The sequence below is a fragment of the Neopsephotus bourkii genome, unplaced genomic scaffold (assembly GCF_033783945.1).
Source record: "Neopsephotus bourkii isolate Nb327-2 ecotype Australia unplaced genomic scaffold, CSIRO-AGI_Nbou_v1 NB_1768, whole genome shotgun sequence".
NCBI classification, from domain to species: Eukaryota; Metazoa; Chordata; class Aves; order Psittaciformes; family Psittacidae; genus Neopsephotus; species Neopsephotus bourkii.
Window position 1 is genome coordinate 1011134 of NW_026902242.1, and position 71774 is coordinate 1082907.

Genomic DNA, 71774 nt, shown 5'->3' on the forward strand with positions numbered 1-71774 from the left:
CAGGGAGCTTGGAGCAAGCTGCTCTCATGGAAGGTGCCCCTGCCCATGGCAAGGGGTTGGAACTGGATGAGCTTTAAGGTCCCTTCCAACCCAACCCATTCTAGGATTGTTTTCCAGCATGCTTCACCACCATTCTATGATTCTGTGCTTCACCATCAACTCGCTGCAGTAGTTTGGATAACATTTAGCTTCCAACTTCACCCCTAGAGAAGGAAGCACCTGCTTCTTGTATGCTGGAATCCTTTAATATTCCACCAGAACCTGAATATGTAAAAATGCTTCCTACCTGCCAAACCACAGCGCTGTAGCCAGTCCAACAGTCATTTTAATACTGAACCCACTGGGGGGCTTCAAGATACTCCTTTTAGAGTAGCTACTAGGATATGCTGCCAGCAGGACTGTAGTAATGCTGAGTATTAAAAGTGTTTAATGAAATGAAAGTTTCTCTGCGGAGCTCTGGCTTTGCTTTACAGCATCCAGAGAACAGAGATGTTTGCTATTCTACCTCTCTGAATCCTGACTCATTACGTCTCTATTGAAACTGGTAAATACTTCTCCTCTCTTTACACAGATCCATTACACACTCTAGTAGATTCATGTTACAGAAGAATCTGCTTCCTCCACTGTCCGTGTTAGAGGCACGTTTGGGTTGAGGATGTTCAACCCAGAGACAGGAACTGGGGGAGAGTTAGCAACTGGGGTGGGCAGGATGGGAATGGGGAGAAGGGAGAGTCTCTGGGGAGGACAGGCTGGCAGGAGGAAATGCAAGTCGGAGCAGTGTTGTCCCACTCCCAGGGAATGCATCTGCATGGGTACCACCTGCCTGGGGCTAACAGGGCATGTGCAAACAAGAAGAGAAGGGGTGTTTTCCTTTGGGGCAGGGGTTGAGAAAACCGTTCTTGGGAAAACTCAGCTTTGGGTGCTTTTAAGCAGTGGGACCGAATTTATATTCTCAGACCTGAAGAGTTCTGGGTTTCTGAGGAGCTCCGAGTCTTTCACCACGTTCTCTTCACGCTGGAGACTAGAACTGAAGCATCAGTTTGCATTAGTGGAAACACAACTGAATTTGTGAAGCCAAAGTGGAATCGAACCCAAAATTCCATCCTTTGCAGAAGATTTAAGAGGTCAAATTCCAGAACCCAAGAGACACTTCTGCTATTGGCACATTCCAAATGGAAAGTTATTGCCTCATCTATGCTAAGGAAACAACAGGCACATTTACACAGACTGAGGACAAAATCCTCTTGAAAGAGAAAAGCATCCCACCAATGAAGCCAGCTGAAGGAGTTTGAGAAGACTTTCAGAGAGGGATGGCAGAGCAGAGAGAAAAAGCATCTGGGGACATACTGAGAGGGGGCAAGATGGAGACAGACTCTTCACAACTTAAGAACTCAACTTTGTCTCTACTACCAGCAAGTAGTAGATGCCAAGCACCTTGGGGCAGAGGGAGGGGGTTGCGTCCAGTTCAATCTACACAGCAAACAGATATGTGCTATTTAAGAAAAGAGGAAATTGAAGAGCTCCTGTTAAAGGCTTATTTTCAGCCCACTCTCACTCCCTGCAATCAGGAGTCAGCTCTGTTCCCAGACTACTGGGAGAACAATCATTTCTCTTTGTGAGTGAAACATTGATAATTACAAGATGAGTTTTCATTTCAAATGTAAATTACACAGCATCATGTCATGCTGAAAACCATCTAAACAGCATCTAAATAGCATTGAGGATCTCTTCCTGATCCCTTGTTTCCTGCACATTCAGATGACATACAAAAGGTTAATGGTCCCTTCGGATAAAAGAAAATCCAACTAAACTGAAAGCAACATGTTCCTTATTTTCCCCTAGCTCTTGCAGCGTGTCTTTGACAAAACCAAAAGGCTACCTAAACATTCTTCTCTATGGGTAACCTCATCACACACGGAGAACACATCAGCTGACAGAGGTAGGAGAAAGACCTCTAGATTTTGCTCAGCCTAACAGAGGCTTTGAGACTTGATCAGTAGTTCATAAACACCGAGAGAGACCCTTCAGCTCTTGTCTGCGTGTTCCTTGAGAAGCTAGCAGACAACCATAGAGCCAGTACAGACAGATGCTGCCCATGGGCTGCTCAATGTTCTCCAGCCCCTGACCACCTGAGAAGGAGGAAAAGTCTTTTTTATTCCAGTTTCTCTATTTGCTTTCATAAGATCATAGAATCACACAATGGTTTAGGTTGGCAGGGACCTTCAAAGCTCATGTAGTGCAACACCCCTCCAATGAGCAGGTACATCTTCAACTAAATCAGGTTGCCCAAGATGTTACCCTCTGCCACACTGGCTGTGTTTCTCAGTGCCAGATAAAGTCTTCCACTGTGAAGCACTTCAAGATTAGGTGATCAAAGGAGATTAAAGTGAAGTGACTACAGTGACACCTCAGCTCCTGCATCTACACTATTAAGGATGAAACCAGGTGTATTTCCTAAGCCTGAAGTTTATACCATGGAAGTCTCATTGTCTGCAAGGTTAGCCATAGAACACTGAGTTGTTCTGTGTCAAGAGCCATTGGAACTTATATCTTAACAGTAATTTTCCTATGATTAAAGGAAACATCTTTGTAAGCACACCAAGGCAGAGCCTAAACCCTTTCACTCTGCACTTCTGAAGTGCACCATACATGCAGCTCTAATGGAGGCAACCTAAACCTACACAAGTTCTACTGATGTTGCAGGAAGTGGACTTTGGGAGTGAAGCAACGCAAAGCACACATTACAGCAGACAAAACCCAATAACACACCCTGGGTGACTGCTCTGAAACATCACAGCCTGCAGCAGAACCTCAGAGCTCTCACTTCACTGCTTTGAGCCTTTGAAACTCTAAATATTTAGATTTGCTGTGCCTGCCAGGTCAGCAGTTACAGCTCTCAGGGGTCACTGGCACATCACTGGGGCTAATGCAAGGCAAACGTTACCTCCAGACCCAAAGACTGTTACCTGAAAAGCCAAGAGCTGTATCTCGGTTTAAATGTATTTATTTATTAAGCCTTGCTGACCATACTCGTCCAGGTTTTCTCCCTCCTCTCTTCTGAGACATCAGTGTCTGAGTGTCTTGTAGTTCTACTGGAAGTGTTCAAGTGGGACAGGGCTTGGAGCAACATGGTTAATGAAAAATGTCAGGGTGCTGTTGTGGCCCAGGTGCAGGATCCAGCACTTTGCCTTGTTGAACCTCATCCCATTGGCCACAACCCATTGAGGCAGTCTTTCCAGATCCCTAAAGTCTATTTGGTCGCTATTTTGCAACCAGAAAAGGGAAGAAAGATGAAGTTTGTGGTTAAATGGTTCATTACAAATGAAGCCCTTTCCTTCAGCATCTGGGTGCACTCCAGCCAAAATGGGGCATGCTGGAGAAACCAAGCAGCACTTCACCTCCACACAGCCGCGTGGTTACAGCCTCATCCTGCAGTCTTGCTCCTGCTAGGAGGAGGAAACCATCCTCTGTTTATGAACCCGAGATTTTACTGAAAGCAGATTTATTGCAATCAAGGTTTAATTACGGCCCATGATTAATTCCTCAATTCCCTAAAGCCATACCAGGCATCAGCTTAGGCAAGCAGAACACTTTCAGCCTTCGCTTACTCAGATAGCCTTGCTTGAGCCAATACTTTTAACTGTCATTTCATTGTCTCCTTGACTAAGCCCACACTGCAGATAAAATACAGTGGTTTTCAGCTATTTACCATAAAGAGCAAATCTACATCTCTCAAGCAAAGTAAATACCTCTTCAAGAAAAAAAAAATGGCATTTTATATGATCTCATTAAGATTCCTTTTCACCAGAAAGATTTCCTGATAGCAGAAAACTCAGCTCATAAATTAACAGGGAGAATATTAGATTTACGTGTATCTTAGCTGACAGCTTTATAATGCTGGTATTGGAAACACATTAACATCCTACACATAAGAAAAATAGGAATGGCATAAAGCAAGAGCTACTACCCACTTATATGGTGCTGCAGGAAAAGAACTCGACACAAATCTGCCTTGAGACAGTATCATATCAATGTTTTAAATCAAATTAATAATGGAAAAGCAGGAGACAGCCAGGGGCAAAAATACGTAAGCCACCTCCTCTGTGAGGAAAGCCTTATTTACAACACCCAGGCACCACTTTCATGCTGAGATCCCCACGGCAGGCTCCAGCAGCACACACATCCCTCCTTATCAAGGGCAGGGTCATTCCTCCAGGAGCCTCAAGTATCAGCTCTGAGCCATGCTGCATCCTCCCATCCCTGTGGTTCTCCACCCCACACCAGGGCCCCCACCCCCAGGGACAGATGTAGGACATTTCCACAGGAAGACAACCTGCACCATAAGATGTTGAAGGCATCCATCAGGTTAAGGAAGAGTCGTCCTAAAATCAATGCCCAGGACAGCCCAGTGTTGAGCAGCACATGGATGCAAGGCTGCCAGGAGGTTCTACTGGGACCCAGGGTGACAGGACTGGCTGCCTAAAGGCCAGCTTGTGTACACATAGTATCCCCTCATACCCACAACAGTCCAGAGTCATCCTGAAACCAGCCAAGCCCTCACACGCCAAGAAGAGCAGACAGCATTCAGCTCCTTTCAGGATGGATGAAAAGGATGTCAGCTCCTCTCAGGACTGAAGCAGCTCTGCTCTGGAGCCAGGCTGAGAGAGCTGGGCTGGTTCAGCCTGGACAAGAGAAGGCTCCTGAAGGGGAGACCTCGGAGCAGCTCCAGTGCCTAAAAGTGGCTACAGGAAACCTGGAGAGGGGCTTTGGACAAGGGCCTGTAGGGACAGGACAAGGGGAATGGCTTTAACCTGCCAGAACAGGGGAGACTGAGATGAGCTCTTAGGCAGAAGCTCTTCCCTGTGAGGGTGCTGAGGCACTGGCACAGGGTGACCAAGGGCAGGGACATGTGTGGGATGCAGGCAGGTGGTGATGGTATGCAGCAGCGGTCAGGTCAGACACCAGGGTTTTGAGCTTTCAGAACACGGTTCCAAGTGACATTCACCATTTGAGAGAAGAATAAATCACCAGAGCTACTGGCAAGTACACTGCAGGCTTTATATATGAAAGGCATGAACTTAAAAGCACAATTTTCACATTCAAGGCATACAAATAACACAGGAAAAGTAATTTCTAGAAAGGAAACTTGTCATAATTTATGATGCAAAGCCCCAGAAAGAAATGAAAGCCTGAGCCCCTTTCAACAGGAAAACACAAATATTTCCACATGTAAACAAGTAACAGTGCTGTTGGTAGTGCAGCAGGGCTTCATACCCCAGCACTGAAGCAAACACCCAACCACACAAACCAGGCTTGTCTTCATCATCTTGGATCAATTTGTTGCCACAGGAGACCCAAACTGGAGCATGCTTTTGTGCACAGAGGCAGACCTGCACACAGGCTTTTTGGTCAAGTGTATGGATTATGATAGCCCTTGCCAGGCAAAAGGAAACTACTTCAGCTTTCAAGAATCTAGCACCTTGGGAGATGGTTCATTCATTGTTCATGGGGATGAAGACAGACACGATGCTTTGCAAGGTAAATAAGTGCTATTTGTAGCAGCTTCCCTTCAGTTAGTCATGCACCCAGCTCTACCACACCAAATGCCACACAATTCTGCTGCTATTTCAGACAGAAAGCAGGAAGAGCAACCATGACATAGTGAGCATCACGATAAAGTCTTTCCTCCATTTAAAAATGCAAACATCTGCAGACACATGTTAAGATGGATTGCAGTGATCCCAGTATACAATCATCACTAAAGAAACAAGCAAGGATTGCACATGAGGCCTTTGGAAACACTCTGTGGATTAACTCAGTCTCTCCCATGCAGGGTTGTAATAGCTGAGCTTCTGCATTGCTGCACAGTTCCAGGAAGAGCAGGAAGAAGTCCCCACTGGTCATGTAGAGTCAGAGCTGTGGGTGCAGGGTTGGACCAAAGGCTGCCTTTCCTCCAGGGGATGCTGCTGAAATACATTGTATTGTGGCATGCCAGCATTACAGACCTCAGCAGGTCTGACAGACAGGCCATGCAGTGAACAAGCTCGATCTGGCTACTACACAAAGGAAAGAGAAGGGAGATTGATTCATTAAGACAAGTAATTAGTGGCTAAAGGAAACCCATGAACAGGCCCCTTTGAGTGAAATTGAAAAGCAAAGTGATTTTGGCAGCAGCAACAGAACTCTTGGAATAAGGAGTGCTTTTTAACAGCAGCTGACAAGGACTAATTGCTGCCATTGAACATCAGGGGAAAGGAGGAAAAAGGAGAGCTTGGGCAGAATGGGAGCCCTGCCAGGAGATAAACAGTCATCTTCATGTTTTACCATCATCTTGCAACAAGCAAAAAGGGCTGTTTGATCAAAAAAATGAAACCAACAAAAGAAATCCCAGTAACTCCTGCTGAGACATGATGCTCTGGTGGGTCAGTTACCATTGGCTTGGTGGCTACTGCCAGCTCAGAGGAACTGTTCTTGATGAAACTGTACCTGTATGAGCAAAAGAAAAGAAGATAGAGTTGAGCTCCTAGCCCAGCTCAACATTCTTCTTTCATCCTCATTTATCAGCTGAGAAAACTGGATGTCTTGTGCAACACTTGGGATCAAGGGGCTCTTCTTCATAGCATCCATCCGGAATAGGGTGTCCTAGCAGAGTAGCAGGGATACTAACTGTCAGGAAGTGAAAGCAAAAAGAACACCTGCATGCAAAGGACCTGGAATGGCCAATCCAGCAGCTCATCCTGAAGATGGTCAATGCAATATAAGTACTCCCTTTCAGATGAGATAGCAGAATACACACATTTGCTTCCTGTGAGACAGTAACGTCTTTGTTCACACAATGACTGTGTGACTGGGGACTGGAGCTGTGCCAAGGCTCAGCTCCAGAGCCAGGGTAGCTCACATGTTTGATCACACCAGGATGCCATCCAGACAGTTCACCAGGCATAAACTCGAAAGGGGCTCCATCTTGTCAAGGCACTATTTAGCTATAATGAGAGGCTGTTTCCACAATCTCCATCATAAACACGTATCTTCTTTCCCAGGCTATTTAACTGTAATTCATTCACTCCTTTCTATAGATTATGTTGCTAAGGCTTCCAGTTCCTCTTGGCATTGTTCTGAAATCTCTGCAGCTACTCCATCACCTTCCTTAAAGCTTAGTGCTAACACTGGATGCTGTACCCAACAGAGGATTCATTGCACTATAAGCAGCAGGACTACTTCATACATCTCAAGGACAGCAAAATATTATCTATTTACTATTCCATTCTATGATTTCAGACCCTTCTCTGTACAACTGCTGCCTCATCAGATTTTCCCCCATTCTGTGCCTGTGTAGCCAGTAATTCCCCGGGAACTGTAAAATGTGCATTTGTTCTTGCTGAATTACAACCTATTTCTCAAGCCAAACTGCAGCTACCTTTGATCTGAGTTGGTGCTGTTTGGAGCAGGGTTGCACTAGATGACCTCCACACTTCCGGACTATTCTCTAGGTGACCTGGAGTTTACTGCATCCAAGAATAAGCCCAGTAACTGGGGTTCCTTGTAGCTTTTATTATGTGGCTGCAAGTCGTTCGTAAAAAATCTGAACTTCAGGTCAAGCGAATATAAAGTTATCCCTGAAAAATGGTGAGACAATGGGTTCAGGAATGTTTGGAAGAGGTATAAGCTGTTTTGCAGGAAAACCTCCTATGGGACAAGGAGCCAGGCTCTGATGTTCAGGCTGATCAAGTCATTCCAAATTATCCCTGTGAACAGCTACACTTCTTAACCTGTTGTCTTTAAAGAAGTCAGCATTCTCCACATTCATCAATACCCTGTCTGGCTTTCGTGTCCCACTGGAACCTGTGGTTCCAACCCAGTTCTTCCGCAGAACTTGATGACAAAGGACACAAGGCTCATGACTGGACACTGAACTGCAGCTCTGGAGACTTTGGGTCAACTTTTCCCTCTGTGGTTTATTGTATAGGACACAGGCAGGCTTTAGTCATCCATCATAATGCCCCAGTGTTAGAGTGGGAAAATAAACCTCTTCCTACCTACAATTCTGTCCTCTCCATTTGGCTTTTATGCTCTTCAGACTTAAAATGAACCAAGTGTAAAGGATCCAGCCCAGTAACTCCAAATTTTCCAGAGGGCCGCTAACACAGCGACAACTCAACCCTGGGTTATTCACACTTATTCAAAGGCAAGGGAGCAAAATAAGGCGTTTCAAGCTGTGCCAAAACCTGCTAGAAATACCCGCTGGGAAATAGTGGTTTTCATAAGAAACAAACAAAGAATAGAATTTAGCTCTTATTTCTTTTCTAATATTAGACACATCAATACAAGCATTAAAAATTAATACGAAATCTTCTTCCAGAGACATCCTGATTTAACGTCACGGATACTGATGATTTATTCAAGTCAGAGAACGGATTTAAAGAAGGCTTACCCTGCTCAGGTGGGTGCTCTTGGGTTTCAGCTGTCTTCATTTGATTTTGCTGGCAATCTCTTTGAGAAGGCCTTTCAAATCAGAGAGCTTAGAAAAGAAAAAGAAAGAAGCAGCTTGGTTTATTTAAAGTCAGTCTTACTCATTCCAACAGATGATGGCAGCTTAAGATGAAGGGAAAGGAAAAGAACAAGTAAGCAATAGTAAGTTCCTTGAAATACCCTAGGAAATACCTTATAACATCAGCAAGAGCAGACATTAAACCCCTTATCTGAACTCCTGCCTCTCTGACTACCCTGTGTGAATGCCAGCCACTACTCTGAACACCGACTGTCTGCTTCTTGTGTTCAGTAGACACAGCGTGGTGTCAATGTTGTTCTCACAGGAAAGCAATGCTAATAAATCACATGCTATGGGTAACTGCCTCTCCAAACGAAATGCAACAGTGCTTTAAAGGACATTCCCAATTGCCACTTTCATCACTGCAATTAATGCAGCGAGCATTACTGCATGTGTCCCCCAGTTAACAAGCAGGCACCAGGCTCCCAATTGTACTCCAACTCCTTGTGCTCCTTTTTTAAAGCAGAAACTGCAGATCAGTGGAATTCCATGGACTATTCACATGGAGCTGACTCAAACCTTTTCCCTTTGTCCTAAATGAACTCTGTTATTCCTTGGGTCATCAGGTTTAAAGACAAGTTTACCCCACGACCAAGGCTCATGCTTAGGACTCAGATGCATCCTCAGAGTTGCTTTGAGGACATCCCTTCAAGTGAGAGGCAGTGAGATATGCCTGGAGTGCCTGGCTCTCAAGGGCACTGCTCCTAAGCACTAGCCTCAGTGCCTTTCTCTCCCTAAAGCTGAAGGCATGGATAGACAAAACAACTTGCTGCAAGGTATTCCCTCAGAATAAAAAGCACCATTTAGGGATTACTTTTCAGCAGAGAATTAAGGTTGTTGTATTACACTTTCAAGAGGAGCATCACTAGACACATCCTCAGTGACTCACCATTTCCACTTCAGTCTTGAAAGCAAGCCATTATCTTGCAATCTAAATGATTTGACAGCAGTCAAAAGCAGTATTCTGAAGTCTATAGGGGCCTTTTCACCCTTGGACTTCTAACAAGTTTGTTCTTCACACCAAAGCAACTCCCCACTTTAGGGAAAAAATACGTATCTCAGTCAAGTCTCAAAGAATACCCACTGCAAAGGTCTTTTCAGTATCAGTCATGAAAAGTATACTTGTATGACACTTCTGATAACAATGTGCTCTCCAGTAGACTGGTAGCTTTATACTGCTTCAGCACAAGGTATTTCTCTGAATCAGATGAGAACTGTTCATTTTAATTGTAATTAAAGGTCTTCCTACCCTGCAATATGTATGGAGCATCCTCTGTTTACCTAGAAGACGTGGCCTGTGCTATCTGAAGCACCACCAAACTTGCCACAATACAGCTGAACTGCCACTTTGTTTTATAAGCAGACTTTAAGCAACATCAACAACAACAAAGCTGGGTTCATCACCTCATGTTTTCAGCACTGGAAGCTGAACTTGACAGAACATGTGTGAGAAGGGTATACTCTTAAGTGTGTAATACCCTTTCTTCCATCAGTGCTTCACGGGCCTGTCACACAGCAGAATACTGAAGTTTTAACAGAGAGAAGTTATTTTTAATTCTATTCTATTCAATAAGGAATACTGAGAAACACTTTAGTACTAAGCAACTATCTTTCTACTTCATTTTCCAGCACAGCTTGCAGCTCCATTGAATCACAAACTGGTTTGGGTTGGAAAGGACCTTAAGATCATCCAGTTCCAACCCCTGCCATGGGCAGGGACACCTTCCACTAGAGCAGGTTGCTCCAAGCCCCTGTGTCCAACCTGGCCTTGAACACTGCCAGGGATGGGGCAGCCACAGCTTCTCTGGGCACCCTGTGCCAGTGCCTCAGCACCCTCACAGGGAAGAGATTCTGCCTTATCTCCAACCTAAACTTCCCCTGTTTCAGTCTGAACCCATCACCCTTTTTCCTATCTCTACAGTCCCTGATGATATTGGACGGCTGCTATGAGGTCTCCACACAGCTTCTCTTCACATATGGGATCAAAGGTGCACGTTCAAAAAAGCCCAGCCCAAACGGTGTCCTGACAATAGTAACAAAGATTGCACATAACTCTCAGTGCTTATTCTCCTTGTGGATAATACATGGATACTACTTTACTAGATAGAAGTGCATCCCCCAGAACAGTCTGAAACACAAGTACCTTTGCATCCAGTTGTCTAAATCGATGCACCATCCTGAAAACAAAAAGAAAAGAAAAGAAAGGGCTGAGTCCTGGTAATGGTGATGCCGTGACTAACCCCCCTCCAACCTTTGCAAAACCATGCAGAAGTCTGTCTGGAGCTAAGAGATCTAGTCCTCATCTCTGGCCAAAGAGTGGAGCCAAAGCCACTGGAATCAGTTATCAGAAGGCTGCCCTCTTCACATGTAGTCAAGAGTTCAGTAACAAACCAGACTGCTTGGGAACACCAGTGTTTCACCCTCCCAAGAAGGCAGGGCTGCACGAGGTTTGGCATCAGTTTCATTACAAGTATATGAGCTAATATATGAATTACCATTAATGCTGTGCTATTCCATTTTCTTTGTCAAGACACTTCTGCTTCCAGAATCAAAGCTATTTTTGTGTATTTCTTTGACTTCTGAGTGCCTCTGGGTAGTCTTAACCTAAACACTTCCCTGTGAACAGCAGTGTCCACAGCAAGGGCAGAGGAGCATGAAAAGAGTCTGGTCTTTCCTGCCCATTCTTATCAGCTCTTCCGTTACATTCAATTAGAGAGTCAGGCTGCTATAAGCTAGCTACAAAATGAAGCCATCAGACACAGACGTTACTGTTCTGTTTCCTAGATTTCTTTATCCTCATCCTATTACTTTGAAAACACCAAGACAGGTCTCAAAAATAAAGTGTCATGAGATAGCAGCCAAAAATGAGTACTCCAAGTCACCATCATACCAGATAGCATCTTCCCCTCCTGAGGTCTTTCCTCTCATGCTATCAGGTACAGATCCCCTAATACATAGACTGGTGATGTGGGAATGCTTGATATTCCACATCTAACACTAAACATTCTCTAACTGCATAATCCTAGAATCATTTAGGTTGGAAAATACTTTTGAGTCCAACCATAAACCTAACACTGTCAAGGCCACCACTAATACATGTCCCTAAGTGCCACATGTACATGTGTTTTAAATAACTCCAGGGATGGTGACCCAATCACTGCCCTGTGCAGCCTGTTCCAATGCCTGATCACCCTGCTGGTGAAGGCATTTCTGCTAATACCCAATATGAACCTCTAATGGTACAAAATCAGTCAGCTGATAGCACTACTTTCCACAATAAGACCTCAAAACACTATAGGAACATTTTCTCTTTTGGTGAAAAAACAGGACAAAAAACCCCATCAACTTCCTTGGAAGAATAAAGGGCACATTTATTCTGAGTTTATTTATTACTCATTAGTTTGCAAACATTTAGAGCTGCTGAAAACTTGCTTGCACTAAAAATATTCAACAGAAAGTTAAGAGAGTGAAGACAAAGAAGGGCAGACGTACTCTTCTGACGAATCATTTGCTTTGGTATTGATTTTGACAAGGTAATTTTCCTTCATGACAGCTTCCCATGCCAGAATCTCATTGTCCTCATTTTTTGAGCCTGGGAAATGGATGTGAAGAAAAAACAACACCTCAGTTTCAGTTAATTTGACTTGCCAATGCTAAGATGCAAAAAGGCTGGGTTAGTGCTTGTATTCCAAAGCTAATGAGTCCCTTCTCTGCATCCAAAGCATTTGCAGCCCCACTTCCCACCTGTGACATAGCTCTGGTAACAAGAACATTAACACATTTCACTGTATGCTCCTGGCAACCAGAGTTGGTTAAAATAAAAGAAAATATGAACAAAACCCCCTAAGAGGCTCTTTTTTGGGTCTTGGTCAACACCATTGAAATGGCAGCCAGTTCAACAGGTATAGGACATTCCAGAAAGTTCCTGTCTGGGTTTGAGCTTTCCTGTTGTTTCTAAATTGCCCCATATTAGATCATTAAGAGTAATGTGTTAAGACCTGTGTTGTATAACTTATCTCTGAATCAAGGTGCTGTCTTCTCTACAAAGCATCTCCTACTGATGTAAATTAAGGAATGACACAGAGCAAACCATTCCGAGGCAACAAAGCCCTCCAGGATAATACTTCTGTATTTGATCCCGTGCCAACAGGGCAGCACAAATCAGGTGGTATTAATAACAGAAAGATAAGAAGCCCACAGGTAGCAACTGACTGAAGTTCCATTTCCTTCACCCAGTGCTACTCTGGTTTGAACCCATCACCCCTTGTCCTGTCACTACAGGCGTTAATGAAGAGTCCCTCCCCAGCATCCTTGTAGCCCACTTCAGACACTGGAAGCTGCTCTGAGGTCTCCACGCAGCTTCTCTTCTCCAGGCTGAACAGCCCCAATGTTCTCAGCCTGGAGACATACAGGAGGTGCTCCAGCCCCCGCTCATCCTCGTGGCCTCCTCTGGACTTGCTCCAACAGCTCCATGTCCTCCTTACATTGAGGACACCAGAACTGCAAGCAGTGCTGCAAGTGGGTCTCACCAGAGCGGAGCAGAAGGGCAGGATCACTCCTTCAACCTGCTGGTCATGCTCCTTTTGGTGTAGCCCAAGATGTATCTTCTATTTCTTTTAGAACTGCAACATCAACTGTGCATCACTCAAGCAGAAATACCTACTGTTAAACCACCTCCACAGCCAGGAAACCAAACAGTGATTTGTACATCCAAAACAATTTAGTCAGTGTTAAGGAATTTATACCCCAAGGCAGGCATCTTTCTCCTAAACTAGTGACAAAACCAGCCTGTGCTGCAGGGCAACAGTCAGGTTGCTGATGGATGGGAATAAGTCTGTCAATTAACTCATCCTCTCTCATCTGCTTCTAAATGGCTCTTAAAAAAGGGAGAAAAAGAGAAAACACTCCATGTGTTGGGGGGGGAAGCTTGTTAAAACAATTCATCTCTTTGCTCTCTGAGAGAATAAATAATGGGAAAATAGCTGCAGGACTGATAGAGCCACTCCTGCATTTTTGAAGCAGTTTGCTTATTTGGCCATGCCCAGAGGGTCAGAAGAATCTCAGTTCTCTTTCAGTGACCCACTAACTAACAGAGGCGGGGGAGCCTCTGAAAATGACTGTCCTCCAGCAGGCTGCCCTAGCAGGTACTGTAATGGGAGGACAGAAAGAAATGCAACTCCAGAAGGCAGATTGGCAAGCAGAGACTAAGAGCACCTCCTGTACTAGTTACCTAAACATACAGAGCCTGCAAGATCAGGGGTCTCTGCCACCAGATAACAGTGCATGAGGGATACCCTATCAGATGTTAATGACAAAAGGGATCATAGAATCCCAGACTGGTTTGGTTTGGAAGGGACCTTCAAGCTCATCCAGTCCCAACCCCTGCCACAGACAGGGACACCTTCCACTAGAGCAGGGTGCTCCAAGCCCCTGTGTCCAACCTGGCCTTGAACACTGCCAGGGATGGGGCAGCCACAGCTTCTCTGGGCACCCTGTGCCAGCGCCTCAGCACCCTCACAGGGAAGAGCTTCTGCCTAAGAGCTCATCTCAGTCTCCCCTGTTCTGGCAGGTTAAAGCCATTCCCCCTTGTATTGTCCAAAGCCCCTCTCCAGGTTTCCTGTATCCCCTTGTCCTGGGTCCAGCAGTAGCAGTCAATTTTTATTCCTTCTCAGTAGCTGGTGCAGTGCTGTGTTTTGACTTTCAGCCTGGGAACAGCGCTGATAACACCAATGTTTTTAGTTGTTGCTCAGTAATGTTTACTCTGACCAAGGACTTTGTGAGCCTCATGCTCTGCCAGGGAGGAGGGGAGGCTGGGAGGAAGCAGAGACAGGACACCTGACCCAAACTAGCCAAAGGGGTATTCCATACCACAGCACATCATGCATGGGATGTAACTAAGAGTTACCCAGGAGGGCACGGGGCTCTCTTTTGGGTTGGACTCGTTTCGGTGGGTGGTATTGTATTCTCTTCCCTTGTTATTTCCTCTATCATTACTATTATTGGTGGTAGCAGTAGTGGTTTGTGTTATACCTTAGTTACTAAACTGCTCTTATCTCAACCCATGGGAGTTGCATTCTTTCAATTCTCCTCCCCATCCCTCTGGGAGCGGGGGGCAGGGGGGGGAAGAAAGAAAGAGGAAGGAAGGGGGGGAGTGAGTGAATGAGCTGTGTGGCTGGGTTTAAACCACAACACTCCTGTAGGCACTGGAGCTGCTCTGAGGTATCCCCTTAAGGAGCCTTCTCTTCTCCAGACTGAACCAGCCCAGCTCTCTCAGCCTGGCTCCAGAGCAGAGCTGCTCCAGCCCTTGGAGCACCTGCTTGGCCCTCCTCTGGCTGGTTTACATTTTCCATGCAGACCATGAAGATGACTTTCACCTGCTGCTGGCTCTGGGTGAACTTATTCAGTGCTTTAATCCAAAAAAAACCCTCCCAAACTCTCAAAGCACACGCAACCCTAAACTGATAGGACTAATTTGATTTACATATGTGAAGTAATTCTGCCTTGAAACAGCTTGGACAGGACAGCACTGGCTAAGTCTGCACAGTACACAAGTATGATTTGAATCTTACTGAAGAGATTTCTAGCAACATGGTGGATTTGCATTTGATAGAGAACACAATGAGCTGCTCCTAATTTCCAGTACAACCACCTCCTCCAAGGTCCACATTGCCCTTGGGTACTTCCTATCAACACACTAACCACCTGGATTACGCACAGAATGCCATGGAACAGTTGCAATGCCTTGGCCACAGAGCTGACTTTTAGGCAGTAAGGAATAATCCAACTCACAGCAAATAGATGGCTCTTTACTTTCTTTCTTACAGCAGATTTTGATACACTTCCTCGTCACCATGAATATGTAGGCAAAGATGACGAAAGGAAAGGGGATAGTCAAGCGACTGCAGTATTCTTGGACCAAGAAGTAACGCTGGAACTTCCATACCTGGTCGTTGTTCTCTTGTACTGATCCAACAGTGTAACTAGGAGGTGAAGAAAGAGAAAACACATACAGCATTATGACCTCCATCAGAGCCAAGTAACACAGTGTTTCCTTTCATTATAGCAGCACTTGGTTTCCTAAAGTTATCCCAAGGCTGGAAGAGGGAGAAAATACTGCACCTGCTTTCAGTACCTTCGCTCTAGGCAATTTCCTTCCAGCCTAGACACATGAGAACAGGATGCTGTTTTGCAAGGTACTGTGCCTCATTAACTCATCAGCTAACTTCTTCCTAAGCAAAACGAAAAGGCCCTAAAAACCATTTACAAGAGAATTAAAAGTCCCTGAGATTTTTTTAGAGGCATTAAGAATGCTTCAGGCATAAAGCAAACCTACTGGAGGAACCCAGCAGAGCAACAATCACAGCTCAGACTGCCTGACCGTTCACCATTAAATGGTAGATGGATGCTTCCAAAATGTCTGTGCTGAGATCCTAATAAGACCCTTACACAAGAGAAGCTGAAACCTTCATCTGTGGAAGCTGTATTTTGGTTTAGAAGATAAATATGATCCTGAATTCCAAAAATTAGGCACTGGTTGGACTGGTGTCTAACAGACATCAGCATGATTAAAGACTGACAAATACTATGTACACATTAGTCATAGAAGGAGCTGTCACAGATCTCACATGTCTAAGTGCAGCAAGAGAAAATGAGCTGGGATTGCTGTCTGCCCACTGGGCTTCCTGACTTCAGTACAGTCCAGTGCTCCTGCTTGATTTAGTTGCTTGGTTTGTCATTAAAATGAACTATGGAAAGCTTCCAGAGTGTCATTAGCAAATTCATGCTGGGTCTTTCCACAAAACAGGCTGAACTGGCAAAACCAAGGGGTTTACTGGCATAAGTATCAGCTACAGCATTTACTGTGCTATTAAAGTAAGTGTTCTAACAAATATCAACGACTTCTAGGGTAGATCTGGCTGACTGCTTTACTTTGTTAATGTGAATTGCTGTCACCCTTCCTATGGAGTATAAGCACTGTCTCCTGTCCCCAGGTCCTGTGCAGGTTAGCAAAACACATGTACAATAAACAGATATACTGCACCAGTCCCAGCTGCCTTGCCAAAACTCTGAGTGTCCCTGGAGTCCAGCTCAGCATGGGAAGAAAGGTTCAGAGCAGAGGGGAGAGCAGACCCCAAAGCTGAGGCATTCTCCACTCACCACACTAACACATCTCAACTCAGGCCAGGAAAAACTGGCACTGCCATTCAGCAGGGAGAGCCTCTCGAGGTGGATCAAGAGTTCTCAGCAGTTCTGTAAATGCTCCTGCTAAGCCTGTCACTGCCAAGGCCCCATCAAAACACACAAGTAGACGTAGTGGACCTCAGGAATAATGCCCAGGGGCTGTATTTGTGTTATGCTGCAAGGGAGTGTGAAGCAAAAGAGAAGCAGAGATGGGCTGTAGAACAGAGGCCCAGCACCAATCCAACTCTATTCACAAGTAAGAAGTGAGGCAGGAGAGCAACACACTCCCAAAGTCTGGTCCCAAGGACTTGTCACTGTTACTCTGTGTCAGAGCTTGCAGTGCAAATAGCAGAGATTCCTGGCAGAAGCTGAAGAGAATTTTCCCTGCTCTTTCTGGTCCCAGTGCAGTCAATATATATTAGATAACGTGCACACCAGCCACCATCTTTATTTGCAAACCACTGCTGAGTACAGTCAGCAGTTTCCAGCACCATGTTTCAGATGCCTGATTACATGGTGTAACATCTCCCAAGATGCCAGAATAGGCCTCCTGACTGGTAGACCCACAGACAAATTACCGTATCAAACTGGTTCACACAGGGGGTTGGTTTGACGCTTACAGAAGCAGTAGGAGAGGCAGCCATCCCTTCCCAGGATGTAACAAATTTGATCAGGCTGCTGTGATAAACGCTGCATCACTTTGTCTTTGCTCACCTCCCCACACCACACCCTTAAGAGCTCTGTTTCAAGCTGGGAACCCTGTCCAGACAAGTCCCAGCAATTCCTCTGCAAAAAACCCAGGCACAGTGGAAGCACTGGCTTCCTGGTGTTTTCCAGGACTTCATTCCCTTTCTCAGAGGGACACTGATAGAGAATCATTGAAACAACCAGGTTGGAAAAGCCCTTTAAGCTCATCCAGTCCAACCATTCCCCAGCACTGCCAAGGCCACCACTGACCCATGGCACTGAGGCCTCGTCTCCACGGTGTGTGAACACTTGCAGGGACGGTGACTCCAGCCCTGCCCTGTGCAGCCTGTTCCAATGCCTGAGCACCCTCTGGGGAAGGAATTGCTCCTCGGCTCCATCTAAACCTGCCCTGGTGCAGCTTGTGGCCATTTCCTCTTGTCCCATCCCTTGTTCCTTGGGAGCAGAGCCCAGCCCCTCCTGGCTCCATCCTCCTGTCAGGCAGTTGTAGGGAGCGATCAGGTCCCCCCTGAGCCTTCTCTTCTCCAGACTGAACTCCCCAGGTCCCTCAGCCGTTCCCCATCACACTTGTGCTCCAGGCCCTGCACCAGCTCCATTGCCCTTCTCTGGCCCCACTCCAGCACCTCAATGTCTCACTTGTAGTGAAGGGCCCAGAACTAAACACAGGATTCAAGAGAACACAAGCAAGTGATAGCTGCTTTATTACGTACCCAAACATGGCCACAAGCAGGTTCACAAGGAGGATGTTAGTTGAAAGCATGTAAATGCAGACCAGGGGAATGGTAATCCACTCCGGGAAGCGGGGTTGGTTGTTGGCATCCAACTCCACACACAAGGGCTTGGACTCATTCCCAGAAAATGTGCAGCGGTCAAAGCTGTAGGTGGTACCTCAGAGGGCAAGAGAGGAGAGCAAACAGTGAGCCTGCCCTCTCCTCCTTCTTCTGCTGGGTCTAGCCCCAGGGACTGCCATTGACCACAGCACAAGTCGCTTCTTCCTTCCCCTCCTCCCCATCAGACATCAAGTCTTGCCTCAGTGCTTGGAGGAAAGGAATCAGCACAGGAGTTGACAGCCAGGGAAGCCTTCCCCCTCCCACCCCCCAGGAGAGATTCCCACCCAAGATAGCTACCATCAACATCATCAGGGTACTGGCCAAACATAGCCAGGTACGGCTCATAGATGACGGATCGAAATATCCACTCCCAGCGGTGCTCATTTTTCCTCAGGATCCCTTGTCTGGCCACCCCAAAGGCCACCATCCACACAGCAAAAAGGAAGAGGAAGAAGAAGACGTCTATCATCTGAAAAAGGACAACAAGCAGTTGCATCAGTGCCCCAGTGCATGCCTGTTCCAAGCTACACATGGCTTGCTGTCTCTCCAACTGGATATCAGGGTGGAAAAGAAACAAATACTAGAAAGCCCACAGGAGTTACCACCATCTGAATGCAAGTTTTCAGATCACTGCTCCATGAATTCACAGTCACCAACACACACATGCAAATAATTGACCATTCCCACTTAGGGAACTTCTAAACTGGTTATGCAACCACAACACTACCAGGGATGTGTTCAATAGGAAGGGAGAAGCCCACTCTCTTCCTTGTCTGCTGGCAAACACCCCCTCCAGCTACAAGGACAGAATTAGCCACTCCATTAGGCTCCTCACCACCTGCCTTTCCAGTTACTTGTGTGATGGATGCAGTGGAAGACAGAAATCCTCCTCCTACAGTATTTACCATCCATCATGTCTTGTTTGGGGAATGCTCATGTGAGTAACAGGAGTGATGGAACATCACTGAAACATGTGAGAAGTGGAAGACAAAAGCTATGAGGAAACATTTCCTCTTCTGATCTTCAGCCTGATCTTTATTCTCCCCCTGTGCAGAGGGACAGAAAAAGGCCCTGCACTTAATTAGGGCTTTTTAAATCTTAATTCATTCTGTTTAGCAGATTTAAGAAGAGAGAACTTCCTGCTCTCATCAGAACAGTGGTGATTTTCACTTTTGAGGAGCAAAAGAAAAGGTGTCACATCATTTATTCAGACTCTCTTGAAGAGCTGCCACAATCTTACCATCCTCTGCAGCATAATGATTTTGGGTCCTAGATTCCTGCTAACTGTGAAAATATGGATCAGCCTCAGAGTAAAAACTATGTAGTCCAAACAGAAAATGACTCTCCCAGAATACCAAGAGCTTTCATCGGAGTGAAGCCTGATGGAGACAGCAAAAGAGAATGCAGAGAAGCATTGTGTAAAGCATGCAGAAGTCAGACATAAATACACTGAAATGAGGAGTGGAAAATGAGTAACTGGAAAACACAGCACAGCTACCAAGGGTCCCATGCTCTGCCACCCACTCCCACCTGATGGCACTGGTTAATGCACAACATGTTTACACCCTTCTTATCTTAACTACATTGCTGCTGCATCTCCTCTACCCCTCTAAAACTAGGATCAGCAAAGAAATCTTGTACCTTTGCTCTCACAGCCCTCCAAACACTATCAGTGCAATGAAACCTCTGTTGCACAGAGGCAGCAAGAACTAAATTACACAATTTAGTAATTTACACTGACTGCACAATTGCACTGTAAACCCTGTTTCCATCGTTCCCTTGTCATGGTTGTTAACTCACCCATTCATGTAAAACAGCTTACATGAGCTATTGATGTGCTGTTAGACTGCTGTGGGTACAATTACAGTCTCCTTACATACAACACACTAAAGCTCAAAGAGTCCAGATTGCCACACTCAATAATCGGGAAGAAGAGTCAGGGAAAATCCCAAAGAACTTCTGACTCTCTCAGCTATTAAGCATCTTATCCTGCAACTCTGATACAGTCTATATAGCCAGGCTTGAAGGCGGTGTCATGAAACCTAAGTTTATTTCAGTCATACTCTTCTAAACATGCTCATCCAAACCTAAGCATTAAGAAGGGCTGTTCTGCTGGCCCAGAAAGATCTGAGCTTAGAAAAGCCATCTTTGAGTCCAGGGAAAGACCTGACTTCCATTAAACATAGAATAAAAAATAGCACATGCAGATATTCCCTAATGACTTTATTCTCTCTATTTGCTTTTACAGCTTTAGAGTCAAGACTTGGCAGTATTTAGGGTCTCCAAAAAGAAGAGGGAGCTTCATGAACACATCACTTCCCAAAATCTCATTACAGATTGTAATCAAAACCCGGAAAGGAAGCAAAGCATAACATAGCCACAAGAAAAGACACTACTCACCTGAACACAATCCCTGCTATGAAGTAGAAGATTGCCAGTGTATCCATAACATTCCACAGATCTGAGAAATACTTACTGCCATTCATGTACCACTGGGAAGGAAAAAGAGCAGAAAGTAGTGACTATAGAGCACTGGCCAGAGGGGAGGGAGCTCATCCATCTTTCCCTATCTCTCCCCACTGGACATCCTCATGGGTAAATACTCCACCCACTGCAATAGGAAGGATCGTCTCCTTGCCCATCTGATTTTCTGTCACACACAACAGGTACAGGAGAGATCAGATTGTTTTTAACTTTCTCTAAAAGAGGGAGTTTAATCTATCCAGGAATGCCAGAAATCATGGTCACTGAAAACATATTGTCACGGTTAACTTCTAGTAAGGCTACTGGTCAAGATTTTGCGTGTTTAGAACTCCTTAACCTGGATGTCCTAAGCTACTGCTCTTGCACTGGGAGCAGTTAAGGCCATGGGTGATACATTACACCACAGTGCAGGTCACTGTGCTCAGCAGACACAGCACAACTACATGGGTGCTTCTGCATGTGGAGAGGAAGAACCAGTCCTGACAAGAGCTGAGATTGATGTACTTGGTGCTCACATGTGTACACCATTTGAGCTCACGGTGGATCATGTCATGTTCCAGCAAACTGCTGCTAGGTATTACATTTATTATTTCCATTACCTGACTTCCTATTGCTGAATTGCAAGTCTAGTGGAAATCTCTCCCCATTCTCAGACTGATTGGTACTGCACCCTGGACCCAAAGCTTGAGCAACTTCTGGATCCAGTTCAGAGGGGAGTCATTAAGGCAAGTAGCTTAAGTAGGAGAAACCTCTGCCAGGCCTGAAGAAAGAGACTGAGTCCCTGATCCTAATTCTTTCAATTTCCATTGAAATCAAAGCTTAGTAGAGTACTGACTCTATAAGCCTTGAGCCTCTGGAACTGCCACTTTGCTATTCCAGCTGCACAACTGTTGCATTGCCTTCACACAATGGGATGCACTGCTAAAAACGGACAGTTGTGGAAGTGACTAGGGTGTCAGGCTCAAGGTATTACCAGACACTGTTTCAGCATCTTGAGACTCACACACATCTTTCTTACTACTGAAGCTACCAAAGGCTGTGCACTGAGTAGGGACAGCATTTCTGAGACCAATGGCTTTGGGTTGTCTCTGTTTAGTAACCCCCTAAATCAAACATAAGTTGTCTTGCTATAAATGGCAGCGAGCAGTTTTGTATGAACAGCTGAATGCATCTGGTCTAAATGTCCTTCACAAAGCAGTAAGTATATCACTGCACCACAGCTGTATTAAATGCAGCAAGTTTAAGCCTGATCCCTGTTATGTTAAGGACACAATTGTGGGTGGAGGAAAGAGATTTTGGTCTAAAGCAGAAACAGATAAAGCTGAGATAGGTGCGTGTAAGGAGATGAGAACAACCAGGGCTGCAGTGCTGTTCAGTCCTTCAAAATATCAAGCACTTGCCATTGCTAAAAGCTTAATGTGCATAGAGGTTTGGTCCAGATTCCTTCTGCATTTCAGAAAACGGGGCTTTCCTGCACATCCTGTAAGTTTTCCCCATCACCTCACTGGAGGCGACATCCATGTGACTAAGAAGAGAGCAGGAAAAAGGCATCTCCCATTTCATTATTGTCATGACAACTCTAAACAGGACATGAGAAAGTAGCTCCAGCTAGTTAAAATTCCCTTAGAACTTCCATCAGAAGCGAAAACAGGGCTGAGCCAGTCAGTGCCTTATGATTCAGATACAGCTCAGTCCCCCTGAATAGTGACACAACCTGCTTTACATTTGGAACCATGTCTAGCTGTCACCCCCAGAGACACCACTCTAATCAGAGGGCTGATTCCTCCCCAATTACCTGAATGCAGCAGCTACTGCGCGACTCCAGGCAACATCACTCTTACTGAGACATTGCCCTGCATCCTGCCCCTTAGCAAGACAGGTTTGAATCCAAAATAGGCTTAAGATAACTTTAAACCCTCAATAAAAATCTCTGTTTCAACTCCCACAATCAAGCTGGTACAGTTTGGCCACCAATTAATGGGATTCCTGGGATCTGAAGCTGTTCTGCCTGCTCAGGGTACTGACAAATAGTGACACTGGGAGGAAAAAAAGGGTTCTATCCCTAAGGCTTTCCCCAGGACTTTTGCTGGGTGCAGACAGTGACAGATCCAGAGACAGAGCCTAAATCAGCAGAAACAACACTCCATTAGTGGTCTCATTGCAACAGTCTTTGACTTTTTCCCCCATTTTCCTTAGGAAAGAAAGCTGCTTTTTAACCAGGGTACCTACCACCTTGACTACTGGAAAGGAAAAAGACCACACAGCAAGTTAAGCACAATAACATCAACACTCAGCAATGTCATTTGATCTCAGTGTAAGAAATGTTATTGCAGGGTGGTCTGATCCAAAACCACTCATATGGAGACTAATGCCTTACAGGACAATGGGAAAGCAGCTCTGCACTGAAACCACACATCCCTTTCTCTTCTGAAGAGGCAGAAATCATTTGATCTAGAGGTATGCACCAAGATAAATGTGTTAAATCTAACTTCCTGATCTCAACTGCTTTGGAAATCCAAGCCAAGCATTCCTGAGAGTATCTCCACTGGCATCAGTTTAATCCACACAGCTTCAAAGTCAATACAAATTCCTCTCAGTGCATGGACTCTGCAGCTATTGGGACACAAATAGGAGGGTTAAAAAATAAGTCAACTGTGCCTTGAGTTGCCTGAACATATCTCCCAAGAAGTGGCTCCTCTTTAACTCAGAAGCAGCCTGCACTTCCTCACGCTACTAGGAGGGGGGAAACCACAAGGCACTAAGTACTTTTGGGTTTAATTTAACTTTTTAATCTAGCACTAAATGGTTTTGGGTTGCAAGCACTGCCTACTTGTCTCACTTCATCACAAAGCAGAATGAAGACCAGGACGTAAAGGATGATCTCCAGGGCGGTAGGTTCCTTCTGGAAATCCATAAGCAACACGTAGGCGAAGAGTAACAGGAAAGCGATGTAGAAGATGACATTCCAGGAGAAGACCACAAAGGGGGAGGTGAAGAAAGACACATAATACAGAAAGAGTTTCTTACTCTTCTCCACAGGCTTTTTCCTGAGGAATTGAAAGAAGGAAAAGGTGTCAAAGCAGAGCTTTTACGTCTGGAAACATTTGCGTTCTTCATCAAAGTGAAAATGAGAAAGGCTCAACGTCTAGAACAGGGCATTACTTTCAAGGTAATGCATGCTCTGACTTCAGGCATGAAGTGAAACTGGCACATCTTAACTCCAGAGCAGAGTGAGGACATGATCTGTCAAAATCCCACTCAGCTATTAAATACCTGTTTGAGAGTGACTGAACACCGAAGCAGGCTCTCCAGAGTGGATTTAGAGTATCCATCCTCAGAGATACTCAAACCCCATCTGGACACAATCCTGAGCAACCTGGTCCAGCTGACCCTGCTTTGAGCAAGGGGTTGGACTGGATCATTCCAGAGGTCCCTTCTGACCTAACTGCCCCATGTTTCTACAATTGACTTGTATTGCTTCTTGTAATGAGAAGCCAGTTGATTACCTGAATGAGATGAAGCCACAGCCTATTAAAGGGAAAAAGAACAGACACAGTATAATCTTCCAGTTATTAGTATCTCTTGAAATCTCTCCATACCACTGCTTGGAAAGGAAATTCTGTAGGGAAGAAGAAAATATCTTCATTTGTTCTAACAGCAACAAAATAACCTGGGAATGCTATTAGATTTAGGAAAAAAACCCAAACCAAATCACTGAGATTTCAGTCAAAATACCTGGGATTCCTGTTTCAAAAATACAGCAAGCTTGGTGTTAGTAACAGTGAGCTGGTTCCTCAGTCCAGCCCTCTTACAGCCTACACAATGAGGGGTTAAAAATGAGGCTACTTCACAGTGGGTAGTACATCCACACTATGCAGACACAAAGCTGTGCAAGGGAGAAGTCACTTCAGGTGGTCTTTACCATCTACCTCGTTGTGACTTACAGCTCTTCATCAGCTCTTCCTCTCCTGACTTAGCATTTGTGGGCAAATCAGCCACCTTCTATTTCCAAAGAAGGGGATTTTTAAGGTATCCAGAGTTACAGTAACCCATGCACCTTCTTTTCAGTGCCATTACCTGCACTCCTGGCTGTGCGATGAACTGCTGGTCTCTAGCTTCCACTGCTAGTTTCAGGCAATTGCTCCCTCCCCAGGCTTCACAGGAGTAAGTCATCAGCTGCTCAGCCAGATCTTCATCATTGCTGTAGCACTCAGTGAACAACTCTAGAGGGAAGAGGCAGCCCCACGCTGAGCCCCATGCTCAGATTCAATTTCCCACCAACTTGGGTGCAATTGTCTTCAGTGAGTTCCAAAGTGTAATGTTTGTAATACTGAAGCATGCAGACACAAGAACTCTTGCCACACTTCCAGCATGGTGAAACAACTTGTGTGTTGCTTTACAACCCCACTTTCATGGATTAAGAATTCACATCTGGATGGAAAATGGAAATACTAAACCAGCTCAAATTGAGCTGCTAAAAATTGAGTGAGAAATAGGAACTTCTCCTACTCAAATGACTCAGTATATCTGCTTGTTTCATCTTCTCATTCATTTAGCATTGATCTAAGGCCAGGCTGGATGTGGTTGTGAGCAACCTGATCAAGTTGAAGATGTCCCTGCTCATTGCAGGGGGTTTGGACTAGATGACCTTTGAAGGTCCCTTCCAGCCCAAACCATTCTATGATTTTAATGACCTAGTCAGTCTCAGTAGTTCCATATTAACAGTAAGGTTGAACAAGGTCAGAACCTTAATCTTTTAAACTGGGAAATGCACTACAAATATAGTTGAGTTTAGAACAGCCCCAGTCATCTTATTCTGCCCATAGGTTTTTGCCACTAACATGCATTTAGAGTAAAAATCTCTCTCTTTCCAGCTCTGGATGTTTCCCACTGAAAGGCACCGCTCTGTATCGGTATATCTGTGACAGCACAACTGCCCTCAAGAGTGATCCAGCCCCTCCTAAAACACAGCAACCTTCACTAGAAGCACTTCTCTCCAACAGCACATTTCCCCAGGCATTTCAAACAGCTGTGTCACCATAACAGCAAGGATGTACACACACAGCAATGCTTTTGGCTGGTGTTACCACGTACCCTGCGATATGCAGACAGATCTTGATAGACAAACTTCAATGGGATGTGTTATTCGCAGTGTCTTGCTAAATAATCAAGGCCTGAGGGATGTATATAGCTTTAGGAAAATCTACTGAAGCAGTTTTTGCCTTGTGAAGGAGGAGATACTTTCTGGTAACAAGCAAGATATTTTCAGTGTGGCCTCAAGCCACCCCTCAGTGAATTGTGAAATAGCTTTGCTGACATGTACACTCAAATCAGGCTTAAGTTCAACAGGCCAGTGTAGTCTCCACTAGCCCAGAAAACATGGTCTGCTTTTAGGAGCAATAAACCAATATCCACCTGTGGAGACTATTGTGACCTTTCAGTTTGGAAAAGGAGCCCATAAGAAAGATGGGAAGAGGCTTTTTGACATGGCCTGTTATGACAGGATGAGGAGTGATGGTTTTAAACTAAAAGAGGGGGGATTCAGGCTGATGTAAGGAAGGAGTTTTGTACAATGAGAGTGGTAAAACCTGGCACAGGTTGTCCAGAGAGGTGGTGGATGCTCCATCCCTGAAGACATTCGAGGCCAGGCTGGATGTGGTTCTGGGCAACCTGATCTAGTGGAAGGTGTCCCTGCTCATTGCAGGGGGGCTGGAACTGGATGAGCTTTGAAGGTCCCTCCAAACCCAAACCATTCTGTGATTCTATGATTTCCAAGATTTGGCTAAATGAAGCCATGACTGAACTGATCTATTCCTGGGGGTAACACCACCTCAACAACAAGACTGCACGTGAGACTTCCAGAAGCCATTTCCAGCAACATTTCTATGGCTTCCTATTGAACCTGCAAGACTACTACAGTTTACCTGTCACCTAATCTGATGTATGGTGGTGACAGCAAATTGGTGGGCAGCAATGCAGTTACAGAGATCCACTGTTTTCTGCACCATGCAAGAGAACAAGGCCATAACCTGCAATACAGCCCCAGAGGAAACACCCTGTTGTATCTCCCTGCAAGTTTAGAAACCCAGGTCCTGCACCACAGGGTTCACCACAGATAAGCTTGGCTTTGTAAGCTGTGGGTGCTACAAATGAATCCCTGCTACGGTATCTGGTTTTCATTGGCGTGGTTCTCTGAATAACATGCAGAATAACTGGACACTGAGGAAACATCAGCATTATTGCTCCAGGAATTGGAAGTGCTAAAGCGAAAGAACATCCCCCTGCTCGCCTGTCACCCATCGCCCCCATTAAATAAGAAGCTACTGGCCACTCAAGCCCAGGAGATGCAGAGCTCCATTCTGAATCACTTGCAAATGGGGAAACTGAAGGTCATACAGAAGAAAAAAGATACCAAAACCTCAGAGAGCTCTGAATTACCAATTACCAATAATATTACTTCCCAGAATAAGGAAGGTATATGATGATTTTGCACCTCAGAATTGAGGAATTCAATACACTTTTTAACTGCCATTTCTTCTCACTCCCCCAAAGTATACCTGAAAGGTGGCTTTTCTCAACCTGAAATTACCAGCACTCACACAGAAAGCTTCTCTTACTCTATATTCTCCTATTTCTGGCAACACTGTCATTAAAGGTAGGTAGTTTTTCTTCCCAAGGAAAGAAATTCTCTACCCAAACCTTCCCCCACAACACCCACTTTTAGAGACAAGCTGTTCAGACAGGACACACAGTTTCTGCTGGGAACAGATGGTGTGGAAGAGATTTCCAAGCACTAAAAACACATTAAAAGGAAGCATTTAATGTTGGATATCTAGTTTTCTAAATAAAGCTTTCTTTCTACTTCCTTTGGAGATGATGAAGAAGATTCTCTTCTTTAACATCCAGGCTGGATTTCTGGGCAGCATTTCAGACGAAGTTCAGCATTTTTGCTGAACAAAACTAGCAGGGTTACCAATTCTGCTCTGCACAAAATCAAACCAGCACTATGTAACCACTGATAAAGCACCAGACCTGGAGAGCATTAAAACAAGTTGTTTTTCTGATCTCTGCCCCCTTCTACTACATTTCTAAAGGACTTAAGGAAGGTACTTACCTACTGCTCTTGTTTCATACTCATTAGCAAGTTCCTCAGATTCCCCAGCAGCATTTATATCATTCTTCACCTTTGCCATGCTTTTGAGGAGCTTACTGGCCCCAAGGGCTGCCAAAGTGCAGCCTCTGGTCTATGGAGAGAGAGTTCAGTCATGCAAAGCCCTCTGCAAAGGGAATGTGACAGAGTCTTTAAAGCCATACTCCTTTCTTTGCAGCTGCTCAGTTCCCAGTCAAGACTGGCAAAGGAAGATCATGTCCCACAAAACTAAGGATAGCTATCTGGCTTGATAACAGCACTGTGATCAATTGGAAAAGGTCTTGTGTTCAACAGTTAAGCATCAGCTTTGCTGATATCACTATTTCTGGCTGAAGAGTCACAAAATTGGGTCTGCTCTGTCACAAGCTACACTACCAATTCCACTGTCCCCCCCGGCTGGACTAGTTGGGTGTACCCAGAACTGATCTAATGGACTATATTAGTTCGTTCCATTCCATCTACATGTGCAGGGAAGAAGCCCTTTGTTTTGGACACGTGCAGTCACTTGTACAGGGAAGAAACAGTTTCAGACATGAAGACCAATGTGATCAGGAGCATCCATTAGCTTTGCTTGCATTAGCCTTGCATTTTCAGACTGGAAATATGTATTTAATACACTAAATGTAGTGTCTAATCAAGATTAGAAATTGATTTCAATTAAATACCTGGAATCACAACACATCCATAGTGTGGAATGGGTGGGAGCTCTGCATTCGAGTTTGAGCACAGATTAGAACACAGAGCTATAGGTAAATACTAGCTTGGACTGCTGATTCAAACATGACATTAGGAAAATGTCATCCAAAGGAAATCCACACTCAAACACAAAATTGATAATATTAAACCTACTTACAGAGTCAGCTAGAAATTATCTCCTGTAGTTTTGTGTTTGAAGATGGATCCAGAGCCTTCAAAGGCCTACAAACCAAAGACAGGGAACACCACTGTGCTGTTTGCAAAGAGGGATAGAGGAGAACTGAACTTACTTGCTCCCAAATGACTTTAGACAACTCTTTCTTGTTCTGAAGAACTGACCAAATAAACAGAGCTTGCAATGGGTGCCTTGTGATAGGACACTCATCCTGAAAGAAAGAGCAACAACTCCTCAGACCCAGGCTCACCAAACTGTTCTTAACAGGAACAAATCCTAGGCTGCCACTCTCCTGCTTTCATACCTTCTTGCTTTTACATACAGATCCCATTGATCCTCTCTCTTGGCTATCTGGCAATTATCACACACTTAGGTTATACTACATGAAGTGCAAAAGGTACTTGACACTCCTGCAACAAGCAAGGTTTAAGATACTAGAGTCTGTACTAAACTATGAGTGCAAATTCCTCATGCTCACCTGGCACCTCTGTATCAGCCTCTGGATTGACACTGGTATAAATGATAAGCATAACTAGAGCATCTATTGCTCCAACAGGAAACACTTTAACTCAACACCCAAACTCACCCATTTTTATTGTGGTTAAATGACCCTTACATGCACTTGTAAAATGGGGCAGTATATTAAATGTAAAGCAAGGCTGATACAAGGCCAGGCTGGACAGGGCTTGGAGCAACCTGCTCTAGTGGAAGGTGTCCCTGCCTAGGGCAGGGGGCTGGAACTGGATGAGCTTTAAAGGTCCCTTCCAACCCAAACCAGTCTGGGATTCCATGATAATTTTAATCCCTGTTTATCACTTACTGAAAGCTGTATCTCCATCTCATCCTTGCTATTTTTGTCATCTCTCTTGAGACCCCTTCGGAAGTCTTCAACCATCTTCCACACAAATGTGAGAAGCGCATCGTTATAGGAGTTCTTTGCGATCTGCAGGTTCTTGAACACCAGGCTGCTGAAGTTGTTGGTGTACAGCTCTCGAAGGACCCCTGTGGTTAGGAACTTCCTCAGATTCAAGCCATTTTCCAGGAAGAGTCGGACAAATTTGGGCCTGTCTTTCACTAGGGCTGTGAACATGACATCCTGTAGGTCAGCAGACTAGGAAGAAATGGAAAAGCAACTATTAGGGAGCATGAGAGACATGTAAAGCTTACTAAGGGCCTGACACATGTGGCTACCTGCCACATTTTCCTTCATGCTGCCACATTTTAATCAGTTTGTTCTGTATGAAACTGGCTTTGTTGGGTAGCCTAAAGTACTTCTGGCATGGGCAGATAACCTTTGCAGTCAGTGATGCCAGTGCAAGGAGGAATGGACGCTTGTACTTATCAACCTCAGAGGGTGCTGAGATAGTGGCTGCTGTTACGATGTTCCTCTTCCTCCTGCTCCCCTGTCCCATGTCTCTGACATGACATAGTCAGACAGGAGTGGTCTGTACCTCCCAGTTTCGGTCATTGGTGAAGATCTCATCACTGGCCAGGTCCAACTGGTTCCACTCCAGCAGCAGCTTCAGCTGCCCATTCCAGTTATCCCTGTCATGTTCATTGGTGCTGAAAGCTGCAGAGAAGAAACAATCCTCTGGGTAAAAAAAAAAAAACAGAGGCAGAGGAGCTTCCTGGTGTACTTGTTTGTCTCTGCTTTCACACTGTACCTGACAAGACCCATATCAAGTGTCTTTCCCCAGACTGATGCCCATCTTCCCGACTGGGTATTAGAAGATGCTGGAGGCTTAGAGGCATATCTATTGTCCAACATAGACCACAGATGAACTGCTAGGAGCACATCATTAACCACACTCAGCACAATGTATCTTTCAGGCTCCTCAGTATTCTGCATCCCCTACACAAAAGAAATTCTGCAGGAATTCCTCTCAGTCGGGCCCTATGCAAGAAACATTGTCAGAAGCTCCAGGGTGGACAGGGCCTTGGGTGACATGGTCTAGTTTGAGGTATCCCTGCCCATGGCAGGGGGTTGGAACTGAATGATCAACGTATATACCAGAAGATACTTGTTTTAACATTGAAGGATGCTGAGTAATCCATTTACAGGATAAACAGATAACTATAGAAGATCCTTTGCTTGGCTTCCTGCCTCCCTCTGTCTTACATACTTGTGTGCTGCTCTCAGAGATGACATACCAGCATGCTAAAGGCTCTGCTAAATGCCTTCCTAATTATCTGGACTGTGTCTCTATCTCACCCGCACTAACACATCCCATAATGGTGCTGTAGCCTGTCCACACCACTCCAGATGAAGACAAGCTCCACACTGTGTCAGAAGCTTAAGGGAACCTGTTCTAGAAAACAAACAGCCATCTTTGTTTCATTTATTTAACAGAAGAAACTCCCCCCAAAAACCAACCAACAACCAAACCAGAGAACGAATCACTTGCCTTTGTAGAGGGCGAAAGAGATGGCGTTGCTCACAATTTCATCTCCAGCTTCTTCTATTTTGATAACTGTCAATAAATGAGGGCTCTCAAGGACTTCTTTGATCTACAAAAGCAACAGTTCCATTTCAAAGCAATCTTGGCTGTTCTTTAAAGGAAATTTCCCATCACATCACAGCAAAGCTGCTTCCCATCAGTCCTGTTGCCATGTACAGTTAAAATTTAATCAAGTGCAGACAGAAGTAGCTTATAAGATTTATTTTCGAGTCACCAAAGTACAAGATTAATTCTCCTCTGAACATACAGCAAAGGACTGTGATTTGCCTATGCAGAACGTCATAACCAAAATGATCTAATCTCAATAATTATAAACTACTCATCAAGAAAAAACAGATTGTAACAGCATAAGTTTCAACAGATGTCTTGTTTGTTAGAGAACAGTTTCTATGTCCTCGTGCTTTGTGAAAAACAGAGGACACTTCTCACATAACCAACCCTTATAATGTTCCTTCCATTCGAGCACGTAGAAAACAAATAATCTTAGACAAGATTATTTCAAGATTTACTAATCTTGGACAAGATTATTTCTCTTATTACAACCTTATTACGAATTTGTTAATCTTAGACAAGATTATTCATCTTCAACAAGATTACAAGAGAGACATTGAGGTGCTGGAGCGGGGCCAGAGAAGGGCAATGGAGCTGGTGCAGGGAAGCAATGGAGCAGGTGCAATGGAGCCTTCTGGAAACCAGAGGCTCATGGTCTGCTCAGGGGGTGTTCTTCCTCTTTGGGGTTGGATGCCACAGCCCCCAGGCTCAAAGTGCAAGTTCAGACGTGGTTTCTGCAGGACTGTCTCTGCAAAAGGCCATTCCTACCCTTTTCCCTGTAAGTTTCTTATTAAAGAAGCAGAAAATTGCTGAGATTGGAAAACAGCTCTGGAGATCTAGTCCAAGCCTGTTGCTTGTAACAAATGGAGCAGGTTCCCCAGTGGAACTTGCAGGTTGTCCCATGGGCTCACTCTGCCAAGCTCTGACCAAGAGATTTGAGTGGAGCCTTGCCAGAAACAACAGCTGCTTGAACTTAAATAGCTGTTCAGACTTCAATACCAGCAGCTTTGACTGGTTTATATCAAAGAAAATACAAATGTTTCGGTGCCTGAATTCCTCTCCGGGGCCTGCAAACAAGTCACAATGGTGCAGTCATGAAAAAAATACAGGCTGGGGTGCAGAAAACTGAGAGAAGGGGCCTTAAATGCAATATTCCCTTTTCCAGCCCCCATTACATTATGAGCTTCAACTGAGACTTGAATGTTCAATGACTCCCCACTGTGAGCGCATGTAGGAGAAAATGAACCGAGAGGAAAACCAAATCAGACTCCAAGCTAAAGCACTGGGCAGTTAACTGAGAAGGTCAATTAGCTCAAGTTAATGGCTTGTTCACTGAGCTAAGAAGTTCTTGGAACTAAGACCTCAACATCAAGTTTTAAAGTTTGCAGAAGCATATCTAAAACCAGGTCCTCCTGAAGGTCAGGCAGCCAGAGAGTTACAACTGGATTGGCACAAGCAACCTAAGCTAGCAGATGCTCTCCTTACTTCTCCAGTTTTCCCAGTCTCCAGAAAACACTTGCAATGAACAGTTACATATGGGATCACAACGGTGACTACATCCTGAAAGCACTACATCCTGAAAGGTCAGGATTTCACCACAGCAGCCTCTACTCAAAGAGGTACAAAAGAGTAAAAGATTTTGCTGATGTATATACAGTGTTGTACCTTCAACTGCATCCCACGTACACAGTGTAGTAAGTCACTGCTAACAAAGTCCTGATGGAAATGGCAGAGGGATGCTGCTGTGGTGAAATCCTGACCAAGTAAGCCTCTAGTCCTAAACATCCCACTCCTACTTTGGAAGGGAAATCAGTATTTTAAGGGATGCAGGAAGACAGGAACTTTGACAACAAATGAAAGAATGCCAAAATAGAATCACTCCAGTATCAAAGTCCATGGGTAGCAGTGCTAACCCTTTTGTCTCTGAGCAGGATGCAACAGCGTGGGGCCTGATTCAGCAAACAGCCCATTTCTCCACGTTTACAAAGCACATAAAATAGCAACCCCAACAGCACATCAGCCAACAGACACCTACAACAGACATTGCTCCAGAGCAATGGCAAGCATCCAGAGAGCAGACAGTTACCAAACATGTGGTTTTGGCTTTCCTGTGCCTGGATGTGTGCTGCCCACCCAAAAGACTGCAGTCCCCACTCTTTTTGTTCCAATCCCTGTAAGTTATAAGAGTTTGAGATTTTTCAGTTTGGAATCTCTCTGGATATACCATGGCAAGGAGCCCCACATATCCTATAGGTGTATCACCAGACAGCAACATCACCAATTTGGAAGTCACCAGCTGTTCCTGACCTCCTGTTTGCTCTATCCTCCTCCCACTTTCAGCTCCCTGAAGCAGCCTACACTTACCCATTTGATCCAGCTTTCAGTCTCCTCTTCTGAGAGCCTTGAAATGGTGCGAGGCAGATACCTGAGCAAGCTCTCCTTGACACATGAAGAAGCAAGAGTGCCTTCTGCCTCCATCAAGCTAGCAATAACATCAGCAATCCGACCAGAGCCTTCCACCACAACACAGGGGATCTTACTCTTGATGGCCACATTGATAGACTAGGGAGCCAGAGAAGGACAGGTGATCAATTGAAGCATGACTGTGTTAGGAGCTTACTATTCAGTAGAAAGTCTAGGGATTGTAGAGTTAGGTGAGAAAAACAGGAATCCATGGTCCAGAGCAGGGCATATTTAATATTTCATTTTTAGGTTTGCTCTAAAACCTGAATGGATGCTTCATTTCATCTTAGGACCTCTGATTAAGACACTGAACTCTGCATCTGTATTCACTTACAATCTGTCTGGGGGCAAAGCTGAAATTAATCATGTGAATGGAACCCAAAGCCCCAGGAAGCATACCGGGAGGCTGGGATAACGGCCTGGTTCAGAGTAATTGATTAATCTTAGCAGTGAAGTAGTTACAAAGACTGTGCTTTGAATTCCCATTATCATCTGACAAAGCCAATCTGAACAGCATAGCTCTGGGCACAACAGGCAGTACCAAGATCACCCAAAAGAAAAGATTATAAATATCACCTGTTTCAGTTTTATTGACTCAAGCACTGACATACTCTTTTCACTGCATCCTACCCTCTTGCAATTCCAGCCCATTTGCCGGTTCTTTCTCAAAGTCCTGCAGCCCAGGCTACATCAGCTCCTCTTCTTGCTGTTCATCAGAGCCATCTCATCCCACACAGCCTGACTGCACATGACCTTGGTTTAAATTCCCTGCTGCCAGGTCCCTTTGCTCCCTCAGTCACACCCCCTCTGTGCAGGCCACTCACCTTCACTCTTGCAAGGTTCATCCTCTTCCTACCTGTCATCTGTTTGAATGTGATGCCTGCTCCCTCCCTTTCTAGGCTTAGAAGGGTCAGAGTCAGCGGAGCCCTCCTTCCTTGCTCAGCTGCCTACATCTAAAGTAGGTGCAGACCACAGTTCTCAGGAGCAGCAACCATGAGGCAGCTCAAGCAAGCTCAAAGCCAGAGTATCTCCAGCACAGCTCCTCCCTGTGTATCACAAGGGAGTACTCATCTCCACTGAGCATGAGCAAGCCAAGTTTTCCCAAAGCTAAGTTCAGGCAAAAATGGTACTAAAAAGCTTGATACCTACATGGCTGACAAAGACACTTCTGACTGCTGCTCAAATTAACACAGGAGAAACATTTCCATGCTGGATTTGCTATGGAAGAACTGAACTGTTCCAGCCAACAGTTTCCAAGGATGTCAGCCTGAGGCAGAAACTTCTTGCACAGAAAATCTTAACCGAAACGAACTTCAGCTTCAATCCAATTGCAAGCCAAGTCTTTCCATAGCAAGTGCTGGGCAAGCTTCAGTAATAATAGGACTGTCTACTTGATAAAGCTGCTTGTGGCATAACCTCTCTTAACTCCTAAAGCAATGTCCTGGTTGTCACTCTTGGAAATGAGTAAAAGAAATGAACTTACTTTCAAAGTCTCTTTTCCTCCACCTTGGGCAAAACACACGATTGGAATCTTCCCACCATAATTAGATTCTGTGAAACATGCCAAGGGAAAAGCAAGAAAGGGAAAGAGTGAACCCATTGATGCAGCTTGAACACCTCCTTTTTCCTGAGTACAGTGAAAGATTTACAAGCAGTTCATGCAAACACTTTGCTACTGGATTACTGTTGATTTTGCCAAATCCATTAACAGTTCTTCCTGGTTTCAATGGAGAGTTAGTATTGCCTGATGTTCTGCACAGCTCCCTTCAGACACCCTTCCAACAGGTGATTGTTTCCTCCTCTCAAGCATCACTTTTAGTAGCTCCAGAGTCCCCCAAATGTGATTTTACTGTAGTTACTTATTTTACTGTAGCTACAACTTTGACCACGTTGTGGTTCTTATCCCAAGCCAGAACCTCTGATTCCACACTTCCAATAGCAAAGGAAAGTGAGGAATCCTGTAACTCTATGAGCTAGTGTTTAACAGACATCCCAATTTTTGTAGTGATTCTAGGTGCTTAATCATGACTAACAGCAAGGATGCTTCAGCTGAGGTACACAGTAAAAACTAACCCCAAAACCTCTTTAACTCAGAATTTCCTTTAAAGGTTTTGGGTATTTTTTACCCATTTTGGCAAAGAAGGACCTGAAATGATTCAGGAGCAGTTTGCAGATGGATTTCACAAATGGATTTCTTCAGAGAAGCCTTATTTCAGCTCCTGCAACAAGTAATTGTGCTTCAGCTACATGGAATTCAGCACCAGGGTAAGTTTCCAACAGATAGCAGAAAAGGAGGGAAGGCTGTATTGCTAAACCAGACCATTTGCTGTGTCTCATGAAGGATAACTATCACATAAAGGAAGTAAGATAAAGGGAGGGGTATTTTTCTGAAGAGCACTGGGTGTGCAGTTACCACATCTCTTCCAGCTCAGCATCCAAAGAATGCTACCACTACCCTTTTGTCCCCAGGAAATTACTGTACATCAGCCCCAAAGCAGGGATTAAGGAGAAGGAAGTCTGCAGCCTCCCATTCACACCTACCTGGGATAACCCGCTCTGAAATGTACTTCTCTAACTGAGTTCGTACTTTGGCTTCTATTGCTGGGTGTCCATGGGTGCCATTATCAACCAGCAAGAGATGGGTGTGATTATTATCCAAGCAATAGAGAGGGTCTCTCTTGAGATCATCCATTATGTAGTGCGCCAAGTAGTACCCCTGGAAGCACAAGCACAGCGTTTGAGAGACCCAAGGGTAGAGCATGCACAAGCCTTCAAGGACAAGCTGGTGACAGCTGAACCCCCAGTCACCAACTACTCCTCATTAGTGTTCAAGGCCAGGTTGGACACAGGGGCTTGGAGCAACCTGCTCTAGTGGAAGGTGTCCCTGCCTGTGGCAGGGGTTGGAACTGGATGAGCTTTAAGGTCCCTTCCAACCCAAAACAACCTGGGATTCTGTGAGAACTGTTTAGTTTACTCCTGTTCTAGGAAGAGCTTCTGATGTTTTGTCTCACTGCTACATACACTGAAGAAAACCTGGGCCCAGGTTGAATTGCTGAGGACACAGTAGGCCTGTTCAAGTACACAGAGATGCGCTTCTACACAAACGTTGCACTGGAAAGCACCCTCCTGAGCTCTGTTTTCCCAGACATACAAGCAGAGCTTGACTGAGCACTCAGCCCAGACATCTCATGGCTGACAGCACCAGCCTAGCACAGATACTGTTAAGATGATAGCAGTTGTCAGTCAGGGACATAACACCATGGCCAAGCCTCTCCCTTCCCACCAACTCAGACATGGCTCTTACGTCAGTATCACCACTGCGGATCAGACTTTCCCGGTTGGAAATCATGCCCCAGGCTGCTATGCCAATAGCCACCACGTTCTCCTCTGAGCTCCGACTGATGGTGTTGTCTCTGACCACCTCCCCGATGTACTTCATCAGCCCGTAATGCGTGCCTCCTGTGAAAATCCAGGCCCCTGCGGAAAACGCCCAAAAGCCTGTAGGGATGCACTGGAACACCCACACACCTAATGCAGTACTTTTAGGATGGAGCCAGGCTCTTCTCAGTGGCAAACAATGATAGGACAGGGGGCAATGGGTACAAACTGGAACACAAGAGGTTCCACTTAAACTTGAGAAGAAACTTCTTCTCAGTGAGGGTGACGGAACACTGGAACAGGCTGCCCAGGGAGGTTGTGGAGTCTCCTTCTCTGGAGACATTCAAAACCCACCTGGACACATTCCTGTGTAACCTTATCTAGGTGTTCCTGCTCCGGCAGGGGGACTGGACTAGATGATCTTTTGAGGTCCCTTCCAATCTCTAGCATACTGTGATACAACATCCCATATCCCTCTTAAGACCTCAAAAGAGTCATTTATTCTTCAGTTAAACACAAAAGATATGCTACACACCTTACTTTATCTGGGCAGCTTATGACTAGTTCTCAACCCTGTTACTTCCAAACCATTAGGTCATATTTGCCCCAAGTGCGCCAGCCAAGCAGAAACAAATTGAATGCTCTGCTTCCCTGCTGATCCTCTGAGCTGCTGCCTCTCCAACAGTATTATGCAGGAATACATTCGTCCAGGCACACCTGCAGGTCTTTACCTTTGGACTGGGCTATGTAGATCAGCCTGCTGAATATCTTGCGCATCCGGGGCTTGAGGGCAAAGTTCTTTGCACCCCCAGTGACAGAGATGACAAGGTTCGGTGTCTTCAGGTGCCAGTGCTGGGTCATGAGATCATAGAGTGTTTCAGAGTCTGTGTCACATGACAAACGAATGTACTTGGGAGAGAGAAAAGACCAAACATAGCAAGAAGTAAATAGCGATAGCTGGGAACATGGTGTTCTCTAATGAACAGTCTTATGCCAAAAGGTGATGAAGTCTTTGTTTCTTCTTCTAAAGCATCTTTATCCCCTCCAGGCATCCAACCCACCTTCCTCTAGAGGAAGGCAAGAGCACTGACCTTGGTGTTCAGAGGAACATTAGAAGGATGAACGTAACACTGAATAAGCTTATGGTGTAACAATTTTAACTGTACCAGTGCTAATTATAGCTTAGATCATGGATTAATGGTAGCATTGTTCTAAGTGATCTAATAATTATAGTTGTATTTTGATTACACTACTAAGCCTTTATTGAATGAGCTATAAATTCCAGGCTCCACGTGCATAGTGTCCCTGTTGTAACATATACCCACAACAGCATCTCAAGGATAACCCATAACTTCATTAAATACATAGTAAAGCTTGAGCACAGTATGTGAGGAGAAAATGTTCGTATCTTGAGAGGCATTTAACTTCACTGAAAGGACATATCGATGTGTTCCAGGACAGGCTCCCACGAGTACTTACTGCATCTGTCTCAGAAAAACATATCATGGAGGAAGCCTAACAGGCTCCACCAGCAGCTACACAGGAGAGGTAGGGGACTCCCACAGCTTCTGCTCTGAGAAGCATCAGCCACATAAAGCCTTGGGTGTTTTCCAGGAGAGAAGGGCCTCTCCCCCCATAGAGCTTACCAGCAGAATTAAGCGCTCCACAGGGCCATCCCCACAGCACATTCTGTTAGCTCTGTAGTTAGAAGGCATTTTTCTAAACCTTACTGATACACAAAGTACCTTGAACCTGTATGACTACCTCTGTTGCACCAATAATTAAGGTTTCCAATTGAACGACATGTTGTTTTCATCTATACATGTTGTTTTCACCCATTAAAGCAAGTACCAAACAAAAGATGCTGCAACCGAGTTGCTTGTACAGCTTCTCTCATACATTGTCACAGTGTATAACTGAAAGCACACTTCAATTCCACTTAAGTTTCATACAAGGTACTAGCAACTACACATCTGATGCTTAAGTCCTTGGCAAGGCTCTACTTAAGCAGCTGAACCTCCCCCCGGTGCAGGCAATTTCTTTCTCTGAGGTACAAGGGTGCCATCTCCTGGTGCACACCAACCATGACTGATCCAGCCCTCCAGCGCAGACGATGCCAAGTGTTTCGGCCCCTGAACTCAAGAGAGGTGTTCAGAGAAGCATTTTGCAGCTTGAGGGTACCAGAACATAAAAGACAGCAACTACAATGCTCTTGGCTGTTACAGGAGCTGAGCAACACTGCCGAAACAGTGAGCTCTTAGGCAGGACTTACGAAGTGCAGAGATTTTATTGGTCTGTTCATATCTAATAGTTCTGCCCACAGCTTTTTAGGACTTATCTGTCCTAAAAAGCATGATGCAAGGTATAAAACTTCCCATCCCTCACTGATAATAGTGGGCAGTTCTTAGGTTACCTTGGGTTTGACATCCTCCCCATCGTGCATAACAGGAAGCGAAAATACTTGCCATGTTTTAAGACATGCCTTACAGTATAGGGAATGAGAATGGAGAATAAAGATGTAACTTCAGCTGGCGTGTTGATGGGATAAATTAGGAGACTTATCTGCAGTATTTGAACAAAGTATGCTTTGAAACATGCACATGGACCTTGAGAGTCCTCCTGAAACTACTATGAGCAAACTGATTTGCAATGTGAGAAGGGGAACACAGCCTAAGGAAAGAACATTTAAGCTTTGAGAACTCAGAAATGTGGCAATAGAGAAAGCTATTTCTCCTTTCAGTAAAGGTACACAGCAGCTACAGCAAAGTACTATGAAGCTAAAAGATACGTATCAAGAAATATGTGAAGTACTTGGATCTGGTTTAATCATGATTCAAAACCTTCAGTCTTTTTTCACCCCAAAAGACTTCATTTCTGCTACTTTGCATAAACCAAACTCAATTAATTTACATAGCATGCTCACATTTCCCTCATTTATTTTGATTGTCTCAAGCAAGCTGCACTGTTGGTAAATAGTAGTCATTTAGAAGAGACAGATGAGCTCAGCCACATGTGACTCCTCACACAGTACCACTATAAATCATCACGAACAGCAACACCAGCTCTTTTCTTCTTCCCACCCCTCCACTCCTATCCCCACACCAAGGAAAAACACAGGAAAAGATTAAAACACAGCAGAATAAAACCTCTGAAGTTCCACTGATCTCTTAGATTCCCAGTGAATGTACTGTCACTGTAGGATCTCCACCCTGGGAAACAGTATTCAATCAGTTATAGGGCTGAGCAAGATGGTCTGTGAGGATATCCTCTAAGCAAGAGATTTGGCTAGAAAACCTTGCAGAGCCCTTCCAAACAAAACTACCATAGGAAGATGTGGAATACCTTTTTCAACACTGCACAACATCCTGCAGAGTGGCCAGACCAAGACCTAAAATACTACTGTATGGAAAGGAGCACAGTACATCCACAGAGTGTAATGATCAACACACAGAACAGCTGGGGAAGAAGGGAATATAGGTTGACAAGCTCTGTAGGCAGACACTGGATGACATGCTGCACCATGGTAAAGCCATTACAACGCATGAATAATGACTTTATGGAGTAGTAAGCAGGTAAGTGCAGCTTCTCCACTGAACAGTGCAGATCCTCCAAAGAGAGGTCTTACACCATCTACAGATATGAAAACCCTATGATTATCATCTCCCGGATCCTGCTGAACCTTTGAAGGCAAAGCATGTTACACATACTCCTTACCCAAGACTTGCACCGGTGTACACCCTCACATCATTTTCTTTCTAAAGCATAAGTTAGTCCACACTGGAAAGGTGCAGTGTTCCCCAAAAAACCCAGCACTGTAGTGGTGTTAAAGTCAGTCAGGAACAAAGTATCTTGATCAGGAGCTTGATCATTCAGGTACTTCAGCTTATCCTGTTAGGTTCACCACTGAAGATAGGTAGAAGGGTACTAAATTAGTCTTCAACACCATGACATTTCCATACTGACAGGGACCACACACTGGCCACTGTAACCACACACTAACATAATCAGGGTACAGAGTCCCAGTGAGACACAGATTTAGTTGTAAATTAATTCACCTACCCCAAGACCTTTACAATTGTATTCCAGGCCAATTTTAGTAAACCCAGCTACTAGGAAAAGCAAACAACTACCTCATCCACCCATTCTTCTGCCCTGCCTGGACACAGAGAACATCTTTTCCCTCCCATTGCCAGCCTACTAAACAAATAACAGAAGAAATTATTTTTTCTTACCTATATTCAGGGCTTGAGAAAGCAGCTTGTCTCCTTTGTAGCCTAACACCTTCCATTTCCATTAGAATAAAATCAACTTTGTCTTCCCCTTCCCTGCTTTTCAGGGGTTCCACTGGCATAGGGTTCAGGACTCTGAATACAGTGCTCCCAACAGGAGATTGACATATACCCTTGATACTCCCGCTTACCTTTCCTCTTTTTCCCATGTTTTCAAACTGAATGTCCCCAAAGGCATCAGTAGGAAGTTCCTTAGTGTGCTTCTTGTAGTTCCATTTTTCATTGGTATTAATCTGAGTGCCCTCTATGTGTTGATTTTCAGGGTATCCACATTTACATAAGTTACCCCTGAAAGAAGAATGAACACACATAGAACCCCAGGTTATCATCCTGAGCACGGAAAACCAAGTTCTGACATGTTTATTAACAAGACAGAACATTTATTAGCTTCTGCTTAATGAGGAAATTCCCAAGAATTGTTATGCCTCATCCCTGGCAGTGTTCAAGGCCAGGTTGGATGGGGCTTGGAGCAACCTGCTCTAGTGGAAGGTGTCCCTGCCTGTGGCACGGGGTTGGAACAGGATGAGCTTTAAGGCTCCTTCCAACCCAAACCATTCCAGGATTCAATGATTCTGCAATGAACCTAGAGCTTGTAGAACAAAGGGTGCCTAAAGCAGCAGTCACAGGAAGTGCAAAGTCTGGGAGCAGGGTTGTACCAACACAACTCAAGGCAAGCAGCAGGTGGAGCTGCAGAACCAGTTGTACATGGGACTCTACTTGGATTTGCTGCATGACAAGTCAACAGCTAAGAGACCAGCACCTGCTTCCTCCCCCGATAATCAGCTTCTATATAGCACTGGGCAACCGAGTGGAGCATATCTCAGGAAGCAGGCTATGTAGAGAGATGAGCTGACACTTCTGGATTGCCTTGCATATATGACCTTTTTCCTTATCACAGATAAAGTTCAGTCACCAGCTGCTTATCTGAAACTACAACTCTGCATAGAAATGAAGAACATGAACCAGAACATCAGACACCATCAGAAGTGACCTAATCTGCTCCTAACCTGATGGGTACAGATGATTTCTTTCCCTTTTTGTGCTCTCATCCATATGAAGAGTTCACTAAGATGACTACCAAGAGTAATCATTTCCAATGCAAGTACAGGCGGTTTACTGTGTTCCTAGCACATTCTACCCCCACCACCTCTTAATCTGATGCATGGCATGGTGTGCAGTCATTGCCAATGCCCTCCTCACCAACACTGAAATTGCACCGAAGGTAGGAAGAACTAAGACTTTGGTTGTGCAGGGCTAGGGAAAGCTAGGAAAATTCAGATCTTAGGCAGAAGCTCTTCCCTGGCACCAGGTGCTGACTGATACAGCTGAACAGGAGAAGCTTGTGCCCAGGCAGCCAGGAAGCCACCAGCATCCTGGCCTGTATCAGCACCAGTGTGGCAGCAAGGCCAGGGCAGTGACTGCCCCTCTGCACTGGGCACTGGTGAGGCTGCACCCCAAATACTGTGTTCAGCTCTGGGCCCCTCACTACAAGAGGGACATTGAGGTGCTGGAGCAGGGCCAGAGAAGGGCAACGGAGCTGGTGCAGGGCCTGGAGCACAAGTGTGATGGGGAACAGCTGAGGGACCTGGGGGGTTCAGTCTGGAGAAGGCTCAGGGGGGACCTGATTGCTCCCTACAACTGCCTGACAGGAGGATGGAGCCAGGAGGGGCTGGGCTCTGCTCCCAAGGAACAAGGGATGGGACAAGAGAAAATGGCCCCAAGCTGCACCAGGGCAGGTTTGGATGGAGCTGAGGAACAATTCCTTCCCCAGAGGGTGCTCAGGCATTGGAACAGGCTGAACAGGGCAGGGCTGGAGTCACCGTCCCTGCAAGTGTTCACACACTGTGGAGATGAGGCCTCAGTGCCATGGGTTAGTGGTGGCCTTGGCAGTGCTAGGGAACAGTTGGACTGGATGAGCTTAAAGGGCTTTTCCAACCTGGTTGATTCTATCAAGGTACTTGTGTATTAACCCCAAAACCTGTTATTTCCAGGTTTTATACAAACCCCAGAGTCTGGAGCAGTGAACTCCAAAGTGAAGGGTGCGTTAAACAAACTTGGAAAGTGTAATACCAAAAATAATTGTTTATTTCATCTTTCTCTCATCCTTTTTTGATTGCTGTGTTTCTGTCTGGTTTATAATGAATTATTACAATAGTAGATGTATCTAGTTCATAAATAAACACATACTGGGGGGTATGCTCAGCAAGTTGCTACTGATGGTTGTGCAATGAAATTGTTTGGGGATCACTGGTCTGGAGCTGGCAGAAGCACCCCGAGGTGCCCAGGCAACCACCAGCCTTCCAGTTATTTTGACTGTGGCTGCAGAATACCCTAGGCACATGCAAACAAGCCAAGCAAGGAAAGAAGCTGTCCTGAGGTCAGGCTGCGTTGCTGGATTCAGCCTCTTCATAAAGCCCCGAGAAGTTTGCTTCCCATTGGCTTAGCAATAAGAATTATAATAATTATGATACTATAGAATTATACTATACAATTCTAATTAATCATTATAAGAATCACAGAACATCCCCAGCTCCCAGCACCCCCATGCCTGTAAAACATGAGAAGAATATCTGCTTACATTGACTTGGTGTCCTTTGTAAAAAAGACACATTCTCTCTTCTTAAAGTTCTCTTGGATGAAGCTGACCAAATCCTTGAAAAGAATTAAAGAGAAAAGTTTACCTACAATAACTCCTAAACCAGAAGAACAGATTTCATGCCCTAAGAGTTGCTGGAGAGCCTATTTTAATGTCAACTTTTAATCCAAAAGACCCACATAGAAAATATGTTACTTGATTTCAGCGGCACAGTCCAGGTAGCTGTAAACTATGGAGCATTCCCATTTGCATGCACTGCCATGTTTGCAATAACTTACAGCACTACCAGTATCTTTGGGGTTAAGTTATGCAGATACTGCTTAAAGACTGTGGCCAACACTGTTTCTCCCCAAGGAAATACAGACGTAGACTTTAAAATCCTCTAGGCTAGGAGCTATTTTAATTCAACACAAAAAGACCCCAGCAGGAGATCTGAACAACTTAAAAGTGGAGCTTTATGTGAGCTCAGTGGAATGCCAAGTCTCTCCAGCTTGTTTAACCATTAACCTGGAAACTCCACAAGCACAGGGGAAGCTTTCACATCTGGGAAATGCAAATTCGTTCCAAATGCCCCCTTGCAAGGTAGGAAAGCAAAAAAAGGTTTCTGGCTTAATGATAAAGGTTTGGGAGTTTTGTACTGAAGAACAGATTTAGCTGGGGATGAAAAGGGAAGACCTACAACTATCGTTAGTTTTGCACTTTGACAGAACCCTAGTAGTTAAACAGCAGTTCAATTCCAAACAGAAAAGCATTAAAAGTATAAAATCCAAAAAGAAAATGGAAAAGAACATAAGCAGCTACAATGATGCAAGACCAGAAAAATAAAAGGGAGGGGGAACCACTTGCTAACGACCTAAGAGCTTGTCATTAGGCCTTCAGAAGCAAGCAAACTGCCACACAATCGCTGTGATCAGCAAAGCATTGAGGCTTGAAAGGGATATTTAACATAATGATATGTTGTCTGCCTTTGCCATCAAGTTGCATGAAGAGGCTGGGGGGTTCTTTATAGAGACTTCGAGATGAGAGGATTTGTCTCTGAAATAGGAAAAGGAATTGAAAACCAGAAGTGACTAAGAATGTACGTAAGAGTTACAGGGTCAAAAAGGAATGCAATGCATCTTAGACTTTAACCATGTTAACAAAGCACCAGTGCTACTGCTGCAGGGTCACTAACTAGGAAGACTTCTCCATAAAGGGAAAACTAACAAATCAATCCTCCTCCTTCTGACATGACCCAGTTCGTAAAGGACTGTTGCTCACTCCCAAGACAACAGGCAAGCTTAGCAGGATGGAGCAGCTACTCACAGCGTCACTGCAGGACACATCGATGCTGCGAGACATGCTGGAATAAAGGAGTCTGGAGCTCTCAAAATTGCCATTTCTTCGGTGCCGCATGGTGCCCATCGAGACCTGAAAGAGCACAGTGGAGGGGGAGAGGTACCAGTACCCTAGGAAGGCAAAGGAGAGGTTAATTTGAATCCAGCATAAAGAATGAGGAAGGGTATTGATCCCTAAAGGTGAAACTAACATTCAGAGAAAATATTTTCTTTCACACTACAAAGACACTTTCCTCTTTCTTTCCCTGCATGAAAAAGAACTCCAAGTCAACATGCTTTGAGAAAGGAACATACCTTATAAGACATCCCATTCAATTCATTGCCATATCTCAATTCGCCTTCCCTTCTGATGGGCATGCTCGCTATTCAGTATTCATATACAATAAGCAATTCCTAATGTAGTGTATTTACAAACTAAAGGGGATGTTAAGGAGAAACAGATCCATCACAGAGAAAGCAAACATGGCCTGTCAGTACAGCAGAAGCTTAGAGTAGCTACAGCACCTGAACACTGATCCTTCAGGACTATACCTCTAACAAGGCTAGTCCATGTGTGTGATCTGAAGAACGAGTGGATTTTAAGTTTATTGGATCCAAAAAGTTAAGTTACAACACTTCATTACCCTTGAGAGCAGACACTGGACTGACCTCAGTGTCTTTGAAGGAGCATCCCTTCATCTGCACCAAAACACGGAACAAAACCCTATTTATGCTAGCAGCAAATACTTCAGTTCCCTTCGTGTTCCTTTGTGAGCACTGGAAAAGGTCTTGCTCTGAAAGGAAGGCTGGCAGCCAGCTAATGTGGTGACCTCAAATCCTACTTCTCCTCCCAAAACTGCGCTCTCTCCTTGGCCTTGCCTCTCAGGTGGTCCTGCTGCTCTATAGACTCCTGTCCCTGTCAGACACAGGAGCACACATTATACTCTCCAGCTCTGATGAAGCATCCCTGTATAAATATACAGTTTCTGAGCTCCAAAAACTAGTGAGTGTGAAACAATTTACTTAGGGCACTTGACAAAATAGGGATGGTACACGCAGTGGGAAGCTGTAGTCATAAATAGAATGATGGAGCGTTATAAAAGCAAGCCCTAAAGCAAGAAAGAAAAGGCAATTCTCCACAACAAAAATGTACATTTCTACTTTTCAGCTATTTTAAAAACACTTCATTTTGAGGTGGAACACAACTGACTCAGTGTTGCTCACTGTGCATGGTAGAAGTCCACAGCTACTTCCCCCACATTCTTCAGTACGCTTGGGATCACAATCACTCTCCCACTGCTAAGTAATGGAAGAGCACGGAAAAATCTGCCTTCTTCCTTCCCACCTTCTGCATGCAACAGGAATGACTTAAACCTAAGAAAAGGCAAAAGTCTAGAAAATGTATTTCATCATGGCTGTGGCCAATGGGATGTGGTTCAACAAGGCAAAGTGCCGGGTCCTGCACTTGGGCCACAACAACTCCCTGCAATGCTCCATGCTTGGGGAAGAGTGGCTGGAAACTGCTCATGGGAAAGGAGCTGGGGGTGCTGATTGATGGAGCTGAACAGGAGCAGCTTGTGCCCAGCAGCCAGGAAGCCACCAGCATCCTGGCCTGTATCAGCACCAGTGTGGCAGCAGTTGCAAATCTCATCTCAGGACTCCCAAGACAATACTGAGCTAACCTGCATGCCATGTGAGGATCATGTAATATGTGATTCAGGCACAAACCCAAATACCAGGTATGTGATCTGGCTATTTGGTTACATTCCATGTGGACTTCATGGGCACCTTGAGCTTCTAAGCACCACACCACCTTCCACAGACACCCACCACAGCTATTTCCTCTTTCAGCACTGCAGAAAGTTGGTACACTGATTCTCAAGTAGAAGCTGCAGCAGGAAATAAAGCACTCTCCCTGCTTTGAAGCTTGTGGTCTCCTCCACATTACTAACTCCATCACATCCTATCTTCAGAGCAAGGACAAAAGTCTGACAAGCTTTGCATCAGATTCAGGAGAAGACATTGTAGGAAGCTCACTAAAGCAGCTCATTATCAGCAGCACACAAGAACAAAATGACCTCCAAAGAGGCCACCAGCCTGGTCATGCCCTGCTTCAGAAAAGAAGCATTTCTTTATTTGCCCAGGAATTGCAAGAGTCTGTGGAAGGAGAAAGCAGATGTTCCTTCATGGGCATCTGCTCAAGGGACTTTTCAATGGAAAAAGGGTTAAGAAAAGAAGGAAGCCACAAACAAGAACATGCAGAGAGGAAAACCTGACTGACAGACAGTAAGGGAGGGAGTGAGCAGATCCTAACCTAGTCGACCACACTAACCGGTAAGCATATGGGAAAGGGAGGTTATCTGATGGGGCAGGCTTGTCAAATGGCACACACTAAGGAAAAAGGGGAAGCCATGCACATATGCAGAGGCTTCAAACTGACAAGCAAGGATCATGGAACTGCAGAGAAACAGTTCCTCTTCTACAAGGACACACTGCTAGAGGAATTTAGATGCCTCCAGCCACAAAGAAATCATCCTGCCCTTGTGAAGTGCTAACTGGTAACAACTAAGGTGATGCTGAGAGAGTATTTTCCCTAAACCCACCAGGTTCTTTAAAACAAAGCAAAACCTCACAGGCACCCCTTCCACCACATCACTTATTTCACTAAGACTGGAAGCTGTGCATTGAGAGACATATTTCTTAACCCAGAAAGCAATTCTTATCATTTCATAAGAAGATTGAGGTTTGGTGTAAAGACGTTTTTAAAGCTGTAATTCAACATAAGGCTAATACGTTTGGGTCTAGATCTAAGCAGCTTATTTATTGATAGGGCTTTACTTTAGTTGTTGATTTGTTTAATAACACCAGACAAGTCACTGTGGACACAACTGTACAGAGAGAAGATTAAAAGGAAACAAGGAATTATTCATTCCAAATATGAAAGGATTTCAAGTTTGCCTCAGTGTTTTTGTAAGTAATTGGTATTTGTTATAACTGCAGCAAAGTCAGCAGGAGTGCAAAGGAACCCTGAAAATCCTGGCCTTAAACTTCAGCGTTAAGTTCTCAAGAGCTGCATTGATACCACAGTATTCAGCTGGTGTTTGTAAGCAAAGCTCATGAACCCCATGAGTGTTAGAAATAGCACAGCAGTCCCATACTTTAAAAGATGTGACACAGCAGTAGTTTATGTCGCAGGCAAACACAGTTCATTTTCTATTGCATTTCCAACCTGTTAAATATATACAAAGACATTTATAAAGCACAGACTAGTGCATTAAAGCATGACTTTAAGCTAACGCAGTTCGAGAGTAATAACCATCAAATAAACACCAGAATAGTCCTTTAAGGTATAAGACTAATACTATGACTTCCACAGCACTTGAAGGAGCATATCCCCAAGGAAGTCTTCAGCTTGGAGATGGCTAGAAACAAAGCAAAGAAGTGACAAAAAATAACTAGTTCTAAGGACACCTTAATAACTAGGCTTTTAACAGGTTGGCCGCAACTGAAAAGCAAGAGCAGTTCCCATCCTCAGAAAGCTTTCAGATAAATCTAACCACTATTTGCATTAACACAATTCTAGCAACTGGCTTTATGTGAAAGCTCCCAGAAAAGACAAGGATGCTGCCCAACTACCTCAATTCCAGCATCTCAGAAGTATCTATTCCTAAGTACAGAAATCAGTGCCTGAGAACACAGCACTGTGGAGCACTTACCAAAGTGTCCAGAATGTGCCCCTGCAGTCCTACTGAAATCATGACTCAAAGAGGAAGGGTTTGATATAGTTCAGCTTGCAAAGCCCCTCCTTTTTTATCAGTGTCATGCTTTCCTTTCAGGGGAGGGCAGGGAGGAAGAGACAATGCACCAGAGCAAGCAATGGCAGGATTATCCACCAGTTAAGGCAGGCATAATTGCACCAGGGTGCAGGAAATAACAGTTGCAGGTGATGGGGAAAAGCACAGCAACACTGCCAGTGTACCACAGGAACTGGTAACGATGCTGCAGCTAATTTAGGCAATCAACAACACTATTAAAAAGCCAGAAGTATAAGAAAATGCCTGTGGGAATAAATGATTAGGTTTTAATGTATCAGAAGATAATGAAACAGTTCTAAAATCAACACCTATTAATCTAATTTAATGCGAGGTCGTTGAAACACTGGTGGTTGCAAAACAGGGTTTTACAACTGATATTTTGACTCAATAAAAAAACGTTACTCTAAGGTCCGTAGTTTTCTGCTTGACACTCATCAGTGCAAAGTAATCTGGTTTTCTTCTGCCTTTAGATTAAAGCTATTCACTCAGTAAGAGTAGTATCTGTTGGATGATATTCACAGTGACTCCCTGGAGAGCCAGACTGTTCCTGGTCCTCTCTCATTGCAGAAAGCAGACCTCTTGCTGGAGAACCTTCTACATCATTTCAATCTCCCTCTTTGGGCATATATCACCACCTCATCACCTCAAGCACCCCCCCCCCCCAATCCTACTTTAGTTTGCACTGCAGTGGATGAGCATGTAAGGAGAAAATAAACCTGGCTCTTGAGGGCAGAAGCTCCTGATCCATAAGTAATTCCAGAGCAATAGGGAAAGAATAATGCCCAAGCCAAAACAAACAGGTTGGAATTAAAGATCTGCTAAAAAACAGAAACACAACCATTGAAAACACAACCATTAAAAACAAGCTGTTGTTTGAATTTCTACTGATGGTCAAAAGCTCACAGTGCTATTTGTTGGAATCAGGGGTGTCACTGAACTGCACAAGTGCTTTCCGAAGCATGATCCCAGAACATCCAGATTAAAGAACCTGATGCCATGCACTTTTGCTCCCTCCACTCACCCAGCTCCAGGCTTTCCTCCCGTTGGAAACCAGGCAGAGGGAATGATGCACATAGGAATGTGTTCCCAGAACACAGCCAGTGGGCCAGGAAGTCTAAGTGGATGACCAGCAAAAAACCCCCTCGCATTACCTTGCCATATCCACATCTGTATTTGCATGACCCTTCCCTACTCTAAGTTCTCCCAGCAGACCACCAGGAAGAAAAAAATGCCAGAACCTGTCGTGGAACAGCCAGGGTACTTCCTAACTACAGAAGCTAAACCAAAACCTTACATGGAGATTCACAAAGAACATTTCTATCACAGAAATCCCTCTGGATTTAGTTTTCTTTGGCTGCAAACTGGGAACAGAAGCAGAGCCAGAAGCAGACCCTGATGCAGTTGTGCGTACAATCTCATTTACTGTGTGTGACCTGCCTTCTGTACCCTCTTTTATTGCTTGCTATAATGACCAGCTTTTCCCCTTTATATCCAAACTGCAGAAACTCACCTTGAGCAGAGGTAACAGCTTGCATGGCTCCTTACCCTTTTATGTTGTGATTTTGGATTCATAACCACTGGGGAGAACAAAGAAACACCATGTTTCCAGCTTAGAGACTGAATTTCTCAACAACATTAGAAAAGGAGGAGGAGAAAGCCATGAAAGTTATTAAATGGGAACTGTGAGACAATACTTTAGCACTTCTTATCCTCAAAAGCACCTTGAATGCAATTAGCACGAACACAATAAACCTGGTGAGAGACAAAGCTCATTAGCTGCCATTGCAACTCCATGCCCTTTGGCTCTCTACCTCACCTGGCTCCTTACATGCCCAACTATTCTCAGCAAAGCTGAGAAGTTCACTGCTTGTGGCTTTTATCATTTCCCAGCTCTGGCTAAGGAGAAGCAACCCACAAAAGCACTGAAATAAAGCAGAGGAGGCTCTTCAAATCAAGGACAAGGACTGATGTTGTCTTCTCCTCTTCTTCCCTCCTCCCCTTTTGTTTTTTAGCAAAGAAAGGGAGATCTGACTCCTTTTTCTGTGTGTGTAATCCACTAAGATGCACGTAACTAGCTACTGCAAGTTCCTTTCCTTTCAGATAATACAGGCAATTTGATGGCTTAACTTCTGGGTTATATTTACATATATTTATATCATATATAAAATGAGGAGCTGCAGACGGTATTTTTCTTTGCAAGAGAGGTCAACCAAACTATACCAAAGTCCTACCTGAAGCAAAGGTGTGGTAAGGCCCATTCCAGTACAACTTTGGCAACAAAACCACAGACAGAGCTGATTTTGAGCTTTAGGAGTGTTGGCAAAGCCTTAGGAGCACTTCTCTGTGGAGAGAGCTGCTCAAGAGACACAGTTCTTTACAGGCACCACTTTCTGGTTTTCAGGAAGACAAGTGTGCTGCTGGAGATGAAGTTTCATAAAAGATACCCAGCTCCAGAGATTCTTACTCATTTTGAATGGCAAACCTTGTAGAATGGCAGATTTCCAGCTGGCTGCTCAAGTCACAGGGATTTAACATGAATTACTGGGACAAAAAAAAAAGTAGTTATTTTTAGCCATTTGCCTTTCCGAGGTATTTAACAGAATATCCCATCAAGTCTGCAATGACACACCACAGGCACCCTATGTAGAACATAACCTAGTGCAAAATGGCAATATTTTGGGATTTACAGATATTTTATTTGTAGGGATTACTGACAGAGCCCAAATCTATTAGAAATACCTCTGTTATCCTGAGTGTCCAGCTAGTCTCACTTAGAGAGGACAGTCTCCTATACAAACCTGTGACCTTGCACAGATACAGAAACCTAGAGTTAGGGAACCTTGAAAGCTGATTATGACAGAGCAGGAAACTTGGTCCTACCCTCCCTTCTTACCTGCTGCTTCACATGCATTTAAAAACCCTTTTTAACAACTTCTATTCCTAAATGCAGACACTTGTACTTCAGTGTGAGAGCACACAGCATTTGGATAACAACTGGTGAAGTCATTCTGAGAAGCCTGTTAGCCCAGAAAGCTTTAAAAGTGCATTTTGGTGTGAAATATTAATAGGTCTGAACAGAACACTGGCACATGCTTTCTGTAAAAGCCTTAAAAAGAAACGAATGCCACTAAAAATAATTATGCAATTTGCAGCTTCTGAATGCTCAGTGACTAGAGCAATTGTGCACCTCAGGCTTTTATGCACTTCATCTGACGGAAGTGTTCTGAGAAAGTGTTCATGGATGGAAAAGTTCAAGCTTCAAAACCGAAGAGGGGTGAGGGGGGGTGAGATTAAAAGCTTAGGTCACTTTAGATCAGCTTTCCCCCCAAAAGAGAGACACAAACACACTCTTAGCCTCAAACATAGCAGCTCTATCAAGACCTGCAGCACACAGAGAGAGGCGAGGAGGAAAAGATACAGTCAATGGAAAACAATCCCCTGGAGGCTGAGGTCAGACTGATTAAGACAGTTTCAGGCAATATCCGCTGAAAACCAGAGCTGAAAGCAAACAAACACTAAATATACTTTTCCCAGAGTCTTACAAGGAAAAGATTGTCATGGAAAATGTATGAAGAAGCTTCCAAGTAATTATAGATTAGCAAAGGTATATTTCTTTCACTGGGATTAGTTTAATTAATTATTAATCAGCTGCTGCTGTCAAGCCTGTGTGCTTAAAACCCCTCAGCAGGCTATTCTTTACAGGGGTGGCTTCTAAGTTTGATTTTATGTCCATCATGCAGCATTAAAATGAAAAAGAAGCAATTTAGAGTAAACCATGAATTTGATCCTCTCACTTATACATTTCATTGCTTTCCCAAGACCATAAGGAGCTTGGTGTCTGGGGACTTTAGCAGACTTCAAGGGGAAGAGCAGCATAAGCTCAAGGTCAGGCACAAAGGTGTAGTCTGTAGTTACAACCCTGGAGTGCTCCTGAGACATTCCCTGCACTTCCTGAGCAGAAGTGGATTGGAACACGAAGCACCTCTTCCACCAAAACCAGAGTCTCTAGCTGCCAAAAGGGGAAGGAACCCCTCTCTTACTCTCCCTCCTTCCCCACTCTGACCATACAACCTCAGTTCTGGCAGTAAATGTCTCTCTAGAATGCAATAGCATTGCACACAGTGCACATTTCTGGCAGGGCTGGTAATTCTGGACACACTTGCCTTTCTTCCAGTGCATCCTCAGCAAGTTGGCAGCACAAAGCATTCACTCATTTTCTCCGTGACACTATTATTCACAAGGATAAAGATCACTCGAGGTCTGAGGACCAGAGATTTCCTCCTAAGAACAGCTAGTAGGTTTAAGTGTGCTGTAGCTATCCTGGTCTGTAAGTAACCTTCGGTGAAGCTAGAACATATCTGGCTTCTGTGCTGCCATCAACCTTGGACCCAGCTGAAAGCATGCCATGAAAAAAGCAGTTTCACAATACAGAGTCTTGCTGGTGAGGAAAAACAGCATTAGGAGAAAGGCACTGATTTGTGGGTCTACGAGTGGTTGTAAGGTTGATGTTGGCTGGTGTTGATTTTAGTTTCTATGACCATAAGACACCAGCTTCCCAGCAGCATGGAGGAATTGGTAAAGAGAGCTTTAAACTAGGAATGACCAGGGAGGGAGAGAATTACCAGCAGCACTGAGGCAGTGATGGACAGGGTAACTGAACAAAGGCAAAAGAACAATTAATTAAACCAAGAGCAAACCTGGTCTGCCACACCAACTGATGAGGGCAAGCAAGGTCTTGAGGCCTGGCCTGCCTGAGAGTAGATTTGGCCTATAAATAAAGAAACCATTTTATTTCAAGTTAGCTTCCAGGCCATTAGACACCACACTAAGTCTATGAACCCAAAAATATTTTAAACGTAAATAGGGCAAAGCTGAAGATCTGAGCTCTTTAAACCAGAGTGAGGTTTAAACTGGGTGTTTACTCAGTTCTGCAGAAATCACTGTGATTCCTAATACATAGTGAATTCCAAAACCAGAGATTGAAAAGTTGGACAGGGCTTGGAAGTTGGACAGGGCTTGGAGCCACCTGCTCTAGTGGAAGGTGTCCCTGCCTGTGGCAGGGGTTGGAATTGGATGAGTTTTAAGATCCCTTCCAACCCAAACCAGTCTGGGATACTATGATCTTAAAGGTCTTTTCCAACTTTTCTGATTCTATGATTTGCAAGTCTTCAAGCTACTGGCACTGGTAATGTATTTTTGGTCTCAGACTCTCACCAGAACATACACACCCCAAAGACCTGGCCCTGAATCTGATGAAGGCTGTGAGTATCCTGACAGAGGGGGACCATTGAGACAATTCTACACAGAGCTGTAAGAAATACTGTTAAAATATGAAAAGGATATTAAAGACAACTTCAAATACCTTCATTATCAATGCATATACCATCTGCTAGCAAGCTTTTAGCATCTAAAAAACAGCTTCAATCAAGTCAGCATAATTCTGCTTTTCACACTGTAAGTGGCAGTACTAGGTAGAGCCATCCCAAACTTTCACATCATCTTCAACTCTCCAGCTTCTCCAACCTTCCAGATGGGCTGAAACCACAAAATATCAAGTGTGTGCTTGGAGCTGCCGCTCCCTAATTTGTGAGAGAACGAGTTCTTGATCAATTGAAACAATAATGAACACATTTCTGACTCCCAGCTCCTCTGAAACTGCAGAGAGAGGTTTTCACTCTGACAACTTGTATTAGCAAGCCTGGAGTCTGTAAGCAGCAACATTTAGAAAGTAATTTGAAACTGGAAGGGTACTTTTGGGGGAAGTGTCTCAAATGTCAGATCTATTAAAACAGCTCTCTGACAGCCTCATCGAGGAGCCTTTCTTTTTTAGTGTGATATTTGTATCGATTTTTAAAATAGCAATCCCATTACTACACATTAACAGCATGGATAAGCATCTCTCGGAGAGTATTTAGTATTACAACAGGACAAAGAGAGAACATGAGGGCAGTGATTTTCCATCACATAGAAGGTGAGGTTAAATGGTGAAAGGATCAGCTTAACACTTGGTATCTGAGCAGCAAGTGAGTCTCTAAAGCAAGTTTTCAGCACAGCAGCATGTGTGGTGATGTTTTCTGTTACCCAAATCCACTCCGTACATGCTACTCTGCTCCCTTCCCAGCAGTGAGCCCCAACATCCCTCTTACCTGCTCTCCTGCTGTCAGTCATGGAAATTTCCTTTCCAATATGTCTAATTGACACAGTTTAAAGTGCAGTGGAGGAAAACCAAGAGCAAGTGTGCATAGACACGGGGCTCAACCAACATGACTACAGGAAAAGAGACACTCTGGCAGAAGAGGAATGGGAGAGGCAGGCATTGGATTTCCATAGCCAGAAAGACCAGTTCTTACCCATCACAGAGCACACAAGTTGCTCTACAGACTTGCCCCAGTCATTAGAACTGTAAAACTGATCAGATTCCCAATCGCACCATTGGTTAAGCCAAAAGAAACAAGTAATAGCATTAAATCCTGCCACTCTCCAGCCCAGATCAGCAGGCAACCTGCTCTAGTGGAAGGTGTTTCTACCCATGGCAGGGGGTTGGGACTGGATGAGCTTTAAGGTCCCTTCCAACCCTACCTGTTCTATGATTCTATCTCAGATGTCAAGGAGATGCTGCTAGCAGAAATATCTAGTATGGGTAAGATACCAAAATCTCACGGTTCCTCTCTCAAAAACCAGTGTCCCCATTATGTCACTCATCCAAGCCCTCCCCAATACACATGCGTCTAGAGCTCATTTTCAAACCAGTCTTCAGAACTATACTTTGGATGATGCTGAAATACAACTCGCGTACTTACAGATGTCCCTGGATATCAGCACGTCAGACAAGGTGTTCACACAGGCACAACACGCCAAAGGCAGTCAAGTCTTTGGTCTTCCAGCTACCAGAAATGCGCCTTACCGGAACCACACGCAGAACCTGAACCTGCCATCCACTGTTGTGCGCCATCTTCATGGCAAGGTGCAGTCGTGGGCTGTTATCTACACCGACTGATGAACTGCTGCATGGAAGGGATTAGCTGAGCATCCAAAGGAGAGCAGAAAACACTTTGGTATGTGATTCCAAATTCAGTCACCCTGAGAGGTCATGGTCTCACAAACAAATGACAAACAACATGGAAAGACCTGTCTGCATAGGTAAGGGGACATAAGGGCACATGAGAGGACAGCAGGGGTGGCCATGAGGGGAGAGTTGTGAGTAGTCATGAGGTGTGAGAGGAGATCAGGAGGGGACAGGAGGGGTAGCTATGAAGAGAGATTGTGAGGGGGCAGGAGGGGTGGCCATGATGGAAGATATGGGGTGGTTGTGAGGAGAGATCGTGAGGGGACAGGAGGAGCGGCCATGATGGAAGATACAGGGTGGTTGCAAGGAGAGATCATAAGGGGACAGGAGGAACAGCCATGAGGGATGAGGAAAGATCATGAGGGGATGGGAGAGACAGTCATGAGAGGTGAGGGAAGATCATGAGGGGTCAGCAGGGGCAGCCATGAGGGAAGATCAAGAGAGAAGAGAGGGGGTGGTCATGAGGAGAGATCGTGAGGGACAGGAGGGGTGGCAATGAGGAGTGAGGAAGACCAAGATGGGAGAGCAGCAGCAGCCATGACGGGAGAAGTGGGGTGGCCATGAACTGTGAGAAGAGAGCATGAGGGGACAGGAGAAACAGCTACAAGAGGTGAGGGGAGATCGTGAGGGGAAGAGGGGGGCATGAGGGAAGATCATGAGGGGAGAGACGGGGTGGTCATGAGAAGAGATCGTGAGGGGTGAGGGAAATCGTGAGGGGACAGGAGGGGCAGCCATGAGAGATCATAAAGTGAGTGATGGGGCAGTTGGGAGGGGAGATCGTGAGGGGAGAGCAGGGGCAGCCATGGGCCACAAGGGGTGGCTGTGAGGGGTAGGGGTGGCAGCTATGGAGTGTGGGGCCGCTATGAGGGGGCAGATGAGGGGTGGCTGTGACTGGAGATCATGAGGGGCAGCCATGAGGGGAGATCAGTTTGCTCTCAGTGACGTGGGTTGGTGGTGGGCTTGGCAGTCCTGGGGTAATGGTTGGGCTCAATGATCTCAAAGGTCTTTTCCAACCCAGCTGATTCCATGATTCTAAACAACTAGAAAAAGGGTGTGCAGAGAAGCCCACGAAGGTCTGTATAGGAGGGATGCTGCTTTACTCAAGCAATTATGTGACAAGATTTCCTCTAAACCATGAAAACAGAAGACAACCCAACTGCTTCAGGTAGGCACAAAGCTGTCTTTTCCCTAGCTTTGCTATGGATGACAGAGGCAACAGTCCCCTACAGGCTTATAAAGGGAAGAAATATTTGCCCCAAAGGGATCTCCATGAAAATCGTTCCCTCCTTTCATCAGAACATGCCACAGTATCACACAGTTTACACTTGTACATTCACAACCAGGTACAAGGAGGGGTACAAGGCAGAAGCATGCAGAAGCAGCTAGACTGGCTGTAGAGAAGACTGCCCAGTATATCCAAAGCCAGGCATGTCTCTGAGCATGAAGTGATGAAATTAAAGGCTTGAACGATGCCTGAAGCCAGTCTAGAGTAAGTTACTGTTCATATCAACAAATCTTGAGCTTCCCAGTGTGAGAATGTGTATTCATTCACAGCACTAATGACAAGCCCTCATATTCTAAGTGCCTCAAACACCCTCACTTCAGAGATAAAGGTGCCTGCTGACCATCATGCTGGCAACATGATGGTTCATGGTGCAATAGCCTAGGTTATTCTGTGGTTTAAATATTGAATCACACAAGAAAAAACTGGTATTACCAAAGTATGAGCTAGAATTGCTACAGGATTAACTAGAGAAGACAGAATAAGCTGGAATAGAAAGGTTTTACAGAGAAGTCTCCTGACTCACAATGGGGTCACCACCTCTCCAACTCCAGCATTCTGAGTAATAACAAATTCCATGGCCTTGATTCTCTCTAAAATGTCTTGTGATGTTGAGCTTGGGTGAATGCCTTTGAAGCCCCTGCCCTTCCCTCCTGAAGCCTTCCCAAGTCATGGGAAGGAAGCCCTGTGTCCATGCCCTCTGAGCTCTGGGAGGCTCCTCTGCACATATGCTCTGTGGCTCTATCCCACAGAGCCACACCAACTCTTCATGGGGCTGAGGAGGCCAGCCTTCCTCCCTGGTGTCCAAACAAAACAAGTATACAACATAGAGCCACAAAGCATGCAGACAGGCTTGGTGTCTCCATCATATTGACAGAGAGGTGAGAATGTATCTTGGGGGCCCACATAAGTGCAGCAGATAGCTGGGAAGAGAAACACCAGCTCCCAGACACATAAGCTATGTTCATCAAGGAGAGAGTTGCCTGGCTTTTCAGTGTGTACCACCTAAAATGGAGGATGCCATGAAAGCCCAGCATGAAAAGAGCTGCCATTCCCTGTGTATATTCCTAGTTAAGCATAGTGCACCACACTGTGCAAGCACCAGGAAGACACCTATGGAGGTAGTGCTGCATCAGCCACTCGTGGTCCTATAAGCCTGCTGTCTCCCAGGCACACAGCATTCCTACGTGCAGTTCCCTCCCTTATCTCTTGGAAAACCTCCACTTATGTCCTGCAATTGCTTTTCCCAAATCCCCTCTTATAGAACTAGAAAGAAAGTAACAAAAAATGGACCTAATTGCTGCTCCATCTTCTCTTGGGTGGCAAATACCCTTGAATATCAAGCTGAAAACAGCTTCCCACACAGACTGCCTTGCATTGCTCTAGCACCTCCCACATTGTTCCTACACAGTTTAGAAGCTGAAGTGGCTGGATTGCCTCAGAGCCTGCATTGGGTCTGACTGGGATGGAGGTAAGATGCCAAATTAACCAACTGAACTTGATACCTAATCTTCTTTGTGTTTCAAACCTGAGCCTGCAGTCATCAGGCAACCCACTTCAGAGGCAGGGGAGCAGGCACCTACTGCTTATCTGATGATAAGCAGATAAGGAGCCCTCTGAAAAAATAGTAGAGAATGGAGAAAAAGGTAAATTCACCCCTTTAATCATGTGAGGTGCTGCCATCAAGGCCCAGTTGGATGGGGCTTGGAGCAGCCTGGTCTAGTGGACAGTGTCCTTGCCCATGGCAGGGGGTTGGAACTGGTTGAGCTTTGAGGTCCCTTCCAACACAAGCCAGGCTGGGACTCTATGATTCTATGTGATGCTGTGTTCTGAAGCAATCAAAGCGATAGTCTATACCATGTAGCATCATGCTTAGACAAAAAAAAGAAGAGGAATCTTTTGCTCTTCCTATTTTGTTCTTTATTCTGCTGAGAGTGGGAGGGAGAGGAAGGGAACGAACATGCATCTTCATGGTGCTTAGATGCCTACTGGGATGAAGCAACAAGAGTGTCACTGGGCTCCCATGCCTTCCATCCCCTCTGAAGATGCCACCTAACCATAGTGAGGCTGAAGAATACAGGGATGTTGTCGGGGGAGCTAGGGACCAGGTTAGGAAAGCTAAGTCCTAGTTAGAATTAAACTTGGCTAGGGATGTTAAGGATAACGGGATTCTGTAGGTACATAGAAAATAAAAAACAGACTAGGGACAATGCAGGCCCCCTCAGGAAGCTCTCAGGTGAACTAGCTAAACAGGATTTGGAGAAGGCTGAGGTTCTGAATGACTTCTTTAACTTGGTCTTCTCTAGCAAAGGCTCTGACCGCACCACCCAAGTCTTAGAAGGCAGACGCAGGGACTGTGACAATGAAGACCTTGGGCCCACTGTAGGAGAGGATCTGGTTCGAGACCATCTTAAAAACCTGAACGTGCACAAGCCCATGGGTCCTGATGAAATCCATCCACGGGTCCTGAAGGAGCTGGCAAATGAAGTTGCTAAGCCACTGGCCATCATATTTGAAAAATCATGGCAGTCAGCTGAAGCTCCTGACGACTGGAAAAAGGGAAATATAACCCCCATGTTCAAGAAGGGGAAAATGGATGACCCGGGGAATTACAGACCAGTCAGTCTCACCTCTGTGCCTGGCAAAATCTTGGAGCAGATTCTCCTGGAAGGCATGCTAAGGCACATGAAAAACAACAAGGTGCTTGGTGACAGCCAGCATGGCTTCACTAAGGGGAAATCCTGCCTGACCAATTTGGTGGCCTTCTATGATGGAGCTACAGAACTGATGGACAGGGGTAGAGCAGTTGATGTCATCTACCTGGACTTATGCAAAGTGCTCGACACTGTCCCAGACGACATCCTTGTCTCTAAATTGGAGGGACATCAATTTGATGAATGGACCGCTCGGTGGATAAAGAACTGGCTGGATGGATGCACACAAAGAGTTGTGGTCAATGGCTCAATGTCCGGCTGGAGACCAGTAACGAGTGGTGTCCCTCTGGGATTGGTGTTGGGAGCGGTCTTGTTTAACATCTTCGTCGCTGACATGGACAGTGGGATTGAGTGCGCCCTCAGCAAGTTTGCCGATGACACCAAGCTGTGTGGTTCGGTTGATACGCTGGAGGGAAGGAATGCCATCCAGAGGGACCTTGACACGCTTGTGAGGTGGGCTGATGCCAACCTCCTGAAGTTTAACCTTGCGGCTAAATTGAGGAAGTGTGGTCTGGATGATCAGGTAGTGAGGTGGACTGTGAACTGGCTGAAGGAGAGAAGCCAGAGAGTTGTAGTCTGTGGGGCGGAGTCTAGTTGGAGGCCTGTATCTAGTGGAGTGCCTCAAGGGTCGGTACTGGGACCAGTATTATTTAATATATTCATCAATGATTTAGATGAGGGAATTGAGTGCACTATCAGCAAGTTTGCTGATGACACTAAGCTGGGAGGGGTGGCCGACACGCCAGAAGGCTGTGCTGCCATTCAGCGAGACCTGGACAGGCTGGAGAGTTGGGCGGGGAATAACTTGATGAAATATAACAAGGGAAAGTGTAGAGTCCTGCATCTGGGCAGGAACAACCCCAGGTTCCAGTATAGGTTGGGGAACGACCTGTTAGAGAGCAGTGTAGGGGAGAGGGACCTGGGGGTCCTGGTGGACGACAGGGTGACCATGAGCCGACACTGTGCCCTTGTGGCCAAGAAGGCCAATGGCATCCTGGGGTGTATTAGAAGGGGGTGGTTAGTAGGTCGAGAGAGGTCCTCCTTCCCCTCTACTCTGCCCTGGTGAGACCTCATCTGGAATATTGTGTCCAGTTCTGGGGCCCTCAGTTTAAAAAGGACAGGGACCTGCTGGAGAGAGTCCAGCGCAGGCCAACTAAGATGATTAAGGGAGTGGAGCATCTCCCTTATGAGGAAAGACTGAGGGAGCTGGGTCTCTATAGTTTGGAGAAGAGGAGATTGAGGGGTGACCTTATTAGTGTATATAAATATATAAAGGGGGAGTGTCACGAGGATGGAGCCAGGCTCTTCTCAGTGGCAAACAATGAAAGGACAAGGGGTAATGGGTACAAATTGGAGCACAAGAGGTTCCACTTAAACCTGAGAAGAAACTTCTTCTCAGTGAGGGTGACGGAACACTGGAACAGGCTGCCCAGGGAGGTTGTGGAATCTCCTTCTTTGGAGACATTCAAAACCCGCCTGGACACGTTCCTGTGTAACCTTATCTAGGTGTTCCTGCTCCGGCAGGGGGATTGGACTAGATGATCTTTTGAGGTCCCTTCCAATCTCTAACATACTGTGATACTGTGAACCATGCCAAGTGCAAGGTCCTGCACCTGGGTTGGAGCAATCCCAGGCACAGCTACAGGCTGGGCAGAGAAGAGATTCAGAGCAGCCCTGTGGAGAAGGACTTGGGGGTGCTGGTCGGTGAGAAAATGAACATGAGCCAGCTTCAGTGTGCGCCCACAGCCCAGAAAGCCAACCGTATCCTGGGCTGCATCAAAAGGAGCGTGACCAGCAGGTCCAAGGAGGTGATCCTGCCCCTTTATTCTGCTCTCATGACACCTCACTTGGAGTATTGTGTGCAGTTCTGGTGTCCTCAACATAAAAAGGACATGGAACTGTTGGAACAAGTCCAGAGGAGGCCACGAGGATGATCAGGGGCCTGGAGCACCTCCCGTATGAAGACAGGCTGAGAAAGTTGGGGCTGTTCAGCCTGGAGAAGAGAAGGCTGCATGGAGACCTCATAGCAGCCTTCCAGTATCTGAAGGGGGCCTACAGGGATGCTGGGGAGGGACTCTTCATTAGGGACTGTAGTGATAGGACAAGGGGTAATGGGTTCAAACTTAAACAGGGGAAGTTTAGATTGGATATAAGGAAGAAGTTCTTTACTGTTAGGGCAGTGAGGCACTGGAATGGGTTGCCCAGGGAGGTTGTGAATGCTCCATCCCTGGCAGTGTTCAAGGCCAGGTTGGATGAAGCCTTGGGTGAGATAGTTTAGTGTGAGGTGTCCCTGCCCATGGCAGGGGGGTTGGAACTGGATGATCTTAAGGTCCTTTCCAACCCTAACTATTCTATGATTCTATACTCACTTGTGTCATGTGCTGGTTGCAAGGGGAAGAGCCATGACCATTTGAAGTGCAGAGACCTATTGAAAGAACTCAGAATTTCTGAGATTTCCATTAGGGCCCTGTTACATCAATCCCCAAAACTTAGGGTCAGAGGAATATCAATTTACTTTCTAAATGGATTCTGTGCCCTTAAGGCTACAGAACATAATGGAAAAAAACGAGAAGAAACCCTCAAACAGGTCATGTACTAGAAAGGTGATAAACCCCACACCATTAAAAGCAGTTACATTACAAACCTGATTCTGCTCTGAAATATCTGAGGCTGTTACGGAAGTTCAAATTAGCCCTTCCTACTCCATCAAAGATGATTTGTATGGGTTTTGCCAAGAACAATGAAGAGTTATAAAAAAAACAAGAGGCAAAAAGGAAGAACATTCCGCTGTTTTCTCAGTTATTTTTACAGAGCCACAGGAAAGAAATGGAGCAGCTGAAAGATGACCAGGAAACTTTTTGCTGTGCAGGCTCCGTGCCATGCAGAACCCTGGGCTGCTGTCATTTAGAAGACACCTTCTGTATCCATTATTTTGGGATTATATGGTTATTATTATGGAATTATATGATTATTATTTTGGACTGTGCTATATCTCTCCCAGGCCTGGAGAGAAGAAACCAAAAGGGAAATAGGAGCTGCCACATCCCATATCATACCTGCTAAAAGCCTTCTTTCCACAAAGTATTTCCAGCAGAGACTATTGAGCAATATGTTGGATAACTTGCAGGTACTGCAAGACTTGTAAACAGAACAACTTTTCCTGCCCTTTGCCTTGCTACTCACCTGTATTCCCACAAAACAGCCAGGCTGACGTCTGCTCCAGCTGCTCAAGAGCCCCACATTTGTTCTTAGAGCCTTATGGCCATAGGATATACCAGAGAAAGCCCACGAATGTATAATAAAAGGTATGAACAACTTCTGGATAGAGCAGTTGAGTGTCATAAGACAGAAACTAGCTGGAATAAAGAGCAATCTTTTTCAGGTAGAGCTGTTTCACAGCAAGTCTTGAAGCTCTTTCTCAGTAGAGCAACATTAAGGGAACAACAGCAAGCTGCAGTTTGTCCTTGCTGATTCCACACAAACTGCTCATCTATCTAAGAGCCAGCAAGGTTTTCAAAGACCACTGTTTAAAGCCCACAGAATTCTTTCAACCTTACAAATTAACATACAGGGAAAAAAAAAATAAAACAAACCACGTTTCAGCACCTTTTTAATTGGTTTTCTAAATACCATTTTGATTTCCAAAACAGAGCCTCCTTTCTGCCACTAGATGTCCCAAGAGTTAAGAGGAGTACCCAGCTGGGTACCACTGCGAGCCGGGATGCTCAGCAAACCTTGTCTACAGTAATAACTACCACACAGGGAAAGGTGCTGCTGGGCTTACATCAGCTGAATAATTAGCGGGTCAGGCACTGCAGTAATGCTGTGGAATCAGAATGTGCGATGTGAAATTCATAGAATTAGAGTATGGTTGGTGTTGGAACATTAAAGCTCATCTTCATAAAGAAATGTATTAAGACTTTTTCCATAATGATATATTCATTAACAGTCATTTTGGTGGTATAATATTAAATATCAATCCCGTGTTCAGGTTGTTTCTACTGTTGGGTTATATAAGTTTTAAATAGAACACAATTTGAGTAGGGAAGCATTCTAATGAAGGCTCTTCCCCCATGGGAACACTGTGTTTGGTTGATGCTTGCTGCAATAGCAAAATAAATTGTCAGAGCCTAGGACTCTAAAGTATTTTTTAAAAAGCTATTTATTTGAGCTAACACTATAAGGAGAGAATAGTCTAGGTAAGCATATGTCCCTTTAGATGTGGTGAGGCGCTGGCACAGGGTGCCCAGAGAAGCTGTGGCTGCCCCATCCCTGGCAGTGTTCAAGGCCAGGTTGGACAGGGCTTGGAGCAATCTGCTCTCATGGAAGGTGTCCCTTACTGTGGCAGGGGGTTGGAACTGGATGAACTTTAAGGTCCTTTCCAACCCAAACCATTTCACAATTCTATGCTAGGAACTGCAAGTGGTAGAGCATCAAACCAGGCTTCCAAATCCCACTCTGAATGGTTAGCACACCCTGCCCATCAAAAAGATTCTTCCAGTTCAATTATTCAAGATAAGATTTTCTGACAAGAAAACAACTTCATTCATTGTTTCTACAGTCAGATAATGACAGGCACAGGAGAACTTTCTGCACTGCAAGATAAAGGTAAGGGCAGCCAGATGGTTTAATCCCTAGTACTCAGTAGCACTGCCCACAGGCTCCTCTGGTATAAGGAAGTAGCAATTAAAACATGGCCAAGGGATCTGCAGGGCATAGCACAGGCTTGAAGGCCAGGCTGTACATGCAGAACAGTGCCTGGGCAAGCACAGGTTAAACATAAAGCAGATCATGAGCTTCTCCATGCCTTTGGGTTAGGGTTGCTGCAGAAACACTGTTCAAAACCCACAAAACTGCTTTGAATTTAAGTGTTCTGCTGTCCAGAAAGGCACAAAATGAGCCAAGAGTGAAAATAATGACCCTTGTCCACTGTGACTGCAACTGCTCTAGCCTTCCTTAAAATACATTTTTAATGTCTCATCTTTTAACATATCACCTCTGTCTGGGCTGCTTTTGACCACAGGGGATAAAAATGAGATCGTTCTCTGCCTAATTTCATCACTCTGGTATGGTTGGGTGGAGCTTTCTGCTTCTTGATGTGATGGGCTTCAGAGGTCACATTAATCAAAGATCTCTTTGCTGTGCAAAAGCAATGAGAAGAAAAAAACAACAGATCAGATGGCTGGGAATCCACCCTGAGGGAACACGAAGCATCTCACTGGGGACTTGAGTAGAGCTGCACTTCATCCTGAAACTGTGCAATAGCCTGTCATAAGGTGACAGCATTACATCCCACAGCCATGCATGCAACATGTATTTTCTGCTACAAGGGGTGCATAATTTCAACCCAGCATGGACATCAAGTATTTGACAGTCAAAGCAAACAAACCTAGTTTTATTCCACAGACAAGTCTCCTGATTTTGCTTCTGTCACCACTCATGTCTCCGCACACAAAATGCAGAACTAAAACAAGGCAAGCAATCTTTTATTCATGAGCACAAAGCCCAGCTGAGTTCTGAGAAAGCTTCCTGCTGCTTTTAAGGTATCTCATCTGAAGGCATCGAGCTGTGCTGTACATCACATGGGAAATGTCAGAATGCCCAGCATAAACTTAGCACAAGATACACAGCCAAGCACCAGTGTTTGAGAAAAGGCTTCTGTGATCTATTGTCTCAGCTCTATTTTTCTGATCTACTTGTTTGATCCAATTAGAAGAGATGACCAGCTAAGGATTAGATGAGAAGGTAGCCAAGGATGGAAGCTTTCAGCCAAGACTGAGCTGACAGATGCCAGATTCCACAGTGCAATTCACTTGGTAAACCCAGATTTATTTCTGCAACAACTGCCTCCAGCTAAGAGTCCGAACCATAGCAGGCAACGCAAAAGCATCTTTTCCCCCAAAAGACTACTGTCAAAACACAGTTAAGCTCAGATAAATCTCAGACTTCTTTAAACTGGGGTGCTGACCTACGTAACCAACAGAAGAAGCTGCCTGTTATAGTCTGCCCTTGCTTTTCCAAGTGACATTTGGAAAACATCACTTGAATGTAGAAAGTCAGAAACCAGGACTTGTCTAATCTGTATTTATCTGTCAAAGTACTTCTCACTTTTACATGCTCAGGGAGATGCTCTCTCCAAGGAGCATCTGTATGCTGGGTGCCCAGCATTAACCTAAAGGGGAGCCTCTGAGCAGGACTGATAAGTGCTACCAGGGACCTGCTAGTGTGCAGCATGCCCATTTCTGTGGCCCTGTACTCACCACCCTCTTCCTTCAAGCAACCCTGATGGTACCAATAGCCCTCAACCGCCCAGAGCAGCCTCAACAGAAGTCCGTACCTCCAGTTTTGCCCAAAGGATCCCATTCAGCTTGTTGCTGAGCACCCACTCTAGGCCCTGGCCTGAGCTATTTGGTCTGTGTGCCTGTCTCCAGCCCTGCCTCTGGCCCCATCTCTCAGATAACCCCTTGGACCCATGCTGCAACACTACTGCCTCCTCTTCCCAATACTCTGTTCTTTGGCAAGCCACAGCAGTTCTCCCACTAGGACCCAGCTGGAGGCAGGATTTGGCCACATTTCACCCTCCCAGCTCCCATAACCCTGCCTGCTGCAGGCAGCACCCAGCTGCTTGAGGCAGCTTCCCACTGGCATGCCAGCCTGTTCCCTCACTATTGCTGACATGCTCCTCCTGAGGGTCTGCACAGGCATCACCAACCAGTGCCTTTGCAACACCTTTGCTCATGGTTCAGAGAAGACTGTTCAGTTTTGCCAGGTACACACTCTTCCTCATGACTGCATCCAGAATCTACTGCATATGCACAAGCCACACTAGATGTGACTTCCAGGTGCAAGTGCACTTCTGTTATTTCTAACACTAAAGCCCTCCCCTCCTACCCCTCGGGGCACAGGAAGGGAATAGAACAGGTTGGTGTGGGCTGATTATGTGAGCAATAATGTGTCAGTAGGGCATGGAAGCACAGACTATCACAGCCCACTGGAGAAAGGCACAGCAGGACAGGAAAGGTCATTGTTCCAAAGCCAGTGCAACTGTAACAGCAGGATAAATCCAATCCCAGCAGACTGTTGAGCCAAATTACCCCTGTGCCCACCTAAGTGACAGGGGACTGGCCAACAGCTGGAGCTCCAGAAGCACACAGCAGCTCTGTATAGCTCCTTACAGCTATGCAGAACATGCCTGGGTTTGTTTGTACTGCATTTGTAAGTAATCAATGCCTCACAATAAACCCACGGCATTTGCTATTAAGAGATTGAATATGTACTTCAGTCTCTCACCTAGATATATGCCACCTCTACAGGCTGAATGGGGAAGCAGGCAATAAGTATTTCGACAAACATTCTGAAGGTTGTACCAACACAGCTTGATGGAACACATCAAAGTAGGAAAACGTGTGCTTTGCATTATTGCTTCCTTATAAATAGTGCAATGAAAGGAGCACAGATTTGGCAGTTGAACTCTTTTGAATAGTCTTATTTAAATTAAATGCCTTAATTACAGTTCCAAAAGATTGATGGGTTTACATACATTTAATTCCCCCACATGCACACACTTAGTATTTTAACAATTTCTTCAATGGATTCTTTTCCCTTCCAAGCTGGCACAGTGTGTCAGAGAAGGTCACTGGTTTGGCACTCCATAAGCTTAATTCAGTTTAACCCACCAGCTCCAACCCTTATTTCCTGCTTTGTTCAACATCTCATTTGGCTGAAGCTGGAAGTATTTGGGTATATGCTAACTCACCTGTGAAGCAGATGGGATTTTGCTTCCGTAGCTGAGACAAAAGGCATTTTCCTTCCCAGAACAGTAAATGCAAGCCCTTTCCTGCTGCCACCCTCTGGCAAAAAAGGCATTTGCAATATTAATGAGAGCTATTTTTGTCCTGTGGCACATGTAGTCCTAGAAGTGTCAAGCTTTTTCTAGTTATTGAACACCTTGTCTCAAAACCAAAGTGCTGTAAAGACCCAGTAAGTTTAACCAAAAGAGAGCTTTTTCCCCATCCAAGATGCATGTTTCTTTTATTACATTTATAGAGATCATCATATAGATACCACAGAGATTAACACACATTTATAATAAGATACCTAAGGCCAACACTATAAGAACATCTATTTGCCTATCTCAGAAGTTACAAAACAATGGTAAGCAGAGAGTTATTACGCTAAGGAGTTAGCTTCGGGGATGTCTGACCAGAGCCAGACACAGCACGTACATAAAGCACAGAAACAGACTGGTCTGGGTTGGAAGTGACCTAAAAGCTCATCCCAGTCACAGGCAGGGACACCTTCCACTAGAGCAGGTTGCCCCGAGACCCATGACTGATCCAGTCTTGGGGTCTCTGTCCTGCACAAGAATGGGAAGCAACTCAGGACCTGCCTGAATTAGATCTAAACTTTGGCACTTGCATGGTTACCTAAACTAACAGGGCTACAACAGGATCGTGTGGCGAGGTGGAACTGCTGGCTGCAGTTACAGCTTTAACCCAGGTTACCAGCAGAAACAACAGCAGGTCTCAACTGTGGAAAATAAGGAAATCATTTCCTCAATCACAAACTAAGCAAAATCATCAACTAAAGCCAGCTACAGCAACCATACATTAAGCAATACTATACCATCACTCTCAGCTGATCCACTTCCTCTTACGAAGCCAAAACACTGGAAGTATTTAAAACAGATGGCAGCATTTAAGGACATGGTTTAGTGGTAGACTTGGCAGTGCTGGGTTAAGAGTTCAATTTTATGATCTTCGAGTTCTTCTCCAACCTGAACAACTCTGTGATTCAATGAGCTTAAATATACATGAACAGAGTCAATCTTCCAGTCCTGGGGCTGCTCTCTCCTTTCACTTGACTATGCCAGTCACTCCCAAGTATTCCACACACATAATCTCTTTTCCTGCTCACACCTCTCCAATAAGACACTCCCTTTCATAAGAATCCTTCCTCTCTTCACATTTTGTCCACCTCAGAACTATGTGCACAGACCCTACATATGAGCTGCATCTAATAATTCCCCTGTACCAGCTAATACAGCAGATGTAATGATGCAGCAGTGAGATTTCCTTAGCCCAGGAATGGAAAGCAGTTCCTGATGTGTTTATCTTCTGGCACATATTCATTCCCCACAGTTTCAAACACGCTTCCTTTTAACTTGTGATAACAAGCACATTATTTGCAACAAACATTTGCAAAGAAGAACTTAGCTTGCATCTGAGGTCAGACCCTGGTAGATGTTTATTAGCACAGCTACAACCAGCTGAAGGGATATACACCAGGTAATTCTGCCTCTATTTTTCTCTGGTACAAAGCTATCAATGCAGAACTAAATAGACACTTAGATACGAGGTTTCAAGGTGTTCCCTATGAAAGTGAATTTTATCTGGCAAATATATGCAAAATGACTGCTCAAATGCTTCCAGCTCCATTTGTTTTACCAAGGAAACAGACCTTTCAAGAAATGAAAGAAAACTAGCACCAGCTGCAGAAGTCACAGCTCTTCTGGGAAAACCCAGCTCTCATGGCCTCCACAGCTCCTGTCCTGGAGACTCTGGACAAGGGCCTGTAGGGACAGGACAAGGGGGAAATGGCTTTAACCTGTCAGAGGAGAGACTGAGATGAACTCTTATGCCTAAGTTCTTCCCTGTGAGGGTGCTGAGGTGCTGGCACAGGTTTAGGTACAGGTAACCCCCTTGTCTTTAACACACATACATAGGTGTGCACACGTGCTGTGCAGTGGCCTTGCTTCACTCACCACTGGGAGGAGGCTGAAAGCACAAACAGCATGCGACAGATGTAATTCAGTCCCCTGACACGGTGCTGGGCTGGCTCTGCAACACTGCAGCAGCAAGCACATCCCAAGAATGCTGCAGCACAGCTTGGGAAAGAAGCAGGTTTAGCAGTTTGCTTTTCACTTCCTTCCCAGGCTGCAGAAAAGACTCTGGGATCTCCAGGACTTAAATGTCTTCCTGCTTCAAAACATGATAAGATCAGGTATGTTGGAACACATTGCTGGCCAAGCAATTACAGTTGATCCCCTAAAGTGAAATTATATCTTCAGGCACTGCATCCAGTCACTCAGCATGAGTGACACTAGATATTCAGCTAGGTAATTAGGACTTCATTTTTCATATTACAGGGAAAACAGCCCTCTCCCCTGCCAAGCCAAGCTGCCTCAGTCAGACATGCCTGAACTCTTAATTACAGTTTGGAAGTGCTGAGGGCACAGGTTCAGATACTCGTCTGCAGGCTCTGAAGTGATGGAATACCATTTTTCACCATTAAGTGTCTACATTTACAAACAAATCTAACACAGAGCTTTAGAGCCTGCTGGCTTAAGCCTTCCCATGTAGTTAAACACATGAGTCAAAGCATATTAGCACCTTGGTTTAATAAAGGCCAACTACAAACCACCTGACAACACTGCTGTCAGCAGACTCATCATACTTAAGAGTGGAGGAAGCAAGTCTATTTTTGTAGACTACAGCAACATACTACAGATAGGCTCAAGTGAGGCCTGAAGAATACTAAAAAGAGATTTAGAGCAGCTCAGCTCCCTCAGCCTGTCTCCAGAGCTGAGCTTGTCCAGCCTGGAGAAGAGAAGGAAACCTGGAGAGGGGCTTTGGACAAGGGCCTGTAGGGACAGGACAAGGGGAATGGCTTTAACCTGCCAGAACTGGGGAGACTGAGAGGAGCTCTTAGGCAGAAGCTCTTCCCTGTGAGGGTGCTGAGGCGCTGGCACAGGGTGCCCAGAGAACCTGTGGCTGCCCCACCCGTGGCTGTGTTCAAGGGCAGGCTGGACACAGGGGCTTGGAACAGCCTTCCAGAGAGCTTCCTCACAGGGCAAAACAACAGCTTGCAATGACACCTCAGAAACATAGGCTCCTCCAGATGCATCAGATCTGCTCTTTGATTTCTACCTTCATTTTCTGGCAAATCATTGGTGTCCTCCTCAACTTGCTCAGTACCTTAAACTCAACCTGGAAGTGCCTATATCTACAGAGTACCTGAACCTCCCTGGGATCACTAAGTTTCCTCTGTCATCCATCCCATCAAATTTAAGAGGCAGAGGACACTCCCAGTAGAAGATGGCCTCTCAGTCTTGAAAGAAGGGCTTTTAAGCTTGGACCTATTCAGGGCGTCAAACCCTCAGTCTTTTTCCAAGGCTGTAACAGATCCCAATGCATGCTTGCTCACATACCATCACACTCTACTGCTAAGCAGGCAGCCCTGAATTCCTCATGAGGATTAGTCTGTGCTTGTTCTTACCTTGTTTGTTTCACACAGTTGCCATGATCTTTGTTTTCCTTCAGTGAGCCCCTGCTATTTTAGCCAGTCTTCTCAATGCTTTAGGTAAACTGTGTCACATCTGTCTTGAGGAGAAGCAAGTCGCCATCACAGAGTCATGGAATGGTTTGTTTTAGAAGGGACCTTAAAGCTCATCCAGTCCCAACAACCCCCTGCCACAGGCAGGGACACCTTCCACTAGAGCAGGTTGCTCCAAGCCCCTGTGTCCAACCTGGCCTTGAACACTGCCAGGGATGGGGCAGCCACAGCTTCTCTGGGCA

At 45.1% G+C, this 71774-nt stretch overlaps 1 protein-coding gene across 7 annotated transcripts; it reads right to left on the reverse strand.

Annotated features, from left to right (window-relative positions):
• Window positions 1-4969: 4969 nt before the first annotated feature.
• TRPM8 (transient receptor potential cation channel subfamily M member 8) lies at window positions 4970-56106 on the reverse strand. Of its 7 annotated transcripts, XM_061379375.1 has the most exons (26): window positions 55937-56098; window positions 45311-45415; window positions 43988-44061; window positions 41541-41697; window positions 37852-38029; window positions 37047-37219; window positions 36284-36458; window positions 35226-35293; window positions 33644-33841; window positions 31175-31277; window positions 30221-30339; window positions 29590-29880; window positions 28885-28980; window positions 27863-27992; window positions 24826-24971; window positions 24255-24367; window positions 23579-23795; window positions 20665-20756; window positions 19505-19643; window positions 18562-18733; window positions 18145-18322; window positions 15338-15528; window positions 12041-12140; window positions 10692-10725; window positions 8432-8518; window positions 4970-6486 (listed from the first exon to the last, which is right to left on the reverse strand). In XM_061379375.1, exons 2-25 carry the CDS (start codon window positions 45407-45409, stop codon window positions 8468-8470), a joined length of 3294 nt encoding a protein of 1097 aa, XP_061235359.1. In that variant the 5' UTR covers window positions 45410-45415; window positions 55937-56098; the 3' UTR covers window positions 4970-6486; window positions 8432-8467. The 7 variants fall into 7 exon arrangements, with proteins under 7 accessions (XP_061235359.1, XP_061235352.1, XP_061235353.1 ...); XM_061379368.1 differs by lacking the exons at window positions 31175-31277; window positions 33644-33841; window positions 35226-35293; ... (5 more) ...; window positions 45311-45415; window positions 55937-56098 and having other exon boundaries at window positions 4980-6486; window positions 23588-23795; window positions 30221-30335; XM_061379369.1 differs by lacking the exons at window positions 31175-31277; window positions 33644-33841; window positions 35226-35293; ... (5 more) ...; window positions 45311-45415; window positions 55937-56098 and having other exon boundaries at window positions 4980-6486; window positions 29590-29849; window positions 30221-30321.
• Between the last annotated feature and the right edge of the window lie 15668 nt (window positions 56107-71774).

Coding starts and splice junctions, on each gene's coding strand:
- TRPM8 (XM_061379375.1), bottom strand. CDS start 45,409: ATGGGCACCATGCGGCACCGAAGAAATGGCAATTTTGAGAGCTCCAGA. Junction 38,030..41,540: donor ACATGGGAAAAAGAGGAAAG/GTAAGCGGGAGT, acceptor CTCTCTCCCAAG/TACATTCGTTTGTCATGTGA. Junction 24,972..27,862: donor GTATGAAACAAGAGCAGTAG/GTAAGTACCTTC, acceptor TCTTCCCTCTAG/AGTTGTTCACTGAGTGCTAC.